At 46.3% G+C, this 72,089-nt stretch overlaps 1 protein-coding gene and 1 pseudogene across 1 annotated transcript; both read left to right on the top strand.

Moving 5' to 3' along the window:
• The first annotated feature begins 49,871 nt into the window (after nt 1-49,871).
• On the top strand, nt 49,872-50,010 carry LOC123140377 (uncharacterized; annotated as a pseudogene).
• Nucleotides 50,011-68,626: 18,616 nt separating this feature from the next.
• LOC123134374 (myb-related protein Zm1) lies at nt 68,627-70,136 on the top strand. Its single transcript, XM_044553639.1, has 2 exons — nt 68,627-69,000; nt 69,117-70,136. Exons 1-2 carry the CDS (start codon nt 68,732-68,734, stop codon nt 69,841-69,843), a joined length of 996 nt encoding a protein of 331 aa, XP_044409574.1. The 5' UTR covers nt 68,627-68,731; the 3' UTR covers nt 69,844-70,136.
• The last annotated feature ends 1,953 nt before the right edge of the window (nt 70,137-72,089 follow it).

Here is a 72,089-nt window from a genome sequence, read left to right as displayed (position 1 = left end):
TCCCGGCTCAATGAAGAAGTTCTAGGTCATCAGAAAGGATTCCGGTTTAAAATCCGGTTCAAGGGAAGTCAGTCTAACTGAAGCTCTCAAATATCCGGATTACAGTCCTGTTCAAGGGAAATCTGTCTCCCACAAAGCTCCGAAGCTCTCAAATCCGGTTTAAGAATTTTCGGTTCGAAAAGGAATTAACTTCTCGCAAGTTCGAGTTGAAAGGCCGTCAGAAAATTTCCGGCTGAAAATGAAGATTCCGATTTAAAATCCGGTTCAAAGGAAAGATGTCTTCCACGAAGCTTTGAAGCTCTCAATATCCGGTTTAACATCCGATTCAAGAAGGATTTATCTCTTGCAAAAAGTTAAAGGGTGCCAAAGAGGACCTGCTGCCATGATGCGCGGTTCAAACATGGGTATCATGCCTTATTGGCTTATCATATTCTTGATCACTTGGGGGCTTTGGTCGTATCCGAACCATAGTCACACCTCTTGATCGGCGCAATGCCACAATATCACTTGGGGGCTTGGTCGCGTCCGAACCATAGCAACGCCATTTGGCAGGCGGAAAGCCACAACATCACTTGGGGACTTGCTCATGTCTGAACCATAGTCACGCCTCTTGATCGCCCTAGTGCCACAGCATCACTTGGGGGCTTTGGTCGAACCCGAACCATCACTACACCTCTTGATCGGCGGAAAGCCACAACATCACTTGGGGACTTGGTCATGTATGAACCATAGTCACGCCTCTTGATCGGCCTAGTGCCACAGCATCACTTGGGGGCTTTGGTCGAACCCGAACCATCGCTACACCTCTTGATCGGCGTAATGCCAACGCATCATTTGGGGACCTGGCTGACTCGAACCATAGCTACGCCTGTTGGGGGCTTGGTCGTGTCCGACCATGGTAATGCCTCTTGATCGGCTTAAAGCCTCATTTGCAAATGATTTATCTTTTCCTTTGCTTGAATTCTGTTCTTTTTTGCTGAAGACTTTTTACTTCTGTTGCATTTTTAAACCGACATTGTTAATCCGGTTCGACTATCAAATTACGAATTGGCAGAACACGGTCAAATCTTAATCCGGAGACTATCTGCCCGGTTTGATTTTATGTTACCATCTTATTATGGAGTAAACCGGTGTTCGTTAATCCGGCTTGACTTTCAACTACAAGTTGTTAGTACATAACCAATTATAATCCGGCGATTATTAACCCGGCCCGGTTTGACTACAAGTTGCCAGTATTATATATGGATAATCCGGTGTCTATCATAACCCGGTATGGTTTTATCATAAACCGGCACAATATGGAAAGAGTTATCAGTACTCAAGATTGGGATTATCACCCTTACTACAAAAAGTTGGTAAAACCAATGATGTGATTCAATGTCACAGGTATGATATATTTTATATTTGATTATTCTTAAGTGCAGCCTTGGTTATAAACCCAGGTTATATGTTGGGCATTATGACCCGTCCGGCGGTAAACCGCCAGGACACTTTAAACTTGTTGTATGCAGAAACAGGTTGAATAAAGCATGATTATAAGTCACCGGTGTTTATTAAACCAGCCTGGCTTTTGACTATAAGTCGCCAGTATGATGATAAATTATCCGGTGTTTATTAAACCGGCCTGGCTTTAAGACAATAAGTCGCCAGTATATGATGAGAAATTATCTAGTGTTTGTTAAACCGGCCTGGCTTTTGACTATAAGTCGCCAGTATATATTTGGATTGCGCCATTGGAATCATGCGCTCATAAATCATTGGATTATAATATTCAAATCTTCGAATAGCCAACATGGCTGGATTTTATTATGGTTATCAATAACCAGTATTATGATTAAGGTTTTCAAAGTCGCTTTAGCGCAATGGCTATTATATTATCAAAGGATATGATTTATTTTACAATTGAAGGAATAGTCCCAAGTCGCTGCAGGCTTACGACCCGGCACTTGGGGGCTACATTATTCAACTTAAGATTATATCAAATATGCAAGTCTCATGTCACTGCAAGCATGCACCATAACACTTGGGGGCTAATGCAAAGTCATTTTTTGCTCATCTTATTGAAGACCCGACTCATCATATCATAATGAGCCGGCCCTTGGGGGCTACACATCACTGCTCAAGTTTACATGATCATATTTATAAAGTCCCTGCTCATTATTGCATAATGACCCGGCCCTTGGGGGCTGCACTGGTTGAAGTTTTTATGAGTATAAGGCAATTACAAGTGCCAGGTTGCTGCAAGCATGACAACCCGGCACTTGGGGGCTACGTATATGGAGTCTTCAGTTTTTACTCGTGACTGGGATGAACAACATGGATTTCTTCAAAAGTGGCAGTATTTATATTGAAGTAAGTCTTAAACCATCACTTTGTTCTGCTCAAGACTTGGGGGCTACATGTAATATGCATATAAGGAGAAATGTTTTCAAATTCTCTGTTTTGAGCAAACCAGAATGACCCGGTGTCACCAATTATTATGACCCTGAGTCTGCAACCCGGCATCATCAATAATCATGAACCGGCGTTGGCAACAATCATGAACCGGCGTTAGCAACAATCATGACCCGGAATTATCAATTATTATAACCCGGTAATTTTGGTAATATTAAACCGACAAGTTTTACATCTTCAAACCGGCCGGATATCAGATGAGTATTTCAAGACCAAAATTTCTTAAGCCGGCGTTTTGCAAGCCAACTCAAGTGGATTATTCTTCACAATATTTTTCTATGAGAAACCAACGTCAGCAATTTAAAGTATGAAGCTGGTTATTGATCCGGATTTTCTAGAAGGAGGGAATGACAAGGACTTAAGGATGATCAAGTGCCGGTCTACAAGAATTCTTAACCCGGAGCACAACCCGCCAAATTTGTTCTTGTGTTTATGTTGCAGATCAGTTTAACATGGACAAATCCAAATTAAACTGGGGGCTAATGTCGGGGATATACCCCGTGGCGTAAACTGGCCGGAAGTATAACCTGGCCGGACTTGGCAGTTTACTTGAGATCCGGCTAACACTTGGTGATTCACTGGTGACCCGCCCTAAGCTGCCGGTTTACAAGCAACCCACCTGGTCATTATGACTCACTGGTGATCCGGCGTACGGGATAGACGGATGACAAGGCCCAAGGCCCAGAAGGCCGGTTCACGTTTAATGCTGGGCCGGTTTATGAGGAAAGCTTAAGGACTATTCTCCTATAAAGGAAGCAAGACTAGGACTCCACTTGTAATAGAGTAATCCTAATCCTACTAGGACTAGTCATGTAACCCTCCCCTTCAACATATATAAGGAGGGGCAGGGCTCCCCAAAGAGGGACAAGCTACAAGCAAGAAGAAACAATCTCTAGGGCTAGACACAAAGAGCCGGTAAACCGGCGACTCCCTCATGAGCATAATGAGATCTAGCCTCAAACAGCATGTAGGGTTATTACCGGATGATGTTTCTGGGGCCCGAAGCTGTCTAAATCCTTGTCTTGTGTGTTGATCCGTCATGCGTCTCTCATCCCACTCAACCCCTCTCAAGCTACCACATAGATGCGTTGGCCCTGCGACTAAGTCCTGACACTAAGGACATCTGCCGTGACAATTCCACGACAGCAACCCTTCCAGCTGAGTTGGGGCTCCTGAGTATCCTCTCCAAGGGGTATGCCGAGACGACCTTGATGGGGTGGTCTTGGAAGTAGTGTCGCAGCTTGCGTGAGGCCACCAATAGCACGAGGAGGAGCTTTGGAGGCATGGGGTACCGCACCCTCGCGTCCCGTAGCACTGTGCTGACGAAATATACAGGATGCTCGACAAGGTTAAGGGTGTTGACGCAGCTTACGTCCTCCAGGGGTCGAGGTGTCTCCTGAGGCAACGGAGCCCCCAGCTCTTGGTCGTCCGAAGGGGCCTCCCCTGCCCTGGGTGCGCCCTCCTACTGCGGCTACCCCTCTCTGGCTGTGGTCGCGGTCCTCGCAAGGCCCTCCTGGCCTCGCTCTGCTTCAGCCTGGTCAGTCGATGCGGCCTTGGCTCGGTGCTCCTCCCTGACCGCCACCAAAGCTGCGCTAGCGGAGTAGGGTGTGGCCGCAAGGTAGAGCACCAGGGGCTCCTGAGGGCGAGGGGCTACCATCACCGGTGGGTTGGTAAGGTACCTCTTGAGTTCTTGGAACGCCTTGTCGGCCTCTTCAGTCCATTCGAAGGGGCCTTTCTTCTTCATCAGCTTGAAGAAAGGCAGCGCTCGTTCCCCTAGCTTGGAGATGAAGCGCCCCAACACAGTCACGCGCCCGGTGAGCTTCTGCATTCCTTTGAGGGTCGTTGGCGGGCTCATGTCCTCGACCGCCTTGACCTTCTCCGGGTTGGCCTCGATGCCCCTGTGGGACACGAGGAAACCCAGGAGCTTGCCTGAGGGGACTCCGAACACACACTTCTCCGGGTTGAGCCATAGATTCACTTCATTGAGGCTCGCAAAGGTTTCCTCCAGGTCCTGTATCAGGGTTTTTTCCTCCCGAGACTTCACCATGATGTCATCGACGTAAGCCTCAGCGTTCCTCCCGAGCTGCCGGCCTAAGGCGATGTGCATCAGCCGCTGAAAGGTTGGGCCTGCGTTGCGCAACCCAAATGGCATGCACGTATAGCAGTACACCCCACACGGGGTTAGGAAGGCCGTCTTCTCCACGTCTTCCACCGCCATCTTGATCTGGGGATAGCCCGAGAAGGCATCCAAGAAGCACAATAGGTCACATTCTGCGGTGGAGTCGACTATCTGGTCAATGCAGGGGAGCGGAAATGGGTCCTGCGGGCAGGCTTTGTTGAGGTTGGTGAAGTCGACACACATGCGCTCCTTCCCCCCTTCTTTGGCATGACAACGGGATTAGCCAGCCAATCGGGGTAGCGGACCTCGCGGATGACCCCTGCCGCTTCCAGTTTCCGGGTCTCTTGAACGATGAAAGCTTGTTTCTCAGTGGACTGCCTCCTTGCCTTCTGCTTCACGGGGCGTATGTTGGGGCACACGTTGAGGTGATGCTCGATCACACCTCTCGGGACTCCCGCTAATTGATCAGGTTCCCATGCGAACACCTTCTTGTTCGCGCGCAGGAATCCGGTCAGGGCCTTCTCCTGTTCGGGCTCGAGATTGGCTCCTATGGTGAAGGTGGCGCCGGTGGACCCATCCTCGTCGACCGGTACTTGCTTGGTTTCCGCCTTGTCCTGGGTGAACAGCTGCTTCTTTTTAGCTGGCGCAGCCCCCTTGGGCTCGAGGGCGTCGGTGCTGGCAGGCTGCGCCACCGTGGTCGCCCTGAAGGCGAGCGGAGCACCTGCAGCGCATCCCTTGTATCCCCTGGCACGGTAAGGACGCCGCTGCTCCCGGGCATCTTCATGAGGTTGTACGCCGGGTGAGTTGCCACCATGAACCGGGCCAAGGTCGGGTAGCCGAGGATGGCGTTGTAGGGGAGGCCGATGCGGGCGATGTCAAAGTCGATCAGCTCTGTGCGGAAGTTGTCGTAAGTGCCGAAGGTCACTGGGAGGCGGATCTACCCCAAGGAAGTGGTGGAGCCGGCTCCGATGCCTGAGAAGGGCCTGCTGGGTTGGAGCCGCTCCGGTGGTACGTGCAGGAGGCTGAAGGCCTCCACCGAGAGCACGTTGAGTCCGGCGCCACCGTCGATGAGGGTCCTGGTGACGGACACTTGGCAGATGGTGGGGGTGCACAGCATCGGGAGCGCGCCCGAACTGGAGGGGTTGAAGAGGTGATCACCTGAGTCAAAAGTTAGATCGGCCTTGGGCGCCGCCCAGCCCAGGGGGGCTTCTTGGCGCTTGGAGGCGGCGCTGATCTGGCGGGTGAACGGCTTGACGTGGTGGCTCGAGGACGGTGCTTGGGAGCCATCCAGGAGGGCCGCGACGACGGGTGGCACCGGCACGGTGAAACGGGCAAGGAAGAGGTTGCGTAGCTCTTCCCAAGAGCTCACAAAAGCCGCCGGTAGGTGGAAGAGCCACATGCACGGGACACCGGTGAGAGCCATGGGTAAACAGTTGGCCATCACCCAGTCGTCGCCCCCGGCTCTGAGGACGGCCTCCTCGTACGCCAGCAGGAAAACCAGCGGGTCTGCCGCGCCGTTGTAGCGCAGCGGCATCTCGGGCTCGAACAAGGTGGGGGCCAAGGCCGGGAGCCCCCTGGCCCCAGCGCTGGCGTCCGCTGCCGGAGCGGGCGACACGTTGTCCGCCATGGGGATGAAACACGGTGTTAGCAGAGAGCGGGTCGTCGTAAGGAAGAACTCCGACGCACCCCTACCCGGCGTGCCAAAGGTCGGATTTCGGGTTCCGGCAGACCCTTGAGGTTAGAACACTGGGGTGCGTGCGGAGATCTCTCCCCTACCGATCTACGCCCAATCCTCTCGTGCGAACTAAGATGAAAATGAAGAACAACACAAGAGACACGAGGTTTATACTGTTTCGGGCCACCTTTGTGGTGTAATACCCTACTCCAGTGTGTGGTGTGGTGGATTACCTCTGGGGCTGATGATGAACAGTACAAAGGAAGAACAACCTCGTGAGGGGTGTTCTTGAGCTGGTGCGGTGTGTTCTACTTAGTCTCTACTGGGGTTCTCCTTCAGATTTCTGGATGCCCTCTACTCTGTGGTGGCTAGCTCTATTTATAGAAGCCCTGGGCCTCTCCCCGAATAATTGAGCGGGAAGGGCGCCAACAATTGGCCATTTTGAAGGGGAACATCTAGTACAAGTTATCCTGACCAAAGGTGGTCTTCGGCTGCCAAAAGCACTAGTGATGACGCCGTCTTGGGCTCCACAGTGACCTCTGTCCGGCCGTCCGGCTGGTCTTGGTCTCGTTGCACCGGAATGGTAACCTTTGCCTGATGCCTTGGCCTGTGCTTGCCCCCTTTGCACCAAAGGGGAAACAAGGACTCTGCCCAGGCTGGCGCCCGCCTGGCCTTGATCGTCATGGCTTGCATCACGGGATCCTCGCGAGGTACCCTTGCATTGATCTCTCCGCCTCCTCGCGAGCCTGCCTGATGAGGACGCTCTTGAGGAGGCTTCCTGTCATCCGCCCCGCGAGGCTTGGCCACTCGCGAGGGTCTTGAGCTTGAGCTTGATGAAGATGGGCCACGCTGGCCCCCACTTGAGCCACGCCGCAGGCAGGCAAGTCTGGGGACCCCCATTCCCAAAACGCGGACAAAACTTCATGGTTTCTCCAGTGGCAACCTTCCTAGGTTTGGAAGTGGGAACCCTCCTTGCAGGTCCCTTCTTCTGCATACCTGGCTGAGTGGCTGCAGCTGAGCCATACTCCTTTTTAAGCACTTTCTTTTTGGAAGTGGCCTCATCCTCAACTGCCACATAGTCTTCATCCCCAGACTCATAAGTTTTCTTCTTTCTGGCCCTGGTGGCAGCTTTGGGTAAGTTGCTTGGGGTACTCCTGCTTCCATCATCTGAGCTGCTAGAGGGACTAGTGCCCTCACTCATGTGAACCTGCTCCTCTGACTTGTTCTGACTGTCATTTTGACCAGACATGATGCAAACTCTGACAACTGACCCTGTGAATATATTATAGATGAGGTAGAGTGGATAAGCATCACAAAATACAGAGGTTTTTGCAAAGGAATGAATCAAAAACTTAGTTTTAGTTTTCCTCAGAAAGCATTTCGGATCAACCGATTTGCAAACTCGGTGATACCGAAGCAGCTGTTGGAACCTAAACTAGTGAACTCGGTCAGACCGAGTCACAGTTTGGTGGCACCGAGACTGCTAGGGCTTCACAAAGTCCTGAACACGGTCACACCGATTTTCAATTCTCGGTCAGACCGAGAATCTCATGTGCGATGGCCTGAGCCGAATCGGTGGTACCGAGTTCCACAACTCGGTTGGTCCAAGATGGTTTCGGCGGAAACCTAACCCTAAATTTTCAAATCATCTCTAATCTACAGAGTGTTTTTGACTAGATAAGATCGTTGCAATCGTGGCAATATTCATGGCGAACACAGTGTGCTAGGAATCGGATAAGGATAGCACAGTGATCAAGTTCATACCCTAGTTCGGTTATGAACTCGCTACGGCGGCAACGGCGGGCTTGATTTCCGTTGACGGTGGCAGAGACCAGTGGCAGGAGGCAACTGGCGATGAGGAGGACGATCAGGAGACCCTGGAGGCAGAGCGGGCTAAGCGCGGGCGAAAGAGTTCGGAGAAAATTTCCAAAATTTTGCCCGTGGGTATATATAGCCCGACCCTGTCGGTGTGACCGAGTGGAACAACTCGATGGCACCGAGATGCATAACTGCAAGCAGTTACTCCAACTCGGTGTGACCGAAAAGTTCAAATCGGTTGCACCGAGATTGAAAACCTACATCGACTTAGTGATCTCGGTATGACCGAAATGGGTGAATCGGTATGACCGAAATGGGTGAATCGGTCAGACCGAAACGCACAAAGAAGTTTTGGAAGTTTAAGTCTATGACGAATCAGGGACTCCGAGTGCTCCTCACACAGAGTGGTTCGAATCTGACTTGATCAAATTTTGTGATGTAGCATGAATAGAGTTTGAGACGAGAAAAGCATAGATAGCTAGAGAAGGTTCTTAGGCATTCTTGTCCATCCACTTGGCAAAAGAAAAGAGAAACTAATCAATCAAAACAACAAGTGGATGTCCTTGAATGAGTAAATTATGCAATCAACATGCTCACACAATAAAATGGCAGTTGAAATATGTGGCAAAGCATGCACAACCAATTCTAGCATCTATCAAGCAATTGGCAATGACTAGGTCATCTATATATGAGTATATTGACATAGGAGTCAAATGAGAACATTTGATCGTAGGTCATACTCATCGTTTAAGCACAAGTGGGGTTACCACTTTTACATAAAGTGTTGTTGTTTTCACACCATTAGAGTTGCTTTAGCTCAATTCTTAGAGTAAAGCTCCCCCTAGATGTGAGATCCCCCCTAAGAGGGATGAACTAACCTTGGGTTTTGTCGATGATGACTTCATGTAGATGTTGAAGATGTGGATGCTCAATGTTGATGTAGATCATTTGGAGCTATCCTTTGGGGTGAGTTGCACTTTCAATACCTACATGGGTTAGTCCCACAAGGAACAAACAAGGATATCCATAGACATAGAGTGATGCACACACAAGATGATGTCTATGAAAGCTTTAGGTTACCTTGTCCCTTGTCTTACCAACAAGAGGGTTTGTGACTCCTTGAACTTAGTGCAAGATGTGGAAGTTGATTGCACTTGTTCTTGCCAAAATGATATGAGTGAAGTATGTTGGCGGAGTCACCCTCAAGAACTATCTAGTTCTTCTTCTTCGGGATCCACACCATCTTGATGGGAATCCTTGGAGTTGTAGTTGTACTTGATGAAGTAGAACTCGATGTAGTCTTGGGAACCCACTTGACCAAGGCCTTGGGAGCTTCTTCAAATGCATCAATTTCCTCTTGAAGCTTGTCCTTGACTTTTTGCTTGTGGTCTTGTGGTGGAAGATCATCTTGAGCTTGTGTCCCCTTGAAAGAAATAGCATCATACTTCTCTTGTTGAGGAACAAACTTCGTTTTGGGGTATTGATCTTCTGCCCACTCAACTCCATTGGCATTGAACTTTCGTTCAAAACCAACACCTTGGTTCTTCCGATGCCTTCCTTGATTGCGTACAATTTCCTCGAATTGCTTACTCCTGGCAAGGCTCTTGTAGACACCTTTCTCTATAATTCCCTTCAATAAGCTATTTTCTTGCTCAAGTGTAACTTGGCTAAGAGAATCATTTGTGGAATCAAGAGAACTACTAGAAGCAACAACATTGGATTTAGCATGATTGTTGTTACTACTAGAGGAAGAATCTTTCTTGTTCTTGTTACTAGACTTGACTTTAGGCATGTAAGTGGACAAGAGTAAACGCTTGGCAATGTAAGAACTTTCCTTACGAAGATCATCATTGATTGCTTTTAAGAACTCATGCTCTTGCTCAAGGTTGAGCTTTTCAAAACGTATCTCTCATGAGTCCTTAAAAGTTCTCGATGATCTTCTAAGATAGTTTCATGAGCTAACTTAAGAGTGTTTAGTTCTTTAGTTAGAGACTCAATCTTCTCCTTATCATTGTCATTCGTTTCATCTTGACTAGCATGATTAATTGATGTTTCATCATAGTATTCATCACTAGAGTTGTCAACAAATAAATCATCATCACCTAACAAGTCATCTTCATCACTATTGAAATCAACATACTCGGGGTGTGATACCTTTGGACCTTTGGCCATGAAGCATTTTGCAGTTCCTTCATTTGGTGACTCAAATATGTCGTAGGAGTTGTTGACACAGGTGCTAGACCGGCAACACCTTCATCTTGAGTATATTTGCAGTCGGAGTGATAGCTTCTCTCGGAGTGATTGTCGGAGTCGAATCCGGATACCCATTCACCAACATGAGCTTGATGTCTTCGTTTTGTGTAGCTCCTTGATGACTTGTCCTTTCTTTCCGAATCCTTGCTTCTCCGTGAGGGACTTCGTTCATAACGATCATCTCTACTCCTTCTTTCTCTAGGTGGTGATTCTTCTCTTCTACTTCTTCTTTTGGGAGAATCTTCTCTTCTCTTGTAGGGGGTCGTACACTCATTGGAATAGTGTCCGGGCCTTCCACGATGGTAGCAGTTTCACTCTTGACTAGAAGATCTTTTGTCATTGTAGGACCTTGACTTGGAGCTTCTCTCTTTGCTTCTACTCTTGTAGAGCTTGTTGAAGTTCTTCACCATTAAGCTCAATTCTTCATTGAAGATTTGTTTCTCACTTGATGATGTGGGGGCTTCACATGTGGCTTTGTAAGCACCACTTGATTTGTTGTGAAGTTCCTCTTTGTCCTTGAGTGACATCTCATGAGCAACAATTCTTCCAATGACTTCTGTTGGCTTGAGGTCTTTGTAATTGGGCATCATTTGAATCAACATGCACATGGTATCATATTTTCCATCCAAGGCTCTTAGGATCTTCTTGATGATGAATCTGTCGGTCATCTCTTCACTTCCTAAGCCGGCAATCTCATTTGTGGTAAGAGCAAGCCTAGAGTACATTTCAGCGACACCTTCACCATCCTTAATTTTGAACTTGTCAAGTTGACTTTGAAGCACATCCAACTTGGATTCCTTGACGGTGTCGGTACCTTCATGCATGTCAATCAAAGTATCCCAGATTTCCTTTGCATTCTCAAGACGGCTGATTTTGTTGAATTCTTCGGGGCACAATCCGTTGAAGAGGATATCACAAGCTTGAGTGTTGTATTGCAGCATTTTCAACTCTTCCGCGGTGACTTCACGATTCGGTTCTTTCCCATCAAAGAATTCGCCTTGCAAGCCAATACACACAATAGCCCAAGCGGCGGGGTTATGTCCAAGAATATGCATTTTCATCTTATGCTTCCAACTAGCAAAATTATTACCATCAAAGTAAGGACCTCTACGGTGATAATTTCCCTCGCTAGATGCCATACTCTCCTAGGTTGTGAAACCAAGGCTATGACCACCAAAAGCTATGGAAATCAAAGCAAATGGAGACCAAAGCTCTGATACCACTTGTAGGATCGAAAGTATGTCTAGAGGGGGGTGATTAGACTACTTGACCAAATAAAAATCTATCATTTTCCCAATTTTAGTCTTTGGTAGATTTTAGCTATCTTAGCACAAGTCAAGCAATCTTAACACGATTCATGCAAGCATGCAAAGAGTATATGAGCAGCGGAAAGTAAAGCATGCAACTTGCAAGAATGTAAAGGGAAGGGTTTGGAGAATTCAAACGCAATTGGAGACACAGATGTTTTTGTCGTGGTTCCGATAGGTGGTGCTATCGTACATCCACGTTGATGGAGACTTCAACCCACGAAGGGTAATGGTTGCGCGAGTCCACGGAGGGCTCCACCCATGAAGGGTCCACGAAGAAGCAACCTTGTCTATTCCATCATGGCCATCGCCCACGAAGGACTTGCCTCACTAGCGGTAGATCTTCACTAAGTAGGCGATCTCCTTGCCCTTACAAACTCCTTGGTTCAACTCCACAATCTTGTCGGAGGCTCCCAAGTGACACCTAGCCAATCTAGGAGACACCACTCTCCAAGAAGTAACAAATGGTGTGTTGATGATGAACTCCTTGATCTTGTGCTTCAAATGATAGTCTCCCCAACACTCAACTCTCTCTCACAGGATTTGAATTTGGTGGGAAGAAGATTTGAGTGGAAAGCAACTTGGGTAAGGCTAGAGATCAAGATTCATATGGTGGGAATGGAATATCTTGGCCTCAACACATGAGTAGGTGGTTCTCTCTCAGAAAATGTGTATTGGAAGTGTAGATATGTTCTGATGGCTCTCTCCATGAATGAAGAGGGGTGGAGGGGTATTTATAGCCTCCACACAAAAACTAACCATTACACACAATTTACCAATCTCGGTGAGACCGAATTGAGAAACTCGGTCGAACCCATTTGCTCATTTCGGTGGGACCGAAATGTTACAAAGGGGAAACAGAGAGTTTACATTGCAATCTCGGTGGGACCGATTGCTCATCTCATTAGGACCGAAACATTATGAAGGGAAAAATAGAGATTACAACCCCATCTCGGTGAGACCGAGACCCCTAGCGGTGAAACCGATTTGCCTAGGGTTTGTGGCAGTGGCTATGACTTCTGAACTCGGTGGCGCTGGATAGAAAGAATCGGCGGGGCCGAGTTTGACTTTTGGTTTAGGTCATATGTGGATGTGGGAAGGTAGTTGAGGGTTTTGGAGCATATCACTAAGCACTATGAAGCAAGAACCTCATCAAGCAACACCTCATCCCTCCTTGATAGTATTCACTTTTCCTATAGACTCAATGTGATCTTGGATCACTAAAATATAAAATGTAGAGTCTTGAGCTTTAAGCTTGAGCCAAACTTTTTGTCCTTAGTATTTTGAGGGGCCCACTTTCCTCATCCATGCCATGCCATTCATTGAGATTTTCCTGAAATATTAATCTTGGAATAATGTTATCTCAATGAGCTATATGTTGTTAGGAATTACCAAAACCACCCAGGGATAGTTGCACTTTCAGTTATCTAGAGAGCCGAATACTACTTCCAGTGTTAAGGATCCCGTGCAGCGGGCCTCCACGTCGGGTATCACTCCTTTAAAGGTAGTGTTACTAGGCTTGATTCTTGACGAGTCAATACCCATCTTATGACAGTGTCTTGATAGATCAAGTTGAGTCTGCTTCCGCCATCCATAAGGACTCTAGTGAGATGGTATCCGTCGATGATGGGATCGAGCACTAGGGCCGCGGAACCTCCGTGACGGATACTGGTTGGGTGGTCCCTGCGATCAAAGGTGATCGGGCAAGCCGACCATGGGTTGAATTTTGGGGCGACAGGCTCTACGGCGTAGACGTCCCTTAATGCATGTTTGTGATCCCTCTTGGGATGTGGGTGACATATATCATGTTCACCGTTTTCACATCGAGGGGAAACTTCTTCTGCCCCCCTATGTTTGGAGGGCGGGGCTCATCATCGTCCTCGCTTTGAGGTCCTTTCCCCTTATGTTCGGTATTTAATTTACCCATCTGTTTAAAAACCCAGCATTTTCTGTTGGTGTGGTTGGCAAGCTTGTCCGGGGTGCCATGAATCTGGCAAGGCCTATCTAGTATTTTATCCAAATTGGATGGACCATCCCTATTTCCTTTGAACGACTTCTTCCATTGACCGAGTTTAGAGCCATTGAATCTGGTGATTACTGCCATATCCTCAGTTTCTTCGTTGTTGTTCCAATGCTTATTTTTGCTGCGTCGTGGCCTTCCATTGCAATCCCTGGCCTCAGAGGTGTCGGGGTCACTGGTACTGTTGCTTCTACGAACCAACCAGCTATCTTTGCCTACACAGAAGTGAGTCATAAGTGCAGTAAAAGTTGCCATAGTCTTCGGCTTTTCCTGACCGAGGTGTCAGGCGAGCCATTCGTCAGGGACGCTGTGTTTAAACGCCGCTAAGGCTTCAGCATCCGGATAGTTGATGATTAGATTCTTTTTAATTAAGAATCGAGTCCAAAGTTTGCGGCTGACTCTCCGGGTTGCTGGACTATGTGACTCAGGTCATCAGCGTCCGGTGGCCAGACATAAGTGCCCTGAAAGTTGTCTCGAAAAGCGTCCTCTAAGTCCTCCCAACTGCCAATGGAATTCTCTGGGAGGCTATTCAACCAGTGTCGTGCTGGTCCTTTTAGCTTTAGGGGGAGATGATCTCCCAGAGAATAGCCTCCCAGAGAATTCCATTGGCAGTTGGGAGGACTTAGAGGATGCTTTTCGAGACAACTTTCAGGGCACTTATGTCTCGCCACCGGACGCTGATGACCTGAGTCACATAGTCCAGCAACCCGGAGAGTCAGCCCGCAAATTTGGACTCGATTCTTAATTAAAAAGAATCTAATCGTCGACTGTCCGGATGTTGAAGCCTTAGCGGCATTTAAACACAGCGTCCGTGACGAATGGCTCGCATGACACCTCGGTCAGGAAAAGCCGAAGAGTATGGCATCTTTTACTGCACTTATGACTCACTTCTATGCAGGCGAATATAGTTGGTTGGCTCGTAGAAGCAACAGTACCAGCGACCCCGGCACCTCTGAGGCCAGGGATTGCAATGGAAGGCCACGACGCGGCAAAAATAAGCGTTGGAACAACAATGAAGAAAATGAGGATACGGCAGTAACCGCCAAATTCAATGGCTCTAAACTCGGTCAATGGAAGAAGTCGTTCAAAGGAAATAGGGACGGTCCATCCAATTTGGATAAAATACTAGATAGGCCTTGCCAGATTCATGGCACCCCGGACAAGCCTGCCAACCACACCAACAGAAACTGCTGGGTTTTTAAACAGATGGGTAAATTAAATACCGAACATAAGGGGAAAGGACCTCAAAGCGAGGACAATGATGAGCCCCGCCCTCCGAACACAGGGGGACAGAAGAAGTTTCCCCTCGATGTGAAAACGGGTCGTGCTGGTCCTCTACGGCGAGGGGGCGCGGGCTGGTATTTGATACGTCTCCAACGTATCTATAATTTTTGATTATTCCATGCTATTATATTATCTATTTTGGATGTTTTATATGCATTAATATGCTATTTTATATGATTTTTGGGACTAACCTATTAACCTAGAGCCCAGTGCGAGTTTCTGTTTTTTCTTTGTTTTAGAGTTTCGCAGAAATGGAATACCAAATGGAGTCCAAACGGAACGAAACTTTCGCGATGATTTTTCTTGGACCAGAAGTCATCCAGAGGGCTTGAAGTGCACGTCAGGAAAGCCATGAGGCGGCCACAAGGTCGGAGGGTGCACCCAGGGGGGTAGGGCGTGTTGAGAATGTAGCATGCAATTTCAAAAAAATCCCTACGATCACACAAAATCTATCTAGGAGATGCATAGAAACGAGAGGGGAAGAGTGTGTCCATGTATCCTCGTAGACCGAAAGCGGAAGCGTTAGCTTAACGTGGTTGATGTAGTCGAACGTCTTCTCGATTCAACCGATCAAGCACCGAACGTACGGCACCTTCGAGTTCTGCACACATTCAGCTCGATGACGTCCCTCGAACTCTTGATCTAGCAAAGTGTCAAGGAAGAGTTTCATCAGCACGACGGTGTGGTGACAGTGATGGTGATGTGATCCGTGCAGGGCTTCGCCTAAGCACTACGGCAATATGACTAGAGGAGTAAACGATGGAGGGGGGCACCACACACGGCTAACAAACAATTGATGTGTCTACAGGTGCCCCCCTGCCCCCGTATATAAAGGAGGAGAGGGGAGTAAGCCGGCCTAGGCGGGCCCCCAAGTGGGGAGGAGTCCTATTAGCACTCCAAGTCCAATTCGGACCCCCTTCCTTTGACCGGAGAGGGAAAGGGGGAAGGAGAGGGAGAAGGTGAAGGAAAGGGGGGCGCCGCCCCCTTCCCCCTCCAATTCAGACCCCTTCCAAGTGGGGGGCGCCAGCCCCTTGTGGGCTAGTGTGCCTCCCTCCCAAGGACCATGTGGCCCATTAGTTCCCCCGTGGGGTTCCGGTAACCCCCCAGTACTTTGATAAGTACCCGAAACACTCTGGAACCATTCCGATGTCCGAATACCATTGTCCAATATATCAATATTTACCTCTCGACCATTTCGAGACTCCTCGTCATGTCCGTGATCTCATCCGGGACTCCGAACAATCTTCGGTCACCAAAACACATAACTCATAATAGAAATCATCACCGAACATTAAGCATGCGGACCCTACGGGTTCGAGAACTATGTAGACATGACCGAGACACATCTCCGATCAATAACCAACAACGGAACTTGGATGCTCATATTGGTTCATACATATTCTACGAAGATCTTTATCGGTCAAACCACAATGACAACATACGTCATTCCCTTTGTCATCGGTATGTTACTTGCCCGAGATTCGATCGTCAGTATCTTCATACCTAGTTCAATCTTGTTACCAGCAAGTCTCTTTACTCATTCCATAATGCATCATCCCGCAACTAACTCATTAGTCACATTGCTTGCAAGGCTTATTATGATGTGCATTACCGAGAGGGCCCAGAGATACCTCTTCGATACTCGAAGTGACAAATCCTAATCTCGATCTATGCCAACCAAACAAACACCTTCGGAGATACTTGTAGAGCATCTTTATGATCACCCAGTTATGTTGTGATGTTTGATAGCACACAAGTTGTTCCTCCAGTATTCGGGATTTGCATAATCTCATAGTCAGAGGAATATGTATTAAGTTGTGATGAAAGCAATAGCAATAAAACTAAACAATCATAATGCTAAGCTAACAGATGGGTCTTGTCCATCACATCATTCTCCTAATGATGTGATCCCGTTCATCAAATGATAACACATTTCTATGGTCAGGAAACATAACCATCTTTGATAAACAAGCAAGTCAAGTAGAGGCATACTAGGGACACTCTGTTTTGTCTATGTATTCACACATGTACTAAGTTTCCGGTTAATACAAGCATAAATAACAAACATTTGTCATGATATAAGGAAATATAAATAACAACTTTATTATTGCCTCTAGGGCATATTTCCTTCAGTCTCCCACTTGCTCTAGAGTCAATAATCTAGATTACATTGATATGATTCTAACACCCATGGAGTCTTGGTGCTGATCATGTTTTGCTCGTGGAAGAGGCTTAGTCAAGGGTCTGCAACATTTAGATCCGTATGTATTTTGCAAATCTCTATGTCTCCCTCCTTGACTTCATCACGGATGGAGTTGAAGTGTCTCTTGATGTGTTTGGTTCTCCTGTGAAATCTGGATTCCTTCGCTAAGGCAATTGCTCTAGTATTGTCAGAAAATACTTTCATTGGACCCGATGCACTAGGTATTACACCTAGATCGGATATGAACTCCTTCATCCAGAGTCCTTCATTTGCTTCTTCCGAAGCAGCTATGTACTCCGCTTCACACGTAGATCCCGCCATGACGCTTTGCTTGGAACTGCATCAACTGACAGCTCCACCATTCAATATAAATACGCATCCGGTTTGCGACTTAGAGTCATCCGGATCAGTGTCAAAGCTAGCATTGACGTAACCATTTACGACGAGCTCTTTATCACCCCCATAAATGAGAAACAAATCCTTAGTCCTTTTCAGGTATTTCAGGATGTTCTTGACCGATGTCCAGTGATCCACTCCTGGATTACTTTGGTACCTCCCTGCTAAACTTATAGCAAGGCACACATCAGGTCTGGTACACAAAATTGCATACATGATAGAACCTATGGCTAATCCATAGTGTCGTGGAATTGTCCAATCAGGAATAGCATGAAGAGCCGCCACCAGTTGTGCTTCTGGGTCAGGAATAGCAAGATCTTCCTCTGTAGGAAATTTGACTGAAGGGTGCTACCTCTTGAGCACTGCGTTGGTTTTCCCCGAAGAGGAGAGGATGATGCAGCAAAGTAGCGTAAGTATTTCCCTCAGTTTTTGAGAACCAAGGTATCAATCCAGTAGGAGGCTACATGCAAGTCCCTCGTACCTACACAAAATCAATAGCTCCTCGCAACCAACGCGATTAGGGGTTGTCTATCCCTTCACGGTCACTTACGAGAGTGGGATCTGATAGAGATGATAGATAATATTTTTGGTATTTTTGGTATAGAGATGCAAAGTGAAAAGTAAAAATCAAAGTAAAAAGCAAAGCAATAATAAAGTGATGGAGATTGATATGATGAGAATAGACCCAGGGGCCATAGGTTTCACTAGTGGCTTCTCTCAAGAGCATAAGTATTTTACGATGGGTGAACAAATTACTGTTGAGCAATTGACAAAATTGAGCATAGTTATGAGAATATCTAGGTATGATCATGTATATAGGCATCACGTCCGAGACAAGTAGACCGACTCCTGCCTGCATCTACTACTATTACTCCACTCATCGACCGCTATCCAGCATGCATCTAGAGTATTAAGTTAAAAACAGAGTAACGCCTTAAGCAAGATGACATGATGTAGAGGGATAGTTTCATGCAATATGATAAAAACCCCATCTTGTTATCCTCGATGGCAACAATACAATACGTGCCTTGCTGCCCCTTCTGTCACTGGGAAAGGACACTGCAAGATTGAACCCAAAGCTAAGCACTTCTCCCATGGCAAGAATAACAAATCTAGTAGGCCAAACCAAACTGATAATTCGAAGAGACTTGCAAAGATAACCAATCATACATAAAAGAATTCTGAGAAGATTCAAATATTATTCATAGATAGACTTGATCATAAACCCACAATTCATCGGTCTCAACAAACACACCACAAAAATAAGATTACATTGAATAGATCTCCACGAGAGAGGGGGAGAACATTGTATTGAGATCCAAAAAGAGAGAAGAAGCCATCTAGCTAATAACTATGGAACCGAAGGTCTAAGGTAAACTACTCACACTTCATCGGAGAGGCTATGATGATGTAGAAGCCCTCCGTGATGAAGGCCCTATCTAGTGGAGCTCCGGAACAGGCCCCAAGATGGGATCTCGTGGATACAGAAAGTTGCGGCGGTGGAATTAGGTTTTTAGCTCCGTATCTGATTGTTTGGGGGTATGTAGGTATATATAGGAGGAAGGAGTACGTCGGTGGAGCAAAAGGGGGCCCACGAGGCAGGGGGCGCACCCTGGGGGGCGCCCCCCACCCTTGTGACCGCCTCTTTTACTTCTTGGAGTAGGGGCCAAGTCTCCTGGATCACGTTCGGTGAGAAAATCACGTTCCCGAAGGTTCCATTCCGTTTGGACTCTGTTTGATATTCCGTTTCTTCGAAACACTGAAATAGGCAAAATACAACAATTCTGGGCTGGGCCTCCGGTTAATAGGTTAGTCCCAAAAATAATATAAAAGTGGGAAATAAAGCCCAATATAGTCCAAAACAGTAGATAATATAGCATGGAGCAATCAAAAATTATAGATACATTGGAGACGTATCAAAGGGTTATGCAGAATATCTAGGAAAGTGTTAGGTGGCACCGGCTTACGCTGGGACCCTAACCGGCTCAAAGCATCAGCCGCCTCATTTTTCCTGCGATCAACATGTTCAACTTGGTAGCCCTTGAAGTGACCCGCAATAGCATCAACCTCCTGACGGTAAGCCGCCATGAGTGGATCCTTAGAATCCCAAGTGCCAGAAACTTGCTGAGCTACCAGATCGGAGTCGCCAAAACACCTCCCCGGCTTAAGTTCATCTCCTTAGCCATCCGAAGACCATGGAGCAAGGCCTCATACTCAGCTGCATTGTTAGTACAAGGGAACATCAACCAGAGAACATAGGAAAATTTATCACCTTGTGGGGAAGTCAAGAAAACTCCAGCCCCCGAGCCCTCCAACTACCTGGATCCATCAAAATGAATAGTCCGATATGTGCTATCCAGCATTTCCTCAGGCATCTGCAACTCTGTCCAATCATTGATAAAATCCACAAGTGCTTGAGACTTGATGGCTGTGTGAGGCACATACTTCAAACCATGAGGTCCAAGCTCAATGGCCCATTTGGCTATCCGACCTGTGGCTTCTCTGTTTCGAATGATATCCCCTAAAGGAGCAGAACTAACCACAGTGATGGGATGACCCAAAAGATACTGCTTGAGCTTTCGGCTAGCCATGAACACCCCATATAGAAGCTTCTGCCAATGTGGATACCTCTGCTTGGACTCAATAAGCACCTCATTGATGTAGTAAACCGGCCGTTGAACTGGATGCTCCTTGCCTGACTCCTTCCTTTCCACCACAATGGCTACACTGACAGCTCGGCTATTGGCAGCCACATATAACAACAAAGGCTCTTTATCAATGGGAGCTGCAAGAACCGGCAGCTCAGCCAACTGTTTCTTCAACGCCTCAAATGCCTGATTAGCAGCATCACTCCAAACAAAGTGGCATGTCTTCTTCTTCATCTGGTAAAGAGGGATGGCCTTCTCACTCAACCGGCTTATGAACCGGCTTAAGGCTGAAATACGGCCCGCCAAACGCTGAACATCATTGATACACGCCAGTTTAGCCAGAGAGGTGATGGCCTTTATCTTCTCCGGGTTAGCTTCAATACCTCGTTCTGAAAAAAGAAAACCCAAGAGCTTGCCTGCTAGCACACCAAAGACACACTTGGCCGGGTTAAGCATCATCTTGTAGACCCAGAGATTATCAAAGGTCTCTTTCAAATCATCTATCAAAGTTTCCTTCTTCCTGGACTTCACCACAATATCATCCACGTAGGCATGAACATTGCACCCAATCTGATCATGAAGACAATTCTGCACACACCGCTGGTAAGTCGCCTGGGCACTCTTGAGCCCAAAAGGCATAGACACATAACAGAAGGCTCCAAAGGGAGTGATGAAGGTTGTCTTTTCCTGATCCTTAACTGTCATCTTGATTTGATGATTACCAGAATAAGCATCCAAAAAGCTCAAACGCCCACAACCTTCCGTAGCATCAATAATCTGATCAATACGGGGGAGAGCGAAGGGATCAGCCGGACAAGCCTTGTTTAAGTCCGTATAATCCACACACATGCGCCAGGTGCCGTTTTTCTTAAGTACCAGCACCGGGTTAGCCAACCACTCAGGATGAAAGACTTCAACAATAAACCCAGCCGCCAAGAGTCGGGCCACTTCTTCACCAATAGCCTTGCGCCTATCCTCACTGAAACAGCGAAGAAATTGCTTGACCGTTTAAACTTTGGATCAATATTGAGAGTGTGCTCAACGAGTTCTCTTGGTACACCTGGCATGTCTGAAGGCTTCCATGCAAAGATGTCCCGGTTCTAACAGATGAACTCGATGAGCGTGCTTTCCTATTTCGGATCAAGATTAGCACTGATGCTGAACTGCTTGAATGAGTCGCCAGGAACAAAGTCAACTAGCTTAGTGTCATCTGCCGATTTAAACTTCCACAAGGGGTCATGCTCTATGGTCGGCTTCTTCAAAGATGTCATATCCGTCGAATCAACATTATCCTTGTAAAATTTCAATTCCTCTGTTGCACAGACAGATTTAGCGTAAGCAGCATCACCTTTTTCACACTCCAAGGCTACCTTGCGACTTCCATGCACTGTGATGGTGCCCTTGTGACCCGGCATCTTAAGCTATAAGTAAACATAACAAGGCCTTGCCATGAATTTAGCATAAGCCAGCCGCCCAAACAGAGCATGATACGAGCTCTGGATCTTGACCACTTCAAAGGTCAAAGTTTCTGCTCTGGAATTATGTTCATCCCCAAAGGCTACTTCCAAAGTGATCTTGCCTACAAGATACGCCGACTTACCAGGCACCACTCCATGAAAACAGTATTGGACGGCTTAAGATTTTTGTGAGTCAATCCCATGTGACGGAAAGTATCATAGTAAAGGATATTGATGTTGCTGCCTCCATCCATGAGTACCTTAGTGAACTTGTACCCCCCAACCTGAGGCGCTACCACCAGTGCCAGGTGACCCGGATTATCAACCCGGGGCAGGTGGTCCTCACGACTCCACACAATGGGCTGCTCAGACCAGTGCAAGTAACAGGGAACCGCCGGCTCAACAGCGTTCACTGCCCTTTTATGGAGCTTCTGATCCCACTTACATGAAATTGTGGTGAAGACGTGGTACTGCCCACTATTCAATTGCTTTGGGTTACTCTGATAACTAGATTGCTACTGCTGCTGAGCCCCCTGACCAGACTATTGACTAAAACCACCCTGATTGCCTTGGCCCTGAAAGCCGGAACAAGAACCGCCACCACCGTAACTCGGATCGTGAGAGCCGGGTCCTGAGCCGCCGTCCGGCCCATGATTGTTCTGAAAAAACTTTGAATTTTTATACTCTCTCATAATGAAGCAATCCTTCCAAAGGTGAGCGGCCGACTTTTCCCGTGTACCATGCTTTGGGCAGGGCTGATTCATCATCTCCTAAAGGTTGAAATTTTTCCCTCCAAACTGAGGGTTTGGCTTTCCCTTACGATGCTGACCATTATTCCGCATGTTGGTGTTAGCCACAAAATCCAAACTACTATCAGCCTTGCGCTTACCATTGCCCCCCCCCCCCTGATTCGTCGGGTTATGCTGTTGCCCTTTGGTGTTGCTACTCTTCTTTCCCTTACCCGGCCTTTCCTCATCAGTCTCGGGGTCCTTGGTACTATCAGAGTCGGCATACTTGACTAGAGCCGCCATGAGCTCCCCCATGTCACTGCAGTGGCGCTTGAGCCGCCCCAGCTTCTGCTTAAGAGGCTTAAAACGGCAGTTTTTCTCCAACATTAGAACTGCTGAACTGGCGTTGATACGGTCTGATGAGTGCAGGATGGCTGAGACCTGGTGCACCCAATGGGTTGTTGACTTGCCCTCTTCTTGGACACAGGAGTCCAAATCCACAATTGACATAGGCTGCTTGCACGTGTCTTTAAAGTTCTGGATGAACCGAGCTTTTAACTCGGCCCATGACCCAATGGAGTTGGATGGCAACCCTTTCAACCAAGTATGAGCCATTCCATCCAACATCATAGTGAAATACTTAGCGCATGCAGCATCGCCAACATCCAACAATTCCATTGCCATCTCATAACTTTCAACCCAAGCTTCAGGGGGCTGATCTGCTGTGTAGTTAGGTACCTTATGAGGGCCCTTGAAATCCTTGGGCAACCACATGTTACGTAGAGCCGGCACTAAACATGGTACACCCAAGGTTCTGGAGGTCACGCATGTCTCCACCAAAGTTGTCGAATAAATCAGAGAATGCTGATGAGCCGCTTGCTGAGCCGCCAGCTCAGCCTCCCGACATGCTCTGCCCTAGTCCACCAAAGCCTGGACATCATTACCAGCGTGTGGCGGGTCAGGTCTATGAGGCTGATTGCGGTGTCGTCCACTGCTTGACACGGTTGGCTCATCAATATGCCTGCTATAACTCCTGCTTGGACGTGGTGTTGAGTGGATACGATCCCGACTCTATGAATAAGCCGCCTATTGGGCTACAACCATCTGGAGCCGTTCTCCGGCTCGTCGTATTTCCATTGCTGCCGGTGATTCGCCTTCAACCGGTAGAGCCGCCAGCCGTGTCGTCGCAGCAATCATATTATCCAAAGGGTTAGAATAATGACCCGGCAGTGTCGGTACATACTGAGGCAGAGTAATATTCAAATGGGGCGGCTCCATCGTGTGCGGCTGAGCTGGCGCTTCATCCCCAGGCACTTCAACCCGGTTTATCTCTGGTGGGTTACTGGTCCCAGCTCCAGGCGTGTTGAAGAGGATCTTTGCATCATAAACCAGGGGCAAATGACTCTGGCGTCTCCTTCTCATGACCTCGTTTGAGGAGTTCTAATCCATCGTGAGCTGGAAAGACTCTGCCTGAATTCGTTGCGCCTGAGCATCTAGAGCAGCCCGCTCCGTGGCCATCCTGGCGTTCTCTGTATTCAGCTCCTCTTTGGCCTGCGCTATCTCGTCATGCAATTATGCAACCTCCGCATTATGCTGAGCTTGATTTGCCGGGTTAACCTCCGCCGTTAACAATGTTGTCAGAGTGTCCAACAAGTCAGACAAGACCTGAGCCGGCGGGCGCACAGGGCCTCCTACCCCGGCAGCCATTGCCATTGCTACTACAGTCGTAGATTTCTGCCTGGCTATGTACCGGCCATGAAAATCACGACCCTATTCGGCGGCTCATAGGGGGCCGGAATACTATCGCCATCGTAATAGCCCCAAAGCCGGCCGTCTTGCAATTGATACAATGACTAAGTCTCGCCGGTGGATGATTCATCATCAGAGTAGATGACCGTCTCACCGCCAGACACAGATCTATCCTCAAATTCCGCCCCATGGATGAACCCAATGAAGGCGCGTTTCACGGCGGGCTGAACTCGGGCGGGTCGTGCACACTAAGCCATCTCGATGATGTCGGTGCAGATGTCTAGCTCAAGACCCAGTTCGCCGATCTTGCCGATGAAGACGTTGATTCCGCCGAAGGGGACCCGGTACCCATACTCAATTGAGCCGGCCTCGGGGCCCCAGCCTGCATCGTCGATGTAGAGCTTGCCGCGATGACTCTTGGTCATCCGGCCCACAACGTATCCCTTGATCCCTTCAAAGCTGCCCTGTAAGAACTCGAAACCACCGTGCCTGGCCCCACGGTGGGCGCTAACTATCGCGGAATTGTCACGGCAAATGTCCTAGCAGAAGGACTTAGTCCTGGAGCCATCGCGACAAGGTTAGCTTAAAGGCGTTGAACAGGACAAAGGACACAGGGAGTTTATACTGGTTCGGCCCCTTGCGGTGAAGGTAAAGGCCTAATCCAGTTTGAGGTGGTATTGCTTATGTTTTGATTACCAGGGAGCGAATACGCTTGACCTAGCTTTCAATTTGTTGTTTCTTGCCCTAAGCCACCGTCGGGTCGTCCCTTTATATACACAGGTGGACGCCCGACAACTCACAGAGTCCCGGCCGGCTCATAATCAACGTGTCCGGCTCGGTGACTAATTACACTTGCCTTACAATCCAAGTCATACATATATGGTGGTTTACACCTATTGGCCTTAAGTCGCCTTTGGGCTTCGGGCCCTTAGCAAGTCTGCTTCATGAACCGCCACCTTCAACATCTTCATGGGATTTGTCTTGATGAACCGCCATTGGTATAACCCGGCCCCTCCTGGGCGGGTCATACCCAATAGTTATCCCCAACACATAGGGAATGACTTCCATTTTCTCTCTATCTTCTGAAGTGGTCGGGCATTGAGTCTTACTCAACTTCACACCTTGTAACACAGGCAAGAACCCTTTCTTTGACTGATCCATTTTGAACTTCTTCAAAACTTTATCAATGTATGTGCTTTGTGAAAGTCCAATTAAGTGTCTTGATCTATCTCTATAGATCTTGATGCCCAATATATAAGTAGCTTCACCGAGGTCTTTCATTGAAAAATTCTTATTCAAGTATCCTTTTATGCTATCCAGAAATTCTATATCATTTCCAATTAACAATATGTCATCCACATATAATATTAGAAATGCTACAGAGCTCCCACTCACTTTCTTGTAAATACAGGCTTCTCCGAAAGTCTGTATAAAACCATATGCTTCGATCACACTATCAAAGCGTATATTCCAACTCCGAGATGCTTTCAAATGTCCATAAATGGATTGCTGGAGCTTGCACACTTTGTTAGCACCGTTAGGATCGACAAAAACCTTCTAGTTGCATCATATACAACTCTTCTTTAAGAAATCCATTAAGGAATGCAATTTTGACATCCATTTACCAAATTTCATAATCATAAAATGCGGCAATTGCTAACATGATTCGGACAGACTTAAGCATCGCTATGGGTGAGAAGGTCTCGTCATAGTCACTCCTTGAACTTGTCGAAAACCTTTCGCAACAAGTCGAGCTTTATAGACAGTAACATTACCATCAACGTCAGTCTTCTTCTTGAAGATCCATTTATTCTCTATGGCTTGCCGATCATCGGGCAAGTCAACCAAAGTCCATACTCTATTCTCAGACATGGATCCCATCTCAGATTTCATGCCCTCAAGCCATTTCGCGGAATATGGGCTCATCATCGCTTCCTCATAGTTCGTAGGTTCGTCATGGTCTAGTAACATGACTTCCAGAACAGGATTACCGTACCACTCTGGTGTGGAACGTACTCTGGTTGACCTACGAGGTTCGATAGTAACTTGATCTGAAGTTTAACGATCATCATCATTAGCTTCCTCACTAATTGGTGTAGGCATCACGGGAACAGTTTTTTGTGATGAACTACTTTCCAATTCAAGAGAAGGTACAATTACCTCATCAAGTTCTACTTTCCTCACACTCACTTCTTTTGAGAGAAACTCCTTCTCTAGAAAAAATTCATTCTTAGCAACAAATATCTTGCCTTTGGATCTGTGATAGAAGGTGTACCCAATAGGTTCTTTTGGGTATCCTATGAAGACACACTTCTCCGATTTGGGTTCATCTTATCAGGCTGAAGATTTTTCACATAAGCATCACAACCCCAAACTTTAAGAAACAACAGCTTAGGTTTCTTGCCAAACCACATTTCATATGGTGTCGTCTAAACGGATTTAGATGGTGCCCTATTTAACGTGAATGCAGCCATCTCTAATGCATAACCCCAAAACAATAGTGGTAAATCGGTAAGAGACATCATAGATCACACCATATCTAATAAAGTACGGTTACGACGTTCAGACACACCATTACGCTGTGGTGTTCCAGGTGGCGTGAGTTGCGAAACTATTCAACATAGTTTTAAATGAAGACCAAACTCATAACTCAAATATTCGCCTCCATGATCAGACCGTAGAAACTTTATTTTCTTGTTACGATGATTTTCTGCTTCACTCAGAAATTCTTTGAACTTTTCAAATGTTTCAGACTTGTGTTTCATTAAGTAGATATACCCATATCTGCTCAAATCATCTGTGAAGGTCAGAAAATAATGATACCCACCGCAAGCCTCAACACTCATCGGACCGCATACATCAGTATGTATTATTTCCAATAAGTCAGTGGCTCGCTCCATTGTTCCGGAGAACAGAGTCTTAGTCATCTTGCCCATGAGGCATGGTTCACAAGTATCAAATGATTCCAAAAGCCCATCCGCATGGAGTTTCTTTGTGTGCTTTACACCAATATGACCTAAACAGCAGTGCCACAAATATGTTGCACTATCATTATTAACTTTGCATCTTTTGGCATCAATATTATGAATATGTGTATCACCACAATCGAGATTCAACAAAAATAGACCACTCATCAAGGGTGCATGACCATAAAAGATATTACTCATATAAATAGAACAACCATTATTCTCTGGTTTAAATGAATAACTGTCTCACATCAAACAAGATCCAGATATAATGTTCATGCTCAACGTTGGCACCAAATAACAATTATTCAGGTATAAAACTAATCCCGAAGGTAAACTAGAGGTAGCGTGCCGACGGGGATCACATCGACCTTGGAACCATTTCTGACATGCATCGTCACCTCGTCCTTAGCCAATCTTCGTTTAATCCATAGCCCCTTTTTCGAGTTAGAAATATGAGCAACAAAACCAGTATCAAATATCCAGGCGCTACTACGAGCATTAGTAAGGTACACATCAATAACATGTACATCAAATATACCTTTCACTTTTCCATCCTTCTTATCCACCAAATACTTGGGGCAGTTCCACTTCTAGTGACCAGTCCCTTTGCAGTAAAAGCACTCAGTTTCAGGCTTAGGTCTAGACTTGGGCTTCTTCCCGGGAGGAGCAACTTGCTTGCTATTCTTCTTGAAGTTCCCCTTCTTTCCTTTGCCTTTTTTCTTGAAACTAGTGGTCTTGTTAACCATCAACACTTGATGCTCCTTCTTGATTTCTACCTCCGCAGCCTTGAGCATTGCGAAGAGATCGGGAATCATCTTGTTCATCCCTTGCATATTATAGTTCATCACGAAGCCTTTATAGCTTGGTGGTAGTGATTGAAGAACTCTGTCAATGATACTATCATCCGAAAGATTAACTCCCAGCTGAGTCAAGTGGTTATGGTACCCAGACATTCTGAGTATGTGTTCACTGACAGAACTATTCTCCTCCATCTTGCAGCTATAGAACTTGTTGGAGACTTCGTATCTCTCAACTCGGGGATTTGCTTGAAATATTAACTTCAACTCCTGGAACATCTCATATGCTCCATGACGTTCAAAATGTCTTTGAACTATCGAGTAGTCATCAGATTTAGCATGGCACACTGAACTATCGAGTAGTTATCAGATTTAGCTTGCCAGACGTTCATAATGTCAGCAGTTGCTCCTGTAGCAGGCCTTGCACCTAGCGGTGCATCTAGGACATAATTCTTCTGTGCAGCAATGAGGATAATCCTCAAGTTACGGACCCAGTCCGAGTAGTTGCTACCATCATCTTTCAACTTAGTTTTCTCTAGGAACGCATTAAAATTCAAGGGAACGGTAGCACGGGCCATACATCTATAACATAGATATGCAAAAACTATCAGGACTAAGCTAACGATAAATTAACTTCAATTAATCATATTACTTAAGGACTCCCACTTAGATAGACATCCCTCGGGTCATCTAAATGATCACATGATCCATATCAACTAAACCATGTCCGATCATCACGTGAGATGGAGTAGTTTTCAATGGTGAACATCTCTATGTTGATCATATCTACTATATGATTCATGTTCCACCTTTCGGTCTCATTGCTCTGAGGCCATGTATGTACATGCTAGGCTCGTCAAGTTTAACCCGAGTATTCTGCACGTGCAAAACGGTCTTGCACCCGTTGTATGTGAAGGTAGAGCTTATCACACCCGATCATCACGTGGTGTCTCGGCACGATGAACTGTCACAATGGTGCATACTCAGGGAGAACACTTATACCTTGAAATTTTAGCGAGGGATCATCTTATAGTGCTACGGCCGTACTAAGCAAAATAAGATGCATAAAAGATAAACATCACATGCAATCAAAATATGTGACATGATATGGCCATCATCATCTCGTGCTTTGATCTCCATCTCCAAAGCACAGTCATGATCTCCATCGTCACCGGCTTGACACCTTGATCTCCATCGTAGCGTCGTTGTCATCTCGCCAACTATTGCTTCTACAACTATCACTCACGCATAGTGATAAAGTAAAGCAATTACATGGCAATTGCATTTCAGACAATAAAGCGACAACCATAAGGCTCCTGCCAGTTGCCGATAAACGCTTTGATAGTGTGATCAAAGCATTTGGTTTTGTACAGACTTTTGGAGAAGCCTGTATTTACAAAAAGGTGAGTGGGAGCTCTGTAGCATTTCTAATATTATATGTGGATGACATATTGTTGATTGGAAATGATATAGAATTTCTGGATAGCATAAAGGGATACTTGAATAAGAGTTTTTCAATGAAAGACCTCGGTGAAGCTGTTTATATATTGGGCATTAAGATCTATAGAGATAGATCAAGACGCTTAATTGGACTTTCACAAAGCACATACCTTGACAAAGTTTTGAAGAAGTTCAAAATGGATCAAGCAAAGAAAGGGTTCTTGCCCGTGTTACAAGGTGTGAAGTTGAGTAAGACTCAATGCCCGACCACTGCAGAAGATAGAGACAGATGTTCCCTATGCTTCAGCCATAGGCTCTATCATGTATGCAATGTTGTGTACCAGACCTGATGTGTGCCTTGCTAAATGTCTAGCAGGGAGGTACCAAAGTAATCCAGGAGTGGATCACTAGACAACGGTCAAGAACATCCTGAAATACCTGAAAAACGACTAAGGATATGTTTCTCGTTTATGGAGGTGACAAAGAGCTCATCGCAAATGGTTACGTTGATGCAAGCTTTGACACTGATCCGGACGATTCTAAATCGCAAGCTGGATACGTGTTTACATTGAACGATGGAGCTGTCAGTTGGTGCAGTCCTAAAAAAAGCGTCGTGGCGGGATCTACGTGTGAAGCGGAGTACATAGCTGCTTCGGAAGCAGCAAATGAAGGAGTCTGGATGAAGGAGTTCATATCCGATCTAGGTGTCATACCTAGTGCATCGGGTCCAATGAAAATCTTTTGTGATAATACTGGAGCAATAGCCTTGGCGAAGGAATCCAGATTTCACAAGAGAACCAAGCACATCAAGAGATGCTTCAATTCCATCCGGGATCTAGTCTGGGTGGGAGACATAGAAATTTGCAAGATACATACGGATCTGAATATGGCAGACCCGTTGACTAAGCCTCTTCCACGAGCAAAACATGATCAGCACCAAGGCTCCATGGGTGTTAGAATCATTACTGTGTAATCTAGATTATTGACTCTAGTGCAAGTGGGAGACTGAAGGAAATATGCCCTAGATGCAATAATAAAGTTATTATTTATTTCCTTATATCATGATAAATGTTTATTATTCATGCTAGAATTGTATTAACCGGAAACATAATACATGTGTGAATACATAGACAAACAGAGTGTTACTAGTATGCCTCTACTTGACTAGCTTGTTGATCAAAGATGGTTATGTTTCCTAGCCATAGACATGAGTTGTCATTTGATTAATGGGATCACATCATTAGGAGAATGATGTGATTGACATGACCCATTCCTTTAGCTTAGCACACGATCGTTTAGTATGTTGTTATTGCTTTCTTCATGACTTATACATGTTCCTATGACTATGAGATTATGCAACTCCCGTTTACCGGAGGAACACTTTGTGTGCTACCAAACATCACAATGTAACTGGGTGATTATAAAGGAGCTCTACAGGTGTCTCCAAAGGTACATGTTGGGTTGGCGTATTTTGAGATTAGGATTTGTCACTCCGATTGTCGGAGAGGTATCTCTGGGCCCTCTCGGTAATGCACATCACTTAAGCCTTGCAAGCATTGCAACTAATGAGTTAGTTGTGGGATGATGTATTACGGAACGAGTAAAGAGACTTGCTAGTAACGAGATTGAACTAGGTATTGAGATACCGACGATCGAATCTCGGGCAAGTAACATACCGATAACAAAGGGAACAACGTATATTGTTATGCGGTCTGACCGATAAAGATCTTCATAGAATATGTGGGAGCCAATATGAGCATCTAGGTTCCGCTATTGGTTATTGACCGGAGACGTGTCTCGGTCATGTCTACATAGTTCTCGAACCCGTAGGGTCCACACGCTTAACGTTTCGATGACAGTTATATTATGAGTTTATATGTTTTGATGTACCGAAGGTTGTTCGGAGTATCACGGACATGACGAGGAGTCTCAAAATAGTCAAGACATGAAGATTGATAAACTGGAAGCCTATGTTTGGATATCGGAAGTGTTCCGGGTGAAATCGGGATTTTATCGAAGTACCGGGAGGTTACTGGAACCCCCTGGGAACTTAATGGGCCTTAGTGGGCCTAGGTGGAAGAGAGGAGAGGAGGCAAGGGCTGGGACGCATGCCCCTCCACCCCTAGTCCAAATAGGACAAGGAGAGGGGGCGGCGCCCCCCTTCCTTCCTTCTCCTCCACTCCTCCCCCCTCCCAAGTCCTAATACACCTAGGAAAGGGGGGGAGTCCTACTCCCGGTGGGAGTAGGACTCCTCCGGCGTGCCTCCTCCCTTGGCCGGCCGCACCCCCCCCCTTGCTCCTTTATATACGGGGGCAGGGGGCACCCCATAGACACAACAATTGATCAAGTTGATTTTTTAGCCGTGTTCGGTGCCCCCCTCCACCATAGTCCACCTCAATAATATTGTAGCGGTGCTTAGGCGAAGCCCTGCGTCGGTAGAACATCAACATTTTCACCACGCCGTCGTGCTGATGAAACTCTCCCTCAACACTCGGCTGGATCAGAGTTCGAGGGACGTCATCGGGCTGAACGTGTGCTGAACTCGGAGGTGCCGTACGTTCGGTACTTGATCGGTCGAATCGTGAAGACGTACGACTACATCAACCGCGTCGTGCTAACGCTTCCGCTTTTGGTCTAGGAGGGTACGTAGACAACACTCTCCGCTCTTGTTGCTATGCATCACCATGATCTTGCGTGTGCGTATGAATTTTTTTGAAATTACTACGTTCCCCAACAGTGGCATCCGAGCCAGGTTTTATGCGTAGATGTCATATGCACGAGTAGAACACAAGTGAGTTGTGGGCAATATAAGTCATACTGCTTACCAGCATGTCATACTTTGGTTCGGCGGTATTGTTGGATGAAGCGGCCCGGACCGACAATACACGTACGCTTACGCGAGACTAGTTCTACCGACGTGCTTTGCACATAGGTGGTTGGCGGGTGTCAGTTTCTCCAACTTTAATTGAACCGAGTGTGGCTACGCCCGGTCCTTGCGAAGGTTAAAACAGCACCAACTTGACAAACTATCATTGTGGTTTTTGATGCGTAGGTAAGAACGCTTGCTAAGCCCGTAGCAGCCATGTAAAACTTGCAACAACAAAGTAGAGGACGTCTAACTTGTTTTTGCAGGGCATGTTGTGATGTGATATGGTCAAGACATGATGCTAAATTTTATTGTATGAGATGATCATGTTTTGTAACCGAGTTATCGGCAACTGGCAGGAGCCATATGGTTGTCGCTTTATTGTATGCAATGCAATTGCCCTGTAATGCTTTACTTTATCACTAAGCGGTAGCGATAGTCGTAGAAGCATAAGATTGGCGAGACGACAACGATGCTACGATGGAGATCAAGGTGTCGCGCCGGTGACGATGGTGATCATGGAGGTGCTTCGGAGATGGAAATCACAAGCACAAGATGATGATGGCCATATCATATCACTTATATTGATTGCATGTGATGTTTATCTTTTATGCATCTTATCTTTCTTTGATTGACGGTAGCATTATAAGATGACCCCTCACTAAATTATCAAAGTGTTCTCCCTGAGTATGCACCGTTGCGAAAGTTCTTCGTGCTGAGACACCACGTGATGATCGGGTGTGATAGGCTCTATGTTCAAATACAACGGGTGCAAAACAGTTGCACATGTGGAATACTCAGGTTAAACTTGACGAGCCTAGCATATAACAGATATGGCATCCCAACACGGAGGCCAAAAGGTCGAGCGTGAATCATATAGTAGATATGATCAACATAGTGATGTTCACCATTGAAACTACTCCATCTCACGTGATGATCGGACATGGTTTAGTTTATTTGGATCACGTGATCACTTAGAGGATTAGAGGTATGTCTATCTAAGTGGGAGTTCTTAAGTAATTTGATTAATTGAACTTAAATTTATCATGAACTTAGTACCTGATAGTATCTTGCTTGTCTATGTTGATTGTAGATAGATGGCCCGTGTTGTTGTTCCGTTGAATTTTAATGTGTTCCTTGAGAAAGCAAAGTTGAAAGATGATGGTAGCAATTACACGGACTGGGTCTGTAACTTGAGGATTATCCTCATTGCTGCACAGAAGAATTACGTCCTGGAAGCACCGCTGGGTGCCATGCCTGCTGCAGGAGCAACACCAGATGTTATGAACGTCTGGCAGAGCAAAGCTAATGGCTACTCAATAGTTTAGTATGCCAAGCTTTACGGCTTAGAACAGGGTCTTCAACGATGTTTTGAACGCCATCGAGCATATGAGATGTTCCAGGAGTTGAAGCTAATATTTCAAGCAAATGCCCGAATTGAGAGATATGAAGTCTCCAATAAGTTCTACAGCTGCAAGATGGAGGAGAATAGTTCTGTCAGTGAGCATATACTCAAGATGTCTGGGTATAATAATCACTTGATTCAACTGGGAGTTAATCTTCCGGATGATAGCGTCATTGACAGAATTCTCCAATCACTGCCACCAAGCTACAAGAGATTCGTGATGAACTATAACATGCAAGGGATGGATAAGACGATTCCTGAGCTCTTCGCAATGCTAAAGGCTGTGGAGGTAGAAATCAAGAAGGAGCATCAAGTGTTGATGGTCAACAAGACCACTAGTTTCAAGAAAAAGGGCAAAGGGAAGAAGAAGGGGAACTTCAAGAAGAACAGCAAGCAAGTTGTTGCTCAAGAGAAGAAACCCAAGTCTGAACCAAAGCCTGAAACTGAGTGCTTCTACTGCAAGCAAACTGGTCACTGGAAGCGGAACTGCCCCAAGTATTTGGCGGATAAGAAGGATGGCAAGGTGAACAAAGGTATATGTGATATACATGTTATTGATGTGTACCTTACTAATGCTCACAGTAGCACCTGGGTATTTGATACTGGTTCTGTTGCTAATATTTGCAACTCGAAACAGGGGCTACGGATTAAGCGAAGATTGGCTAAGGACGAGGTGACGATGCGCATGGGAAATGGTTCCAAAGTTGATGTGATCGCGGTCGGCACGCTACCTCTACATCTACCTTCGGGATTAGTATTAGACCTAAGTAATAGTTATTTGGTGCCAGCGTTGAGCATGAACATTATATCTGGATCTTGTTTGATGCGAGACGGTTATTCATTTAAATCAGAGAATAATGGTTCTTCTATTTATATGAGTAATATCTTTTATGGTCATGCACCCTTGAAGAGTGGTCTATTCTTATTGAATCTCGATAGTAGTGACACACATATTCATAATGTTGAAGCCAAAAGATGCAGAGTTGATAATGATAGTGCAACTTATTTGTGGCACTGCCGTTTAGGTCATATCAGTGTAAAGCGCATGAAGAACTCCATACTGATGGACTTTTGGAACCACTTGATTATGAATCACTTGGTACTTGCGAACCATGCCTCGTGGGCAAGATGACTAAAACGGCGTTCTCCGGAACTATGGAGAGAGCAACAGATTTGTTGTAAATCATACATACAGATGTATGTGGTCCGATGAATGTTGAGGCTCGTGGCGGATATCGTTATTTTCTCACCTTCACAGATGACTTAAGCAGATATGGGTATATCTACTTAATGAAACATAAGTCTGAAACATTTGAAAAGTTCAAAGAATTTCAGAGTGAAGTTGAAAATCATCGTAACAAGAAAATAAAGTTTCTATGATCTGATCGTGGAGGAGAATATTTGAGTTACGAGTTTGGTATACATTTGAAACAATGTGGAATAGTTTCGCAACTCACGCCACCCGGAACACCACAACGTAATGGTGTGTCCGAACGCCATAATTGTACTTTACTAGATATGGTGCGATCTATGATGTCTCTTACTGATTTACCACTATCATTTTGGGGTTATGCTTTAGAGACAGCCGCATTCACGTTAAATAGGGCACCATCGAAATCTGTTGAGATGACGCCTTATGAACTGTGGTTTGGCAAGAAACCAAAGTTGTCGTTTTTGAAAGTTTGGGGTTGCGATGCTTACGTGAAAAAGCTTCAACCTAATAAGCTCGAACCCAAATCGGAGAAATGTGTCTTCATAGGATACCCAAAGGAGACTGTTGGGTACACCTTATATCACAGATCCGAAGGCAAGATTTTTGTTGCTAAATTCGGAAACTTTCTAGAGAAGGAGTTTCTCTCGAAAGAAGTGAGTGGGACGAAAGTAGAACTTGATGAGGTAACTGTACCTGCTCCCTTATTGGAAAGTAGTTCATCGAAGAAACCGGTTTCTGTGACACCTACACCAATTAGTGAGGAAGTTAATGATGATGATCATGAAACTTCAAATCAAGTTGTTACTGAGCCTCGTAGATCAACCAGAGTAAGATCCGCACCATAGTGGTACGGTAATCCTATTCTGGAAGTCATGTTACTAGACCATGATGAACCTACGAACTATGAAGAAGCGATGGTGAGCCCAGATTCCACAAAATGGCTTGAGGCCATGAAATCAGAGATGGGATCCATGTATGAGAACAAAGTATGGACTTTGGTTGACTTTCTCGATGATCGGCAAGCAATTGAAAATAAATGGATCTTCAAGAACAAGATTGACGCTGACAGTAATGTTACTGTCTACAAAGCTCGACTTGTTGTGAAAGGTTTTTGACAAGTTCAAGGGATTGACTACGATGAGACCTTCTCACCCGTAGCGATGCTTAAGTCTATCCGAATCATGTTAGCGATTGCTGCATTTTATGATTATGAGATTTGGCAAATGGATGTCAAAACTGCATTCCTGAATGGATTTCTAGAAGAAGAGTTGTATATGATGCAACCGGAAGGTTTTGTCGATCCAAAGGGAGCTAACAAAGTGTGCAAGCTCCAGCGATCCATTTATGGGCTGGTGCAAGCCTCTCGGAGTTGGAATAAACACTTTGATAGTGTGATCAAAGCATTTGGTTTTGTACAGACTTTTGGAGAAGCCTGTATTTACAAAAAGGTGAGTGGGAGCTCTGTAGCATTTCTAATATTATATGTGGATGACATATTGTTGAGTGGAAATGATATAGAATTTCTGGATAGCATAAAGGGATACTTGAATAAGAGTTTTTCAATGAAAGACCTCGGTGAAGCTGCTTATATATTGGGCATTAAGATCTATAGAGATAGATCAAGACGCTTAATTGGACTTTCACAAAGCACATACCTTGACAAAGTTTTGAAGAAGTTCAAAATGGATCAAGCAAAGAAAGGGTTCTTGCCTGTGTTACAAGGTGTGAAGTTGAGTAAGACTCAATGCCCGACCACTGCAGAAGATAGAGAGAAAATGAAAGATGTTCCCTATGCTTCAGCCATAGGCTCTATCATGTATGCAATGATGTGTACCAGACCTGTTGTGTGCCTTGCTAAATGTCTAGCAGGGAGGTACCAAAGTAATCCAGGAGTGGATCACTGGACAGCGGTCAAGAACATCCTGTAATACCTAAAAAGTACTAAGGATATGTTTCTCGTTTATGGAGGTGACAAAGAGCTCATCGTAAATGGTTATGTTGATTCAAGCTTTGACACTGATCCGGGCGATTCTAAATCACAAACCGGATACGTGTTTAAATTGAACGGTGGAGCTGTCAGTTGGTGCAGTTCTAAACAAAGCGTCGCGGAGGGATCTACGTGTGAAGCGGAGTACATAGCTACTTCGGAAGCAGCAAATGAAGGAGTCTGGATGAAGGAGTTCATATCCGATCTAGGTGCCATACCTAGTGCATCGGGTCCAATGAAAATCTTTTGTGATAATACTGGAGCAATAGCCTTGGCGAAGGAATCCAGATTTCACAAGAGAACCAAGCACATCAAGAGACCCTTCAATTCCATCAGGGATCTAGTCTGGGTGGGAGACATAGAAATTTGCAAGATACATACGGATCTGAATATGGCAGACCCATTGACTAAGCCTCTTCCACGAGCAAAACATGATCAGCACCAAGGCTCCATGGGTGTTAGAATCATTACTGTGTAGTCTAGATTATTGACTCTAGTGCAAGTGGGAGACTGAAGGAAATATGCCCTAGATGCAATAATAAAGTTATTATTTATTTCCTTATATCATGATAAATGTTTATTATTCATGCTAGAATTGTATTAACCGGAAACATAATACATGTGTGAATACATAGACAAACAGAGTGTCACTAGTATGCCTCTACTTGACTAGCTTGTTGATCAAAGATGGTTATGTTTCCTAGCCATAGACATGAGTTTTCATTTGATTAACGGGATCACATCATTAGGAGAATGATGTGATTGACATGACCCATTCTGTTAGCTTAGCACACGATCGTTTAGTATGTTGCTATTGCTTTCTTCATGACTTATACATGTTCCTATGACTATGAGATTATGCAACTCCCGTTTACCGGAGGAACACTTTGTGTGCTACCAAACATCACAACGTAACTGGGTGATTATAAAGGAGCTCTACAGGTGTCTCCAAAGGTACATGTTGGGTTGGCGTATTTCGAGATTAGGATTTGTCACTCCGATTGTCGGAGAGGTATCTCTGGGCCCTCTCGCTAATGCACATCACTTAAGCCTTGCAAGCATTGCAACTAATGAGTTAGTTGTGAGATGATGTATTACGGAACGAGTAAAGAGACTTGCCAGTAACGAGATTGAACTAGGTATTGAGATACCGACGATCGAATCTCGGGCAAGTAACATACTGATGACAAAGGGAAGAACGTATGTTGTTATGCGGTCTGACCGATAAAGATCTTCGTAGAATATGTGGGAGCCAATATGAGCATCCAGGTTCCGCTATTGGTTATTGACCGAAGACGTGTCTCGGTCATGTCTACATAGTTCTCGAACCCGTAGGGTCCGCACACTTAACGTTTCGATGACAGTTATATTATGAGTTTATATGTTTTGATGTACCTAAGGTTGTTCGAAGTCCCGGATGTGATCACGGACATGATGTGGAGTCTCGAAATGGTCGAGACATGAAGATTGATATATTGGAAGCCTATGTTTGGATATCGGAAGTGTTCCGGGTGAAATCGGGATTTTACGGGAGTACCAGGAGGTTACCAGAACCCCCCGGGAACTTAATGGGCCTTAGTGGGCCTAGGTGGAAGAGAGGAGAGGAGGAAAGGGCTGGGCCGCACGCCCCTCCCCCCTAGTCCGAATAGGACAAGGAGAGGGGGCGGGGCCCCCCTTCCTTCCTTCTCCTCCACTCCTTCCCCCTCCCAAGTCCTAATCCAACTAGGAAAGGGGGGGAGTCCTACTCCCGGTGGGAGTAGGACTCCTCCGGCGCGCCTCCTCCCTTGGTCGGACGCACCCCCCTTGCTCCTTTATATACAGGGGCAGGGGGCACCCCATAGACACAACAATTGATCAAGTTGATCTTTTAGCCGTGTGCGGTGCTCCCCTCCACCATAGTCCACCTCGATAATACTGTAGCGGTGCTTAGGCGAAGCCCTGCGTCAGTAGAACATCAACATCGTCACCACGCCGTCATGCTGACGGAACTCTCCCTCAACACTCGGCTGGATCGGAGTTCAAGGGACGTCATCGGGCTGAACGTGTGCTGAACTCGGAGGTGCCGTACGTTCGGTACTTGATCGGTCGGATCATGAAGACGTACGACTACATAAACCGCGTTGTGCTAATGCTTCCGCTTTCGGTCTACGAGGGTACGTAGACAGCACTCTCCCCTCTCATTGCTATGCATCACCACGATATTGTGTGTGCGTAGGAATTTTTTTGAAATTACTATGTTCCCCAACACATCGGACCTCATCGACGACTACAGGTACGCCATTGACTCGCCGCTATGGAATATGTGGCTCCGTGACGAGCATGACATCCGCCGGTAGTCTTAATTCGTCGGTCGTCCATCGAGCCCGCGGCGCGCGCACACTCTCAGCCCGCCCCAGGCATGCGGGAGCAGGGTGATTCGTGGCATGACTCCAACATCATTGCCATCTCCGTCCCCGCCACCACCCGAGCCAATGACGGACGAGGAGGAGGAGGAGAACCTCATGAGGCAGGTGATGGAGGACTCCCTCCACACCTAAGACGAGCGCCGATAGCAGGGCCTTGAGGAGATGATGGCCCTGTCAACGGATGGCGACGTCGCCTTCCCAGAGCACGATGCCTACGTCAAGGAGGAGGCCATGGAAGACATGCATGCAGAGGCGTCAAGGGAGGAGCCGACGGGATGGAACCCGGCCTTGGTCGGGCAGTCATGGACGTGGGCGGAGACCATGTCGTGCATGCCTGACGTGAACGTCGGTCCGTCGTCACCTTGACCGCCACGGGAAGAGGTTGTCCAGGCGCCACCGCAGCCACCACAACAGACGCCTCCGGTGTGGCAGGGGCCGTCAGCCCACCTTTGGCAGCCACCTCCGTACGTCGACCTCACTGGAGGCGGCGGCGACGACGATGAATAGGATGGCGCCTACGGAAGATGATGGTAGCGACGACGACGACAGCAACCCTTATCAAGTTTTCTTTTATGTCTTTTTAAGTTTATGGTTATATTAATATGATGAACTTGGCTACCATGGACGTCCTGACGTTTATATTAATGTTTTATATTATTTGCATTGTCAAATTAGGATTCTTTTGTGTTAAATTTCTAGTCCGAAAAACAGACAGTTTCGAATGCGGCGGGCCGGTTGGACGCGCCGACGGCTGCACGACCGCAAGTGGACGGGCGTGTCCATTTGCCACCCCCAAACGGACGAAATCCGGATGAAACGGACGTCCGTTCGGGGTTGTGCATTGAAGTTTCCCAACGCACAACCCCAAATCGTCCGGGCGCGTCGGTTTGGGGGTAAACGGACAGAACAGGCGACCGAACACGCGGGGGCAAACGAACCAATGTCCGTTTCCGGTCTACTTAATTCCCGGCCCAACTTCGGGCCGCGTTTGCGGCCAAACAGACACGCGCGAACGGGCACGACACGTGCCCTTGTCCTCCCCCTAGCCCGCCCGTCAGGGACACATGCACCCCTTTTTCTATTCCTCTCCCCCACTCCAGCCGCACCCCCGCCCCACTCCCCTCTTGTCCCTAGCTGCCTGCCACCATTTTTCTCGGTCGTGTCGTTGTCCAGCACGGCTGCGCACTCGCCCCCTACCCTTGTCGTAGCGCACGTTTTCTCGACAACCCGAGCTGTCCAACCCCGGCCGCCTGATTTCAACGCATCCGGCGGCCGGATTTGGAGCGGGTCCGGACGGATTTGAGCTCACCCGGTTGCCGAAGGCCGCGCCGTGCCATGGATTGGCTGGGTACCGGACCGCACAGCCCCAACAACGCCCCCAGGACACATACAGGTATTGACTCCGCCTCGAGCCGCTCGAATCTACCCCGTCGCCGGTTCGCTGGCAAATACACCAATGACCGTCGTCCGGGCTCGATGCTGGCCCAAAGGCTCGTCGGTGCACCGTTGCCGCTTGTAAAGTTCGACGACTCTTCACGGAAGTTCATGCGCCATGTGTCTACAATGCCGGAACATCCCGGATATGTGTTCGTCAAGTGCAAAAATGATGGGGTATGTGCTAGTTTAGTTTCGGTTGTGCTCTCGGATTTGGTGCATTTTGCTTATACTCAATTTTTTATTGTGTAGAAAGGATGCGACTTTTGGTATTGGGAAGAAGAATACATCGATTATTTGACAAAACAAAATTCGTAGATGTTCGTGCACTTGTTGCTAGCAATAGAGGCTGGTGATGACACTAGATGCGAAGAAGCAATGTCTACTTCTTTAGACTCGAAGAAAAAAGAAGCATGCAAGATCGAGAATATGCAGATCAACAATGAAGGCATCAAGAAGATGCTAATCCAACTTGCGGGAGCAGTTATGAAAGTTGGATATATTTTAAAATGTCTTCTTGTGGTTCTTTTGTGGCACTGATACGAACATGACATACATGAAAATGTTGTCCAATTTACAATTGTGCACGAATTGTGCAACATTTTCATGAAAAGCATAAAAAATAGCAAAAATGTTGTCCAATTTGGGCCATAATGGTGCTCAGAAAAATTTGAAACTTATACAGGAAATCAATCATATGTGTGGGGAGTAATCTGGGAAATTTTGAGCTCATTTCGATGAGCCATTTGAGAGAAACTTAAAACTGAATTTCAAACAGCAAAAGTTTTCAAAATTTCCTAAGTTCTCAGAAAAAAATGATTTTTTTACAGAAATCAATGATAAGTATGGGAGTAATATGTGAAATTTTGAGCTCATTTGGATGACACATTTGAGAAAAACTTCAAACAGCAAAAGAATTCAAAATTTTCAAAGTTCTCAGAGAAAATTGAATTTTTCGAAGGATATCAATAATAAGCATGGGAGTAATCTGGGAAATATTGAGCTCATTTGTATGAGCCATTTGAGAGAAACTTCAAACTGAAATTCAAACAGCAAATGTTATAAAAAAATCAAAGTTGTCAGAAAAACTCGAATTTTGCACATAAATTGAGTCCTTCATTTCTGACTAGTCTGGGAAATTTTGAGCTGATTTTGATGAGCCATTGGGGCAAAAAATAATAATGAAATAACAAAAAAAATCTAATCCCTGGGCTTGAACCCAGGCCCTATTGGAACCGGGGTAAGGAGAGAACTCTGAACATTTTACCCATCTCCCGTTCTTTAGGTAAAATTTCTCGCCCACTGTATCATCTATTCAGCCATCACCCAAGCCCTGTTTTGCGTAATTTGTAAAAAGAGCAGGCGGTTTTTTTGCCAAAAGGGAACGCGTGTGGCGCACCTTGCGGCATCAGACGCGGACAGTGGACCAGGTATGCCACGCTATCACCTCATACGAATCCATACGGGATTTTTATGTTGCATGCATCCGGAAGTTATATGACTGGATTAATGTACAGTATTTTACTACTTTTAGCACTAAAGTGAACATCAGATGCAAATTTTGTGACTATCAATGATATTACCTCTTTGTTTTTCTATATACAAGTATTAGTTCGAGGAGCCAAAATGATTTTATTCTGTTAAACAGTTTTCCTAGTTTGTGGGCCTATGTCTCGCTTTATGCGATACGGTTGCTAGTCTCACCTCTAGAGACCCGGTAGAGGGCCGGCATGTTTTGTTTTTTTCGTTCAGTTTTTCTTTTATATATATATATATATGAAATAATCTAAATCAATATATTTCAAAAATTAATTTACTAAGTTTGAAAAGTGTTCATCATACATTAAAAAATGTTCATGCACTGCAAAAAATTTGTTCACATAATTTTTTAAACTATTCGTGAAATTTAAGAGATGTTAATGCATTTCAGTAAATATGTTTGTTACATTTTTAAAAGAAGTCTACACAATGTAAAAAAATCACGTAATTTTTAAAACAAATTTTTCATGCCATTCAAAAGAATTTTGTGTTATTTAAACTAAATATGCACGCATTTCAAAATATTTTTGTGAAAGTTTACATAATGTTTATACAATATGAAAACTAGATAATTAAAAAAATGATTTGTACCAATCAAAAATGTTCGTGACATTTAAAATGATGTCCGCGTGTTTCCAAAATAGAAGAGGAACCGAGGACAGACCCTGAGGCGAGCGGTCCTTATAGTAGCTTCTGTTGGGTTGGCCCGGTAGCCAGTTCCTCTCCTTTTATTTTTTGACAGTAGCCGGTTCCACTTCCGTTTTCATCGTACGTTTGTTTCTTCATCATCAGTTCTGCGTCTGTTGCTTCGTTCGCTCGTTTCTTTTTCTTTTTTTTAACTATGTTTATATTTTCAAAATTTTATAATACAGTGTAAGGAATTTATTTATTAAAGTGTATATGGAACATTTAGAAAACGTTCATGCAATGTAAAAAAAAAGTGCAACATTTTCAAAATGTCCGTACTATTCAATAAAAAATGTTCGTACAATGTAAAAAATGTAATTATAAAAATATTGCATAAAATTCAAAAAGTGTTCATACGTATCAAAATTTGTTCTTGATATTTTAGAAAAAAGTTTATATAATGTAAAACAATGTTCAGGTAATTTTTAGGAAAATGTTTGGACTTAAAAATATATATTAATGTTACTTAAAAAAGTTCTAATAACACTTAAAAAATGGTTTGCATATTTAAAAGAAATGTTCATGGAATTTAATGAAAAAGGTTAAACATGTGTAAAAAAATCACCGTGTATTTAGCAAATGTTTAATATGTGTTATAAAATGTTTACTGTGTATTAAAGAAAGTTCAATGTGCATTTGACAAATATTCAGCGTGTATTTTGAAAAATGTTCTACATGTATTTAAAAAATGTTTAGCGCCTATTTGAAAAATGTCCGCATGTATCGAAAAAAGAAAAAAAAAAACACCCAACAGGAAAACCAAAAGAAATAAAAATAAAAAAAGAGATGAAAATCTATTAAAAAACACTTAAACCACACAGAAGCTTTTAAATAGGCCGACCCTTTTCGCACTAGAAGCATTGATTTGGCCCGGTCCATTTAGGGCATCTTCTACGCCAACCCGCAAACCGGACACCGCATCCGTCCACGGAGAGGAGGGACCAATCCACGGACAAAAATGCGGGAGCCAGCCATCTTAAGCTTGCCGCATATGTCTGGTTGCATTTTCAGTCGAAATATAATGAAATTCAAAAAAATGATGCATATTTAAACAATTCGGACGATATTCATTCATGTTTAGATAACTTTTTTTACATAAAATCAGCTGGTTTTTGACATATTTGAATTAGAGCAGACTCTAAACCTAGCCTAAATGGTCGCCGAGCTTGTTCCCCATGTCCGGCAGGACACAAGGAACTAAAGCTTCGCCTCCGCCTCCGCAGCCTGCAGGGGGTTAGTTAGCCGACGATGATGAGCCCACTAAGCTTGACTTCAGCAGGAGCTAAGGAGCGTTGGCATTCCAAGGACTCGACCGTCGGTGACCTCCAATGCTCTACTCTCCCTTGCTGCTAGTGGCGCCCGCAGACAGGCCGGCTTCGTGGGCGTGATGGCAGGGCGCGGCCATGGCGCTACTGGCGACCTTGTCCTCCCTCTTATCGTAGACTTCATTCGCTGCCTCACCGATCTCGTTGATGGCAGCTTCTAACTACGCGCGAGGGACGCGGAACTACCAGCGGTCGCAGCGGATTTCATGGGCGGTGCAGAAAGATTAGAGCAATGCCTTTTGCTCGCCCACGTCCACGTTTGACGCGATGGCCAGACCGGTAGCGTGTTCCTCCTCCGCGTGCCAGTGCTTATCGAGGAGGCGGAGGTTGTACTCCTAGTCCGCCTGCGCCTGCTGGAACGTGGCTCGATGCTCTTCCAACACCATCTCGATGTATTGAGCACAGGCACCACCCATGGGGATGTCGGCATTCGCCAGCAATGATGGGGGCGCTGGATCGTTGTCGGCCGTCTCTTCCATTGGCGTGCCCGCCTCCATCTGCGTGCCGATCTACCAGCCGGCAGCAATGGCGGCGATCTCCGTCTTTTGCTCGGGTGAGAGGCTGCCACAAATGGCTTTGGAGCTCGAGGATACCATGATGGGCATGGTGCGGAGAGGACAAAGGGAGCGGAGGAGGACGGATGCGGCTATGGCTGGGGCTGGAGTTTAAGGGTGTGTTCCCCAACCATGCCATTCCATTCCACTTCGTTCCCCAACCAAACACATCCTAAATAGCGGGTGGATGGCAGGTCAAGCGGCGGGGTGATTAATGGTGGGCGGTTGATGGACGAACGGGTGGCGCAAGAGTAGGTTCCTTGGCAACCGCGCATGTTTAATGTAGGGAGGCGGAACAATAGGCTATCGTTTGAATGCGGAGGAGTCGCGTGCATTGGAAAGCGGCGCGGGCGGCGCTCTCGGTTGGTGCATCGTTTCAATGCCGGAGCGCCAGTGAGAGGCCGCGTTGCTCTAAGCCGGCATGAATACGACATGTGTTCTTTGGAGCGGCGCTGACGGCTTCGGGCGGGAAAGGGCGCGTAGCGGGAGGGTTTCTTATGTGGCTCAAGGCAGTCAGAAGGGGCGTGGTAGCGGTCCGGACGCCCGCAAAGCCCCCAGTTTGTTTTCGGTTTACGGGAAAAATCACGTTCAGACCGGTCGGCGAACCAATACAGGGCTCGCGTTGGATGACAAAACACGTTTGAACCGTGTGGTCCGGACGGTTACGGGCGGTTTGAGGTTCGACATTGGATATGCCCTTAAGAACATTCTCCATTGGTGTTTTTGTTGTTTTTCTCTACCCGGCTTTTCTGGGTTGTTTTTCTCTGCCTGGTTTTTCTGGTTCTTTTTTTTATGCTTGAAGTTTTTAAGATAACTTTAAAAAATCACAATCAAAAAAATTGTTTGGGTTTTTAAAAAATGTTTATAAATTTCAAAAAATGTTGACTTGTTGACTTGTTCGTGTGTTTTTTGGATAACCGAACGAAATGACTGCCTCCACGGGCCACCTTCGTTCGTTGTTCGCGCCAGACACCACGAACGTTATTCTGCCCAAACCGTACGAGCTTTGCAACGGCGAGCACGTCGCCAGCCTCAGGCACGGGCCTTCGTCCGGTCGCCACCACAGATCGACGGTGCGACGCCGACGGCAACTCAGTCGGTTCCCATGCCGTCTTCTGCAAGTGTAGCTTCCGTGTTATCAGTATTCTCCACAAGTAGGGTATTCTTCAGAGTTCCGTGGGTACTACCGGAATTTCCATGTCTATACGTTCTGTCCAGGTCATGAACATACGCAGTATTACTTACTCTTTTTTTTTTAAGAAGAGGGTGTACGTACATACTTTCATGTGGATACGTATAGCTCCTGTAGGTTTAGTAGCCAGTAGTAGGTCAACGTCGATATGATGTACCATCACAAACAGGTGAAAGTAGCTTAAGCGAAGACAATGGCAAAAGAAAAAAAGCCTTGTTGAGACTTGAGAGAAGACATAGCTTTCATTAGGACATTTTCAAACATCAGAACTTTGAAAACATTGTAACGAAAGCACGCGTTAATACAGTAAGAACACATGTGCATAATAGAAAAATTAGATAACGCGTGCCTTACATAGATTTCATTGGCTCTCGGACCCCCGACCCCCGAGTCGCTCCCGCGAGCGTCCTCGGGGGAAACCCTAGCCGCCGCCCCTCGTCCCCCCGTCGATCTCTCTCCCCCCGCCGCCACCGCACAGCGCCACCGGGCAAAGACCGGCCGGCGTTGGTGGCGGCGGGGATCTTGCCCCTCTTCTCGCGGTTGGCGTCTGGCGCGGGACGGCGCGGCGCAGGACGGCGCTGGGCTGGGCGGGGCCTAGCGGAGCGGCGGAGGGCGTGCTGGGTGGCGGCGACTCTGCCTGGCGGCGGTGCAGCTGCGGCTTGAGGCATATCCAACACGCGGCGGCTGTGGCTTCTCTGGCGGCGGCACGAGTTTCCGGCGGCGGCTTGGCAGCATGGCGCGGCGGAGCTCCGGCGAGGATTCGGCGGCGGGCTGGAGGGCTAGGCGTCGTCCAGTGGTGCTGCCTCCGTGGCGGTTGCGGCTTGGGGCCCTGGACCCCGATCCGATCTAGATCTGGTGGTGCCGAGGTCTGGGCCATGGCGGCTGGCGAGGCATGGGATTCGTCGAGGCTTGTCGGCCTCTAGGCACCATGGGGGTGCCGGCGGCGACGCGTGCCCGGCGTGGTGAGACTGCTGGACGTGGTGGTCATCTTCTTCCCGAGATGGCCGACCAGAGGCTTGGTGATCGGATCTCGAGATCCATCATCTTGTCCCGGCTGCGAGTAGGGGAGATATGGTTGCTGGTGAAAACCGTGCCGACGGCAGGCGATGGCGGCGTTCTCGCCGTTACCTTGATGAAGGCATCGTCGTGTAACTATTGTTGACCCACTCGTGCTGCTCCGGGGGAAACCCTAGGATCTGGTGTTCCAGATCGGACGATGGCGGCACTGCGGTGTCGTTTCTCTCTTGGGAGCATCGTTTGCGGAGCAGCGCTGGATGTCAGAGGCAGGAGGTGGAGCGGCTTCGTCTTACACGGAGCTTCGGGGGTGATGTCAAGTCATGCCTGACCGACAGGTGCTACGCTTTGTCATGCCTGGTCGGCAGGTGCTACGCACGACAAATCTTCCAAGGACTTCAAGCTGTGTCGGCTGGTGATACCTGGCAGCATGGCGCTGAGGTGTATCAGTGGCGACCGTGACGTGCTAAGCTGTTTGCGCGCAGGGAGGAGGTGCCGTTTGGCGCCGTGGTGGCGTCGACGATAGCTAGACCGAGCAAGGTTGATGCATCAATACAGTTTTGAAGATGGAGCGGTGGCAGTTGGCGGCGGCGGCATTTGAGTGCACGCCGGAACGGTGAGACCCATGCCCGGCAGGCGTCCTGGATGGGTTCTTAGGTCTTAGATGTTAGGTTTGGCTGCGATGTCTGTTTGGTATTAGGCCCAGGCTATCTGCGCCCCTTCATCAGCTGGATAGAGGTGCTTAGACGGCGGCTTTAGTCTTACTGTTGTATTACTTTGTAAGGTCTTGTGAGAATAATTAATAAAGTGGCCGTATGCATCGCCCAGATGCAGAGGCCGGGGGTCATCCTCCTTTTCTAAAAGAAAAACATAGATTTCATTTCTTTTGACTAGCCAGAATTATAAAAACTCAAAAGCCATAGTAAGTACAGCCAAATCAGATTCAAAGCACACACAAAAATCAGATTCAAAGCACACTGAGAAATATCGGTGTGGATTGTAGAAGTTTACTGTCTTCTCCTTACAACTAAAATCAAAGAGAACTTGCTCCTTTCCTTCGAATCAAACGAATAGTGTCCTCAGCAGAAAATTTCCTCTGTTTCTCCAACAAACCAAAGGAACACTAATAGGCATTCGAAAAGTGCCCTTGATGGTTCACACTGCTACCCAAAGGTTACTTCATTCACTCTCAAGAAATCTTCTGAAAGTGAAACAAAGTTGCCTCTCACAAACCTTGCAGCAACCACAGCCTCATACACTCGTACGTGCGATAATGTGCGCTATCATGCATGTCCTCTCTGTCTGGGGCTCTGGTTTCCATTTCATCGGTACTTACGCTTTGCTTACAGCATCACCAGGTCATCCATCCAACACACCTCAGTAGGAGTACATGACTATGACACAAATCTTACCGATTTCCTATAAAATGACAGCCCCTTTGGACTTTATCACGGTCAAATCACTCTTACCTAATTCGGTCGATACTAACCGCTAGTCCCTATAGGTGGTTGAAAGTGAAAGACAATGGCCTGTTGTTCAAACACTACACAAGCTAGATCATCTTGCCTGAGACTTTTCTGTTGCATAAGGTAGAATGAGTAGTTGATGACTTGGTTAGTATTTCTGTTGTCCATGAGTGCAAGCCATTTTATAAGGGAAACACAATAATTCAGTATTTGTTCCATCTGCAATTGTAAAGTACCACTAACTGTAATTAATTTTCCATGATTGAAGTGCTAAGAGTGCATTATTCAAGAGCTATTAGAGAGAACAAAAGGGCGAGAGTGTTTGTCTTCAAGAGCTATTAGATTGTTGAGAGCTATTAAGCCCTCATTTTGTTTGCACAATACAGACATATTTTAGCCCAACATTTGTAGCTCCACAATTCTTCCTACAAAATATGCATATAGAATTTTGCGATGAATTTGCGAAACATGTAGTCGTGGATGCTGAATGTTTAAAAACACCCAGCTGCATATGCGCCGGGTACAGAAAGTGCACACTCAGTTCGTCCGTCTCCTATCTCTGGCAACCCTAAATATATATCACCGTAGATCCTCACATTATAGGTGTACGAAAAGTTGGCTGCATTGTCCTTGCGCTGCAACATTTTCTATGTCTGTCTATATGTATGTCCACACTTCAACATCACACAACTAGCTTACTCTTTTGATCAACTGAGCCAAGGTTGTTAACAGATAGGTTTGTAGCTGCGTGTCATGTACGTATAGCGTACGAACCATGTAACGAACTATGTAATCTAGACAGGTGGTTAGAGTAGATATGATCTCATCTCATGTATAGCTTGGAGTATGGGTCAAGACTAACAACCACCTGCCGATCCTTGTACTTGTTGATGATTATATAACACGTACGCGTCCCTGCAAGTTAGCATACGCTTCCACCATCGTAGTTTTACATGATAACCAGAGCCATCCTCGAACAACTCCATGGCGTCCTCAAGTTCCTTCTCATCCTCGCCGTTCGCACACGCCGCCACCGAGAAGCTCACGAAGGGCAACCAGGCTCTGTGGCGGGCTACGGTGCTCTCGGCCATCCAAGGAGCACAGATGGCCAAGTACATCGACGTCGAGCAACCGCCGCCACCCATGCAGATCGATGTGGCATCGTCAGACGGGAAGACGACGGTGAAAGGGCCGAACCCTGCTTTCCAAACCTGGTATGCTCAAGACCAACAAGTCTTCTCCTATCTCCTGACGACACTTCCGCGTGAGATAGCTATCCAGGTTGCTTCATGCCACACCGCTGCTGAGCTCTGGAACACGGTGGAAGGGATGCTTGCATCCCACACTCGTTCCCAGACCACAAACGTCAGGATCGCCCTCGCCAATCTACAGAAGGGCAACTCATCCATCACCGACTACGTCGGGAAGATCAAGTCCCTCTGCGACGAATTGATCGCTGCGGGGAAGAAGGTGGACGACGACGACATCGTCTCCCACATACTGGCCGGGCTCGATGAAGATTTCGATCCGGTGGTTTCTGCCATGTGTTCCCGGGTGGAGCCGGTGACCGTGGCAGAACTGTTCTCACAACTGCTGAGCTTTGAAACAAGGCTCAATCTTCGGGGCGGAGGGTCTCAATCCTCTGCCAACGCAGCCACCCGAGGTCGTCGAAACGGCGCTGGCGGTGGTGACCGCGGTCGCCGCCAAGGTGGCAATGGTGGTGACCGCGGCGGGCGCGGCGGCGGCTACTCCAAATCTGGAGGGCGTGGTAGCGGACACGGCAACAACAACAGCAGCGGGGGCAACTACAACAACAACCATGCCTCTGCTCCGAGGGTCCAGTGCCAGATATGTGGCAAGATGGGCCACCCAGCCTAGAAGTGCTGGAAACGGTACGATGAGTCGTACCAGGGCATGGAGGAGAAGTCAGCCAACCTTGCTGCACCGTAGTACGGGGTGGACACGAACTGGTACCTGGATAGTGGCGCCACCGATCACATCACAGGAGACTTGGAGAAGCTGGCCGTGCGAGATCGCTACACTGGAAACGAACAGATTCATACTGCCAGTGGATCAGGTATGGTTATTAAACATATTGGTCATTCAGCCATCCATACCCCTGAACGTGATCTTCTTCTAAATAATATCCTTCATGTACCGCAAGCCAACAAAAGTCTAATCTCCGCTAGTCGCCTTGCTATTGACAATAATTCCTTTGTTGAAATTCATCCCCATTCTTTTCTTGTCAAGGAACGGGGAACGAAGAAGGTGCTCCTTCGAGGCAGGGGTAGAAGAGGACTCTACCCAGTTAGGCACACGGGATCCGACGCCAAAAAGCACATGCTCAGTGCCACAAAACTATCCTTGGATAGGTGGCACCGGCGTTTAGGCCATCCATCTCCTCTTATTGTTAGCAAAGTCATTAGCAAGAATAATCTCCCGTGTGCAAATTCGTTCAATAAAGATTCAGTATGTGACGCATGCCAAAAAGGCAAAAGTCACCAGTTGCCTTATCCCAAGTCAATAAGTGAATCAAAATTTCCATTAGAACTTGTGTTTCTGATGTATGGGGTCCTGCTATTGAAACAGTAGGGAGGAAAAAGTATTATGTGAGTTTCATTGACGATTTCAGTAAATTCACTTGGATATACTTGATCAAACACAAGTCTGAAGTGTTCCAAAAATTTCATGACTTTCAACATCTAGTAGAACGTCAATTTGATCGCAAGATCCTTGCTCTACAAACAGACTGGGGAGGGGAGTATGAAAAGTTGAACTCCTTTACCAAAATAGGTATATCTCACCATGTCTCGTGCCCTCATGCTCACCAACAGAACGGGTCGGCAGAGAGAAAACATAGACATATTGTCGAAGTAGGTTTATCCCTTCTTGCTCAAGCCTCTATGCCTTTGAAATTCTGGGATGAGGCCTTCATTGCTGCAACTTATTTGATAAACCGAGTTCCTAGCAAAGTCCTCAAGTTTGAAACACCCTTTGAAAAACTATTCCATGAAAAACCCAACTATTCCATCCTCAGGGTTTTTGGGTGCGCCTGTTGGCCGAACCTTAGGCCCTACAACAATCACAAACTTCAATTTCATTCTAAGCAATGTGCTTTCCTTGGGTATAGCAATCTCCACAAAGGGTTTAAGTGCCTTGACATATCTACTGGACGTGTTTATATTTCCAGAGATGTAATCTTTGATGAAAATATTTTTCCTTTTGCTAGTCTCCACCCAAATGCCGGTGCTCGCCTTCGTGCTGAAATTTTGTTACTCTCTCCGGAGCTGTTAAACCCTTCTGATCACGGGGGTGAATCTCATGCTGATGATCATGTGTTTAATAATCCTAATCCTTCCACTAATGAGGCCTGTACTGATGAAAACAGGGAAGAAAACAGTGCTCCACACTATGATTTTATGCAGCAATAGAGATGTACAGGTGCCAGACATGAGGTAGATCCGGCTGACAGCGCTGATCCCGAGAGATCTCATGCAGAGACAGAGGCAGGCGGGACCGGCGCGGATCCCAGGAATGATTCGCCGCCGCCAACACCGCGTGGGTCTGGCGCGTCAGCGCGCGCCACGGAGTCCGGCGCGCCAGTCCAGACGGGCGGGGGCAATTCGCCTGTGTCGTCACGTGTGACGCGTCAAGAAACGGTTGGGGCTGGGGCGGCGGTCCCACAGAGCAATGATGACTCTAGCGGTCCCGCGCGGACCCGTGGCCGTGGGTCGTTGTCACCAGCCGACAGGATCGCAGATCCGCAGCAGGATGAGCGCGCGGATGACCAGGAAAATTCGCCACCGCTTTCTGTGTCAGTACGAGGTACGGGATCCTCTGCGGCTGCTACTGGATCTGCTGTGGCTACTCCAACTATAACGACACGAGTCACTCGTTCACAGCGATGTATTACCAAACCATTAGTGCTCAAGGATGGCACGGTCAGGTACGATAAACACTTCAAGTTTGCAAATTTTGCAGCCACTGGTGAGCCGCAAAACGTACTTGAAGCCTTGCATGATAAAAAATGGAAAAATGCTATGCGTGCTGAATATGATGCTTTAGTAAGGAACAATACCTGGCACTTGGTTCCACCAAAGCCAGGGAGGAATATTATAGACTGTAAATGGGTATATAAAATCAAAAAGAAGGTAGATGGAACAATAGATAGATACAAAGCTAGATTAGTAGCTAAGGGTTTTAAACAACGTTATGGTATTGATTATGAGGACACCTTCAGTCCAGTAGTGAAGGCTGCTACTATCAGACTTGTTCTGTCTATTGTTGTTTCCAAGGGATGGAATCTTCGCCAATTGGATGTTCAGAATGCGTTTCTACATGGTGTTCTCGAGAAAGAGGTCTATATGCGGCAGCCACCAGGTTTTGAGAATACATCCAAACCTAATCATGTATGCAGGTTGGACAAAGCCTTGTATGGCTTAAAACAGGCACCAAGGGCATGGTATTCAAGGTTGAGTGTTAAGCTACAACAGCTTGGATTCTGTCCATCAAAGGGAGATACTTCCCTATTCTTTTTCAAGAAGGGCAAGGTGATTATATACATGCTTATTTATGTTGATGACATAATTGTAGCAAGTTCTTCGCAAGATGCCACATTAGCGTTGCTAAAGAATTTGAAAAGTGAGTTTGCTTTGAAAGATTTGGGAGAATTACACTATTTCCTAGGCATTGAAGTTAAAAGGATACAAGATGATATTTTACTCACTCAAGAGAAATATGCTTCTGATATTTTGAGTCGTGTAGGGATGAAGGATTGTAAACCTTCTAGTACACCCATGTCAACTACAGAAAAATTGTCATTGAATGAGGGCACACTACTAAGTCCAGAAGAAGGGACAAAATATCGAAGTATAGTTGGAGCACTTCAATATCTCACACTGACAAGGCCTGATATATCTTTCTCAGTTAATAAGGTTTGTCAGTTTTTGCATGCACCAACTTCTTTGCACTGGACAGCTGTAAAGAGAATACTGAGGTATGTTCAGGGCAGCAAGGGAATAGGACTAAGCATATGCAGGTCTCCGTTAACCACGGTGAGCGCCTTCTCTGATGTAGACTGGGCAGGGTGTCCAGATGATAGGAAGTCCACAGGAGGCTTTGTAGTATTTCTTAGTCCCAATCTTGTGTCATGGCAAGCAAAGAAGCAAGCAACTGTCTCAAGATCCAGTACTGAAGCAGAGTACAAGTCATTAGCAAATGCTACGGCTGAGGTAATGTGGGTGGAAACACTACTTGATGAATTGGGTGTATACAGGCCACATGTGTCACGCTTATGGTGTGATAATCTAGGAGCAACATATCTTTCTGCAAATCCTGTGTTCCATGCAAGAACAAAACATATCGAGATTGATTTCCATTTTGTTCGTGAAAGAGTTGCTCAGAAGAAGTTGGAGATAAGGTTCATACCAACTGGAGATCAGGTAGCTGATGGTTTTACTAAGCCACTGCAAGTTCGACAGCTCCAAGCCTTCAGGAACAATCTAAACCTTGATACGTTGAGATTGAGGGAGGATGTTAACAGATAGGTTTGTAGCTGCGTGTCATGTACGTATAGCGTACGAACCATGTAACGAACTATGTAATCTAGATAGGTGGTTAGAGTAGATATGATCTCATCTCATGTATAGCTTGGAGTATGGGTCAAGACTAACAACCATCTGCCGATCCTTGTACTTGTTGATGATTATATAACACGTACGCGTCCCTGCAAGTTAGCATACGCTTCCACCATCGTAGTTTTACAAAGGTCCCTGTTCCATTGTCATATTGAATGAACCAGAGTTGGCACACGTCGTCGTTCAGAGAAACGGAAAAATTGCCTTAGGTTTGACCAAGAAACTTAGCAAGTAACTCACTCTAACTACAGGAATGATCAAACATTGAAGATTGTTGAGAGGGTTATCATGCCTCATGCCTCATGCTGAAACTAGAAACCAGAAGAGTATAGGAATGCGAGGACTATATAAAGCTTCCAGACAGAGCATATAAAAGTCCAAAGCTACCATCAGAACTAGTTGGGCACACTTTATACTAACTGCATAAGTTCCAGGTTCTACCCATCCCAAAGTTCTTCTTTTGTTCATTCATAGGAAATAAATATCCAATACTTGATTGGCAAGCTAGGCCCCCACGCCGACGGTCCTCAAAATTTAAGTCTTTTCATTGCAATCCACTGTAACCCATCTTGGAAGGCCACCATTCCGCCAATGCACCGGGCATCGCAACACCTTCACCAAGACACATCCAATTTTCCAAAGTTTGTTGTTTCGTACTAGTATATAGGCAGAGTCAAACTTTAGAAACTATGAGTGCTGAAACCTTCTAAAATATTTAAACCGGATACTTGACAAAAATATACGCATACGTATCCTGAGAAGCACTAGATTAATTTACATATATTGCAATACAAATTAGCCACACAAAGTATGCATTTTGCAAACCTTGCGAACGCTTCAAGCGACAACATTTTTTAGTGCTGGGCTTTAGGTTGTTTGCTTAGCTATATCTAGCTAGAACAGTGAATCACAGGTCATCAGTACCCATTGCCGGGCACAGCCACTGTAGCTGAGAGATGTCCGTAGCTGAGGGTTCCTACTGTTTTCACTGTCAAAAAAAAACAAAAAACTGTAGTTGAGAGATGTCTGAAGCAACTTTCAGCACATGCTCCAAAACCCTGGGTGATCTTTCGCACTCGCTTCGGTTTGTCTTTCAGTTGTAAGGTCAAATTGTACAGTGTATACGACCCCTTGAAGCTTGTGTAAACACGTGCTTTTTTAATCGGGAGACTGGACAAGGAGATAGGTACTTGTTAGCCTTATGATTATGTTAACTGATCACTGGTATATCGAAGACTTATGCTTACTGGTGGACTTATGTTTACTAGTACATGATAATCGGGCCACTCGACAAGGAGATGGATACTTGTTGGTCGTATGGTTATGTTAACTGGTCACTCTAGTAGATCGAAGACTTGTTTTTACTATAGCTACGAGTGGACCTGTGTTTTGTATATGATACCGATGTTAGCGGTCATGATCGCAATACCCTGTTTAATCTCATGGACCGCGCCATAGGTCTTCTCTATCAAGCTTTTTTAAGGAACAATGTGTAAATGTAAGTACATTAATCAACTACTCCCTCCGTAAACTAATATAAGAGCGTTTAGAATAATAAAGTAGTGATCTAAACGCTCTTATATTATTTTACAGAGGGAGTACTACTTTGACGTACTTGCAATCGTAACTATGCAACGTGGAGGTACCTTCCACCACCACCACCACCACTCCCCCCTCCCCCCCAACCCAAAACCCCATCGCCGCCGTCGTCAGCAGGGTGGACGGCCTGGGCAGGAGCAGATCCCGCTCCCGTTTCACTCCCTTCTCTCCCCCAAAAAATCTCCTGGTCATCTCAACCCGGTCGTGATTTACGCCTTGCACCCTTGATCCAGCACCTTGTGTGCTTCCCCATTGTCGTGTAGTGATACCTGCCCTGGTGTGCTCCTGATATGGTTGCAAGGTGCCTCCCTCACAATGCGCCGTTTATGTTGCGTCGTGGGATCCCCTGTTGTCTGTCCAGGGAGGTGTGAGGTGACTTGAGGCAATGGTAAAGGTTGTGAAGCCACGGCGGCGTCGAGAAAGGCATATAGAATCGGGATTCTAAAATCTAAGTCAAATCGGAGCTCCGATGATAGGATCGCAACCGTGGAATCTTAACTCTCAGAATCATATAAATATAGATTATACTAACCAAAAATTTTAGGATCATTGGTGTTAATTTGGACCGTGAAGTCGTAGAATAAAATCATGACCCCAACTACTCTGGCATCGAGAATAGCCGGCGAGTATCGTCTCACCATACCGGATATTCCTCCTTGGTATGTTGGTAGATCGGTGATTTGTTGCCACAGGTGAGGCAAGCAAGCAAGAGGCGGCGTATGGTGGTGTTGTCCGATACACATCTGACACCGACTGCCACCTGGAAGGATGGTGTGGGACCACCAGTTTTGGTGGTGCTGGTGGCTTTCCTCCCTCAGCAATGCATTTGTCGCGCGTGCGAAGGCAAGCTTTCGTCATTCCATGCTTTTTGTACCCAGCAGCTCTTGTTGTGACTCATTTGCCTGCTAGTGCGAGCATGGCATTACTTGCGTGGAATCTCACTTCATGACCTTGCGTGTATGTAGTTGTTGGGATCACAGAAAGTGGAAGCGAATACATAGGTGAACTTTGATTTGGTGGTTCTTCTTGAGTACCTAGTCAGGAGCTCTGTGGTGAAAGCCCTAGGTTGGCCCGGCTGGCCATACCTGGCAATTGCAGCTTCTGGATTGTTACCTTGTTGACGGCATTGTGTGGTGTGTATCATACCCTTCCTGGAGGCATTCTTTTGGAGGACCGTGATCGTAGTCATTGCGTTGTCATTGTTGGTGCCGAATGTCGTCTGCATTTCATCGATTGTTGTTTCGATCACTTCATTTTTTTTCCTTTTCCCGCCTAGGCATAGCTCGCATTTGACTCAACAAGTGCAAAGGTAAGGAAGCTAGTCGAGCCTAGGAGGATTCACTTAGGTAGTTCGAACGTAGGGTCTCTGACAGGGAAGCTTCAGGAGCTAGTTGATGCAGCGGTGAGGAGAAGTGTTGATATCCTTTGCGTTCAAGAAACCAAATGGAGGGGTCAGAAGGCGAAGGAGGTCGAGGATACTGGCTTCAAGTTGTGGTACACGGGGACGACTGCAAACAGAAATGGCGTAGGCATCTTGATCAACAAGAGCCTCAATGATGGAGTGGTAGGCGTCAAGAGACATGGGGACCGGATTATCCTGGTCAACCTGGTAGTTGGGGACTTACTTCTCAATGTTATCAGCGTGTATGCCCCGCAAGTAGGCCATAATGAGAACAACAAGAGGGAGTTCTGGGAAGGCCTGGAGGACATGGTTAGGAGTGTACCGATTGGCGAGAAGCTCTTCATAGGAGGAGACCTCAATGGCCACGTGGGTACATCTAACACTGGTTTTGCAGGGGTGCATAGGGGCTTTGGCTATGGCATCGGGAATCAAGAAGGAGAAGATGTCTTGAGCTTTGCTCTAGCCTATGACATGATCGTAGCTAACACCCTCTTTAAAAAGAGAGAATCACATCTGGTGACTTTTAGTAGTGGCCAACACTCTAGCCAGATTGATTTCATCCTCTCAAGAAGAGAAGATAGGCGTGCGTACCTAGATTGTAAGGTGATACCTGGCGAGAGTGTTGTCCCTCAGCATAAGCTGGTGGTTGCTGACTTCCGCTTTCGGATTCGTGTTCAGCGGGATAAGTGTGCCAAAGTCGCTAGAACGAAGTGGTGGAAGCTCAAGGGGGGGGGGTAGCTCAGGCGTTCAAGGAGAGGGTCATGAAAGAGGGCCCTTGGGAGGAAGGAGGAAATGCGGACAATGTGTGGATGAAGATGGTGACTCGCATTCGTAAGGTGGACTTAGAGGAGTTTGGAGTGTCCAAGAGAAGGAGAAGCGAAGCTAAGAATACCTGGTGGTGGAATGATAATGTCCAGAAGGCGATTAAGGAGAAGAAAGATTGTTTCAGATGCCTATACCTGGATAGGAGTGTAGACAACATAGAGAAGTACAAGATGATGAAGAAGGCCACAAAGCAAGCTATCGGTGAAGCAAGAGGTCGGGCGTACGAGGGCCTCTACCAACGTCTAGGCACGAATGAAGGCGAAAGGGACATCTACAAGATGACCAAGATGCGCGAGAGGAAGACGAGGGAAGTTGGCCAAGTCAAATGCATCAAGGACGGAGCAGACCAACTCCTGGTGAAGGATGAGAAGATTAAGCATAGATGGCGGGAGTACTTTGACAAGTTGTTCAATGGGGAGAATGAGAGTTCTACCATTGAACTGGACGACTCCTTTGATGAGACCAGCATGCGTTTTGTGCGGCGGATAAGTCTGAGATCAAGGAGGCTTTAAAAAGGATGAAAGGAGGAAAGGTGATGGGCCCTAATTGTATCCCCATTAAGGTGTGGAAAGGCCTCAGGAACATAGCGATAGTATGGCTAACCAACCTTTTCAACCTCATTTTCGGGCAATCAAGATGCCAGAAGAATGGACACGGAATATATTAGTACCAATCTTCAAGAATAAGAGGGATGTTCAGAGTTGTACTAATTATCGCGGAATTAAGCTGATGAGCCATACAATGAAGCTATGGGAGAGAGTCATTGAGCACCGCTTAAGAAGAATGACAAGCATGACCAAAAATCAATTTGGTTTCATGCCTGGGGGGTCGACCATGGAAGCCATTTTCTTGATACGGCAACTTATGAAGAGATACATGGAGCAAAAGAAGGACTTGCATATGGTGTTCATTGACTTGGAGAAGGCCTATGATAAGATATCACAAAATGTCATGTGGTGGACCTTGGAGAAACACAAACTCCTAGCGAAGTACACTACCCTCATCAAGGCCTTGTATGATAATGTTGTGACAAGTGTTCGAACAAGTGATGTCGACACTGATGACTTCCCGATTAAAATAGGACTGCACCAGGGGTCAGCATTGAGCCCTTATCTTTTTGTCTTAGTGATGGATAAGGTCATAAGGGATATACAAGGAGATATCCCATGGTGTATGCTCTTTGCGGATGATGTGATGCTAGTTGACGATAGTCGAACGGGGATTAATAGGACGTTAGAGTTATGGAGACAAACCTTGGAATTAAAAGAGTTTAGGTTTAGTATAACTAAAACCAAGTACATGATGTGTGGTTTCAGTACTAGTAGGCGCGAGGAGGAGGAGGTTAGCCTTGATGGGCATATGGTGCCTCAGAAGGACACATTTCCATATTTGGGGTCAATGTTGCAGAAGGATGGAGGTGTTGATGAAGATGTGAACCATCGAATCAAAGCCGGATGGATTAAGTGACGCCAAGTTTCTCACATTCTCTGTGACAAGAGAGTGCCGCAAAAGCTAAAAGGTAAGTTCTACAGGACGGCAGTTCGACCTGCAATGTTGTATGACGCTTGAGTGTTGCCGACTAAAATGCGACATGTTCAACACTTAGGTGTGGCGGAGATGCATATGTTGAGATGGACCCCAACTTGTTTGGGACTAAAGGCTTCGTTGTTGTTGTTGTCCCTCCTAGGCATAGTTTCGATCTTGTATGACTGCTTTTTTGCCGATGTGATCTTTTGTGTATGCACATTGGTGTTGGTTGTGTGCATCATAATAATGCAGAAGCCAAATGTGTTCTCATAGTGTTTATATCCCCTTGATGTTTTATCATGTGTAATAAAAATTGTTCTTTGTCGGAGAAAACGAGAAGGCCCTGCATGTCATAATTAACTCAAAATGTTGCTAATGATATTCGTCTAAACAATAAACTAGCCAAATGAGAGAGAAAAGTGTGTCAAAATCGTGCATTATGTTTACCCTTATAGGCCTATAATTACACCAATATTGTGGTTGTAGTTTGGTACAAGTGACGATTAGCAAGCACATTAATTTCAAGCTCCCGCGAAAACAAATCAAGCACATTTCAGGAAAGACGTAAACTGGAAATTTAGAGGTATTCTTTGGTGTTGGGCTATAAAGAAAAAGCAAAATATTAGAAAAGTCAAGAACATGTTGGAAAAAGAAAACTGACCATGACTGGCCATGGCAAAAACAGGAAAATTGATAATAGGTGCAAATAATATCAATAAAAAGGTAACGTGGTTGTTTTTCATGAATAAAAATAAATAAATTGCGAGATTACTAGGATTCCCTAGTTACTCTATAATACTTCATTTTTTTCCTATTCTACATGTTTTTCTATTATATAATACAGAAAAACAATTGTCGCCTTTCAAGAATTCTTTTAATATTTTTTGATTTTCAAGAAATTGTTTTATTTATCACTTTGCTGGTTCTTTTCTTGACTTTTTCACATGGTTTAAAAATAGCATTTTTAAAGAACATTATTTGTTGAACTTTTGGGGTTCAGAGTTTACACATGAAAATCATAAAGCCATGCCTTAAATTAATAAAGCTCCAAAGATGTTGATGAACAATCTACAAAGCAACACAAATCAACAAGCAATCAAAATATTAAAAAAGAGGACATCTTGAAATCATTGAAGCCCTCTTTCGTGATCGAACCCCTAGGCAAAGGAAGAAGCTGACTCACGAAGGAGACCGGTTGCCCACGACGACATGCCATTTCATGCACCTGAGCGTCGTGCATTACAGTGCCATCATGTTCCATCGCTGAAGGAGGCCCCTTGCCTTCTTGCCATGTATCAATGGGCATCACATCATCGGGCGACGGAGACTCTCACCATGGAGCTTGGACCCCATGACCTTTGAGGTGAAAAAAAATTCAAGCACTACTACCTTGTCGAACCACGAATACATAGAGAACAACATCGTTGTTGTCCACATATTTTTTTCACACAAAGAAAAGAAAGCTATTATCGTTGAAGAAGAGGAATCTACTGAGCGGCAACATCAAATGTCTAGAAAGATGGTTGGAATCCACAGGAAGAAGCATCATGCACTCGCATCCTCTGCCCCCTGCTAACATCGGAAGAGGTGAACCCTATCCCCTATTGCTTGGGCTCGTGAAAGTTGATCGACGGCCAACTGAGGCACACATAGAGGTTGAGAGCACCGGAAAGAGTTGAAGGAATCAAATGTGTAGCCATCGGCATTGATGACTACACTCTAACCAGACCCCACACAGCAGTATGCCTTTGAACCATGTTGTTCCCAAGACGACGCCTCCAAGATGGATGTCATGCTAGTAGCAGCGACATACATCCAATCTAAATGGATTTAGGGTTTTCACCCGGAAGACAAAAGCGGGAAGACAAAAGAGAGACAGGAGATAGGAAGGGAGGAAGGGAGGAAGGAAGACAATGCCCTCAGGTGTCGCCTCCGTCGAGGCCGGCACATGACTAGGGATTTCTTCCAGCCACTGGTTTGCACCACTAACACCCCATCTGGTATGAGATCCGGCGAGGTGGGACATGCAAAAATAGGGAGTAAGTAGAGGCCTTGGGCCGACGAGACGACCCATCACACCACGATGGGCACCCGCTCTGATACCTCTCCGTCCGTACTACCGAGGACATGCTAGCCCCACACCACGCGTGAACTGCTTGCCGCGGAGCCGGGGCCACCTCTCCACACTAGGTCACTGCCTTGGCGCCCAAAGCCCTCCACGCGAGAGAAGAAGGAATGAAGCCCACCGCCACCTTCCTCTGCGACCTCGCAGGCTTTCCCGACGGCTATTTCTGATGGTGGCAAGGGAAGGGTGACAAGGAGAGGTTGTGGTCGCAGGCTAGGGTTTCGTTGCCACATGTATCGCCCCGGAGAGGAGAGATGCAGAGGAGTCAAAACGTAATCTCAGTGTTCAAAGTTAAGGGTAAGAATTTTCTACGTTTTCAAACTAGGACTAGAAATAAATCCGAGCGATAGTTGAGTGAACAAAAGGTTTATCCCGGCTTTCAACATCCTGCTCTATTTGTGGATTTCGATCCAAGGGCAACCAAATTGGCAACCACTTCAAAGCTCGGGGATCTCGTTTTCAGTGCCAAGTTCAATGTACTATCCGTTGCGCAGAATTGCTCAACAAACCAAGCATGATATTATTGAAATTTTGGCCATGACAAGGGACTTCCACAAGAGTACAATTTCTGAACACTAACTGGTCAAACCGAGAAACAGACAGATATGGCTGGTAGTTACACAAGACAAGCTGCCATTCAAACGAGTCAATCAATATCGGTCGCAGAGAACACAAAGGCAATTGATTCTGTAAAATACGAGAATATGCCAATGTCAAAACATGAATCTTTCAAAGCCGTGTTCACACGTGGCTTTCAGTTTTCCCTGGGGAAACACCCCGGCTCGGCAGCGCGACGTTTTCAGTAGTTCCAGCGCTCTATGCAGGACATAGTCAGGGATAAACGAGTAAACAAAGGGCAGCCCCAGGAAAAAAGTGCGGCTGCAGAAGCAAGAAGAGACACTCCATGGCCGCAAGTTCGAGTTAAAACAAGAGTCTATGGGTTGGGCAGCCCGGCCACCTATAGAATCTCCAGATGCACCGAACGGAGATGCAGTCAGGTCCTCCCGTCGGACTAATTATTTAACTCTGTTGAAAAGAAACCACATCATCTCTGACCGTTCTTCGCAGTGGTTAGCAGCCTACGTGAATCAAGAACTCAAGGGAGTACAGTCCGCCAAACAAAAACAAAAATGGGCGCAGTCTGCCTCGGTGACTTCGGAGCTTAACCGGGAATCTAATGATTGTTTGCATCCGTGGGTTTTGTAATCGGAAGCGAACAGATCGTGCGTAGTTATACATAGAGATGATTATCGCACCGCGCGACAGGCAAGGAAGTCGTGACAGGTAAGGTACACTAGTATAACCATGTATACGACGCACATGATGCAGTTCCTTGCAGGAGAAGGTGACGGGAGAGGGTACGTAGTACGCGCTGAAACAGACCGCGGGTTCAACCAGCAGACAGCACTGTTGTGGAAGCAGCAGGAGTGGGTCTCCCGGAAGGCCGGAACCCTGAGGGCGAGGGGACGAGCAAGTGACCAAACGTACCGGCGTAAACAGTAGGAATTACCAGCGTCGCTAGCATGGCGCGTTGTGGCACGACGTTCCTGTATCGCCGCGGCGCCCGTCGCCTTTCTCCCTTCACTTCACCGTCGGCCGGCGGCTTCCGTCTCGGTCGTGAGGGTGCCGGTCCCCGTCCTACAGAGTTGTCGATCACCAACGAGGCAACAACTCCACGATCATCATACAAAGAGCGCGCTAGCTATAGTTGTGAATGCTGGACAAGGAGTACGTGGATGCCCCCAACACCGCGTATGCTCGCGGTGCGCATGATTCCCCCGTTCTAATTGTCTGCATGAGAGTGCAGGAATATGGACCTTACCTCTTCTACAAATGCCGCTACACACGAAGGCTTTGGTCTTTGATCATTGACAAATACCATATTCTTGGTCTTCACACCAACGGTTGGCCCCTGTTCGACTCGGTTGAGGCTTGGTGGGCAAGTACCTGCGACAACGCCACTCCAAACCGCCAAGCTAAGGCGTCCCTCACCATGCTTATTTCGTGGACTGTCTGGAACGAGCGAAACGCAAGGGTCTTCAAGCACAAGAGCGCTCCTCCAACTATTTTGCTTGCCTCCATACAGACTGAGGCCAACCTTTGGGTCATCGCCGGTGCCAAAAAATTAGGGTCTATTATTTCGCGAGAGTGATTCATGCCGTGTATTGAGTGACTTGTAACAAACTCTATTCTCTCTTATTTAATGGATGAGGCAAAGCTTTTGCCTCCGTTTTAAAAAAAAATTGTACGCTGGCCGGTCAGTTAGACGCCGGCATGGAAAATAATGCACAATTAATAATCGTATAAACAAAGAGCACTTTTCTGCACTAACCAGCTAGTGCTTCCGTGCATGGTGTGCAAAGGCTTTGCCAAATAACAATTGTTTCGCGTCGTCGTTGCCTTGTCCCATGCTTGGGTACTTGGATATTATTCGCAGCTAAAGTAGGATTTATTTGTCGTCGGTTGCCGTTCTATATGCAAAAGGGAGTGCACACCAATGTCATGCAATACGTTTAGGGGCTCTTTTTTTCAACACATGATTATGGGAACGTAAGAATATAACAAAAACATGCAAGTATATGCCATGGCTGAATGGATTATCTTACCCAAAAAAAAGACAATAAAATTGCATCAAATGTACCATCGACCGTCACCATGTCTCTTCAGTGATTAAGTGTACGTGCAGGCGACGACGAGGGGTTAGATGGAACATCAATCGACTGTAGGTACGTAAAGGCAAAGAGCTTTACTTAAAGTCCAGCGCGCTGATTGGTCTCCCTCAACAGTGCAACATCCTGAACACATACGCACAGTGACCTAAAGCGAAAAGAGTACTACCTATTCGACACATGATTAATTCCAACACGGGGCCCGGTCCACCCAAGACACGTCAAGAGTTAGGTGCGAAGGAGGCAGTAGTAAAACCGGCGAGGTCCTGGTCACCACTCACTCACACACTCTAACTCAATGACTTGAGACCTTGTGCCACACTTGGAAGCAGCCTTTGGCCCGGAAAAGGACCGGCCGGTTGTTGAAAGCCACACCGAATCAGCACCCCATCACCGGCCGCCTGCCGAGATGCACGCAACGTCGTCCATGTATACACGAGGGATACGGGGAGTGGGACAAAGATTGCAATCTGCGGTTGGGAAAATGTGTCTCACATTTCGTAGCTACTGCTGCCTCAATAGAAATACGGCTGGGCTTTAGACTTCTCAATCAGCTCTTCTTTACTTTTGGAGTTGCGGTTTGTACAACATGCATTTTTCCGTAGTTATCTGAAAACTCTTCTTAAAGATGTACTACTCCCTCCGTTTCTAAATATAAGTCTTTGAAGAGATTTCATTATGGACCACATACAGAGCAAAATGAGTGAATCTATACTCTAAAATGCATCTAGATACATCCGTATGTGGTCCATGGTGAAATCTCTACAAAGACTTATATTTAGAAACGGAGGGAGTAGTAGTTTAGTTTTTCTAATGATGGTGTCTGGTGCAATTGTGCAAGAAATAATGTGTACTTTAGTTTTTAAGTGTTTAGACCCACCTGAATTATGCTATTTTACAACTAGCCATTTTTTCCTAGAGAACAAGAAACTACTCCCTCCGTCCCAAAGTCCCAAAGTTGAGACACTTATTTTAGGACGGAGGGTGTATATGTTTGGATGTGTCGGTGTACATGATATTAGATCAATGTGCACACATTTGAGGCGCCAACCAACCCATCAATAGTTTATACATGAGTTGGCATGTCATTCACAAGTGGCGTCAGTCTTTGTTGAAAAAAAATAAGCGCATCAGGATAAAGGAGTTACTAAAATTTGGATTGCAGGTTGCTTGGTCATTTGCACATGGTATTTGAATAATATGCGGAAATGGTCAAGCACACAATACCTATAAGTATATAAGTATATTGAGCCGAGCTGTTAGTCATTTGTACTTAGTCTTGGCCTCCAAGCTAGTTGTGCATGGTATCGGATCATTGCACTACACGTAACAAATGTTTAGATCATGAGATAGCTTGTAGATCTATCGACTGACATGTTTATGTACAATTACAAAGTATGCATGTTATGATCTGCTTGTCTATGTTTGGCTACAGTTATGATGATCTAATAACTATGAACTATTAGGCAAAGTTTTTACGTTTTGAATAATCGTAAGGGAAGCCCTATGGTATAAATAGAACTAAATTCACATCCACAATGACTTGAACCTAGGTGTTGGGTAGTACATCCATTCTTCCAACCAAGTGAGCTAGACTCACTATTTAGATAAAGTTCTTGGTACCATCATCTTTGAACTCATTTATTGTATCTATCAACTATCTCCTTGTATAGAATTGAATTATGATGGCCTATTGTATATGATATGTTGAGGTATAGTGATTTATATGCTATGATATGCTCCGACATTTTACCATAATAACGATGGCATTTGGCCTATTCAGGTATGATTATGATGATATGTTCATGAATTGTTAGGAAATTTTATTAGTTGTGATACTTTGGTAAAAATAGAGCCAGAAAAAAGTAGCTGCAAATAGTTTTCTTCTGTTACAAACTTCTAACATATTTTTATTGCTTCCGGTGTGCTGTGATTTCTTATTATAAAAGATCTACATAAACAAATTCTGCTAATTGGCCTGGAGTTTTTTTTTAATCTTAGACACATAAAGTTCAACACTATTCAATCTAAAATTCCAATATTGAAGGAATATGTTGGAATTGGGATGGTTGAATACTTGAATGTTGATCCAAAGTTTTAGAAAAATTAAGTGAGATATATAAAAGAAGTTAGACAACTTGATAGTATATAGACAATCCCTTTATAATTATTTAATTTCGTAAAAAAATTCTTTTTTTTACCATCCTAGTTGTATTTACTACAAGAATAAGATTCTACGGCTTAATTCTTCAGTTTATTGTTGAGTTTACCTTTGTAGATAATAATCGGGAGAAATGTGGAGCTTGGGTGGTGGTGACCTAGGTTTTTGGCAGTATGATATAACAATCAAGCAGGCCAGTAGCTAGCTAGAGTTGTGGAATTAGGCACGCGAGCTCCTGCAAAAGTATGTACTACTATATTATTAGACGCTAAAGGGGAAGGTCAATGATCACTGAGGTATTCTAAAATATCTCATCAACTTGCTTAAAATGACTAAAAACATGAGTAGGCAGTTTGTTTTCTCCCACTTGCTTGAATGGTGTGTGAGTAGTACTCCCTTCGTTTCAAAATAGATGACTCAACTTTATACTAATTAAGTACAAAGTTAGTATAAAGTTGAGTCATCTATTTTGGAATGGAGGGAGTATATTCGTAGTGGCACTGTAGGTTTTTGTACGTAGTGGAAGATATTTGTCTCACGACCTCTGCATCAATAGATGTACACTTCCAAGTAGGCAGTAGCTATTTCTTTGAAACAACAATGACAAGTGTAACAGTTAAAATATTATTTGTATCTTCTTTTTGCTAATAACAACAAGTGCCAATCTCACTATCAGCAGACAAATGCATAAAACCTTTTCAAGAGGCTACATTGCTTGACTGATTAAAAAAATTCACTAGCACCTCCACATACGCCTCTAGCCAGCCCAGCAACACTCATTTATTTGAGAGACCAGAAAGCATTTGGCATATTTGTGATACAAACCTCATATTCTTGCGATTCCAATAGTGATGTAAAAAGTTAATGCACAAAATATTCCAGTGAGCATATTCGGCATTGGTTTTTTCTTTGAGATGGACGGCTACATAAGTTGAATTCATGTACGGATGCAATCGGTGCACCTTTTATCCCACGGAACTAGCTCACCCTTAACTATAACACTAACTTTGTACTCTGATCCATAATAAATGTCATGGTTTTAGTTTAAATTGGTTCTTTTGAATCCTTAAATTCATGGCAGGACGTAGGATCTAATCACAAACGAAGAGGCTTAGAACCTACTGTAGTACCAATGGAATGTCTAATTCCTCAAAAAGAAACACGGTAAGTGGTATCGAAATAGATTTGTTTTCAAGCAAAGTGCTCACGGGTTGATCTCTCTTCTTCGTAACACATGTTGATCAGGAGAGCTCCATAATAGTTCAACAGTCAAATTTTCCCTTTTGCTCCAAGCTTTCACCAAAAGCAGACCCTGGTTTCACACGAGCTTAGTCAGCTCGCAGCTAAACCAAATGAGCATACACATACAAATCAGACAGCCTAAGCAACCGTATGTGACATTACAGATCCTACTTGCACAACTAAAAAAAAAAAGAGAAAACAGCACTGAGGTCACGCCGCAGACCCAGGAAATCATTACCAAAAGTATGAATTCAGTAACCTTATTTAACCAACGACAAAGTTGATCGGCGATAGCTGCTGCTAGCTGTACTTAGCATAGGTTGAATCCCATTTCACGCACTAAATTTAACCCGTTCAACTAGATGGACATGGACCCAAAGTTCAGATTGTTTGATTAGATCCTGAACAGATTAATTAATGGAGACAGAGATATAATTCTCTCCCACTAAGAGAAAGAGGTACTGCTAAGTTAAGTTCTAAATAAATCGACGGATATGATTAAAAACAAAAGGATGTGTTCATAACAAATAAGATCCATTTCATTTTATCCTGGAAAAGCGCAATCATCTCTAATTGTCCCCAACCACTCCAAAAAAGTGCCCTCAAACTTTTTTCTGGCCCGGGGAGAAAGGGCTGCAGAGAACATCATCGTGATTTAGTGATTTTTAAGCAAGTGTACGTGTAAGCTCGCTCGGTGCATGCACTGCCCGTCAGTGCTGAGTGCACATCCTGATTAACAACAGAGCAGCAGGGAGGAGTAGACCCTGCATCGCATCATGGATCCCGGAGGAAACCCGGGCCACGAACGGATGGGCGGCCGGCCCCAGGAGATGGCGGGAGGGATGGACATTTTGCTCTCCTGGGACAGGGGTTTGGTAGGTAAACGCAATAGTCTGGGAGGTAGGAGGATAGAGCCGGTACGTAGGGCCTCCCAACTCGTGGGCTTGTCACCTGTCGCCCCAGCGCGAGCCCTGCCACCAGTAAGTAGGAGTAGTAGTTGCGTCAGTGCGAGCGTGCGCGACGCACATATATACCGGCCGCGCCCGGCCCCGATCCATGCTCTGCACCGTGCCACCACCTCCTCGACCCGGGCCAATCGAACTAGAACAAGCGAGCAGAGTGGTCTGGTCGGGTGGCCGATATGGGGCGAGGCAGGGCACCGTGCTGCGCCAAGGTCGGGCTGAACAGGGGCTCCTGGACGCCGCAGGAGGACATGCGCCTCATCGCCTACATCCAGAAGCACGGGCACGCCAACTGGCGCGCCCTCCCGAGGCAGGCCGGCCTGCTGCGCTGCGGGAAGAGCTGCCGGCTCCGGTGGATCAACTACCTGCGCCCCGACCTCAGGCGCGGCAACTTCACCGCCGAGGAGGAGGCCACCGTCATCAAGCTGCACGCCTTGCTCGGCAACAAGTAAGCTTGATTTGCCTGCATTCGGTTCGGCAATCAGTGCTGGAAATTGTTGGGCGTGCTTTAATTGGTCCAGGAGTGGTCGCTGGTGTTCTGATGGATTTTTGTTATTTGTTCAGATGGTCCAAGATCGCGGCGTGCCTGCCCGGGAGGACGGACAACGAGATCAAGAACGTCTGGAACACGCACCTGAAGAAGAAGGCGTCGGAGCAGAAGCCAGGCGTTGGCGAGAGCAAGGGCGAGGCGGCCGACGGAGACCCTGACACGCCCGCCCCTTCGTTGTCTTCGGCGTCCTCATCGATGACGACCAGCGACGGGTCCAACGGCGGCGCCGGGGAGCAGTGCGGCACGAGCAACGAGCCCGAAACGATAAACGTACCATCGCCTCTCGAGCTGGAGCTGGAGCCAGTCATGGACATCCTGGACATGCTGGCCGACGAGCCCACGGAGGCGTTCGCGACGGCGGCGCCAATGCCAACGTCTTCGTGCTCGTCGTCCTCCCTCACGACGTGCGCCGGGGGCGGCGGCGGTGTGGAGGAGCTGCTCGAGCTGCCGGACATCGACATGGACGCTGACATCTGGAGCATCATCGATGACGATGTCGCGCGCCTACAACAAGGCGATGCAACAGTGCCATGTACGACCAAGGAGGGAAGCGAGTGGTGGTTGGAGGATTTGGAGAAGGAACTCGGCCTGTGGGGCCCCGCGGAGGAATCCCAGCCCCAGGCGGGCCCACTCGACCAGATAGGCTACCCGGGCCAACTCTACGAAACGGAGGGGGACATGGTGATGGTATCCTCCTGCCCGCCGTCCAGATCGGATCATGAGGCGTCCAATTCTGAATAGAAGGTTGAGATCCACGGTGGTCCCATCGGATGCACGAGATCAAACATTACAACTTGGAGAAGTTTTTAACGAAACGTTTGAGTTGCTTATTTGGTTTCATTGTTTGAGTAAAATTCAAAGTAAAAGGGGCGGGTCGGTTAGAATGCACATACAAATTGGAGGAATGAAAAGTTAGGTCAATACAAGGCCAAGTAGCACGAGTATCTCTACTATCTAACAGTTTTTAACCAAATGTACCATGGCATGTACTATGCAACAGCACTCCACGGATCAACAGCCAGTGAGAAGTGCTATGCAGACATGCGTACGGATGCAGTATGTCATTTGGTTAATTTTGTACTAGTTCTTAATAAAAAAATCGCGACTAATTTGTACTGTACCATGCACATATACTGCACAGCGTCATGGTGACGCAAGAGCTGGATCATCCGATGGCCCACCACTACTACCACCATCATGTATGCCTTTTGAAGAATCATCACCGGGCTTTGATTATGCATTCTAAAGCAACTTGCTTTTGCTAATGCGATGTAACCTTTTTCTTCTCCTTTAGCTTGCTTTTATTTTATTTTATTTTATTTCTTTAGATTTGATTGCATGTTGCTTCGGATGAGCAAAATCACATGAAACTTGATGATAGAGAAGTTGGTCACCTAAGCAGTGAAATGGGAGCATGGGAATGGAGCCATATTTTGGTGGTGTTGAGTTCTTAATTTTAAGGGCTTACATTCCTTTTCGAAAACACCGTACAACATATTAGTCATTGTTAATGTTGATTTTTATTTTATTTTTGAGATCCACTTCTTTTCGAGAAAACTGACAAATCAACTCAGTCGGTGCCTCAATCTTTCGATGATAAACACTTTGTCAATTTGGGTGGAATCAACTTTGGTGATGCGACGATGTTGCGCCTTTGCAATCGCTAAGAGCAACTCTAATAGACCCCGCAAAAATGGCAAACCCGCAAAATTCTGGCGAGTATACGGGCTCGGCCCAATTTTCTGGCCAGAACAGAGCCCGTATACTCGCCTGGCCCGTAATTTTTTTTTACCGCGGCTCGCAAACCGCCCCGCCCCCCGACCAGTATATCTACGGGTTGGCGGTGCATTTGCGGGTAACCCTATCCCCCCATCGTCGCGTCTCTCCGCAATTCCCCACTCCACTTCTCACATTTCTCGCCGCGAGTAAGCCGCATTCCGCCTCCAGTCGCCATGTGAGGCCGCATGTGGAGCTCCAACCGCGGCTCCAGGAGTAGATCCGGCGGCGACGGCGACCCCGAGCGCGAGCGGCGTGTCCGCTTGGACGGCGCGAGGAAGTGGATGAACCGGGGCCTCTCGCCGCCGGCGAGCTTCAGCGTCCGCGAGACAGAGGAATACGACCGTCGGCACGGGCATACGCCCTTCTTAGCCACGGGCTCGTCCTCCGGCGCGAGATCTTCCCATGCCGCGAGCTCTTCCTCTTCCGGCGCGAGCCTTCTCCCCATGAAGAGGGAGTGGTCGGAGGAGCCGGAGGAGATCGAGCTCGTCGCCATCAAGCAGGAGCCTGAGGAGATTGTGCACCGCGGTGTCGTCAGGCCCGAGGACTTCGTCGCCGATGACGACGCGGTCGCGGCCGCCATTGCCGAACGCAGCTTGCGCGAGGAGGCGGAGCGCCGGTGCCACCAGGAGGAACTCGACGACCTCGTGTTCCAGCAGGCGGTCGCGGCGAACCTTGCCGCCAAGGAGAAGGACTACGAGTGGCGGCGCATCCGCGAGGAGCAGAAGCAGAAGTACATCGACCTCGGCAGCTCCGACGAGGAGGATTGAGCTCCTCCACCGCGTCGTCCATGGCCACGAGCTCGCCGCTGTGAGATCCCCACCCCCTCTAGTACTAGTAATGAATGTAGTATGTAGTATGGACTAGTGTTTGATCATGTAGTATATGTAGTATGTGATGAACTACTACGGTTGTAATTTCTCCCGTGAATCTTTTTTTCTTTAAATTATGCAGTTTCATATACGGTTTCTATTCGGCTGCGCACGTTTTTAACCCGTAAACGAGATTTGCGTCAAACTGCAAACGCGTTTTGCGGTTCAGAATTTTACGGGGTCTGCTAGAGTTACTCTAACAACTCGGTGGGGTTATTGATCCAGTGGTTGGCTAGGACTCACAGGGTGTGCGATGTTACGTAAAAGGTTTGTTGTCTGGTTTGTTAGATTTGTATGGACGAACCCCACATCATATATGTGTGGGATCTTTTTTAAGCA

The sequence above is a fragment of the Triticum aestivum genome, chromosome 6B (assembly GCF_018294505.1).
Source record: "Triticum aestivum cultivar Chinese Spring chromosome 6B, IWGSC CS RefSeq v2.1, whole genome shotgun sequence".
Taxonomy (NCBI): Eukaryota; Viridiplantae; Streptophyta; class Magnoliopsida; order Poales; family Poaceae; genus Triticum; species Triticum aestivum.
This window is presented reverse-complemented; position numbering and strand designations above follow the sequence as displayed.

Excerpts from the sequence above, each read along its gene's own strand:
- LOC123134374 (XM_044553639.1), top strand. The coding sequence starts at position 68,732 with ATGGGGCGAGGCAGGGCACCGTGCTGCGCCAAGGTCGGGCTGAACAGG. Across the intron at positions 69,001-69,116 it reads CACGCCTTGCTCGGCAACAA|ATGGTCCAAGATCGCGGCGT; the intron begins GTAAGCTTGATT and ends TTATTTGTTCAG.